Genomic DNA, 72,089 nt, shown 5'->3' with positions numbered 1-72,089 from the left:
ATTGTAACTCTTTTTGAACATGGTTGGAACCGCTGGCTTCTTTGTCTTTACAAACCACTGAGCGTAGCCTTCTTTCCATCTCAGCTGCTCTTCCCACTCAGACTCATCTGACACATCCATATCTTGACTTACATTTACCTTATCAACGTCTGGAATATCATGTTCTACACTGTCATCCACAATCTCTCCCTCTTCAATCTCACTATCAATCACAATCTGTTCTCCTATCTTTTCAATCTCCTCAATAGTTAACACATCTTCATCACCCACATCATCATCACCCAACATTTCCTCATCATCCACAACCACGACATCTTCACCACCTGATCCACCTGCCATACCAGTTGACTCCCCCTGAGATGTGGAAGTCCCAAGAGTTTGTTCAGTTCTTGGCAACTCACCACCTGCACCTTCCGATGCATTGGGATCATCGTCTCTATCATGACTCTTCTTTGTTCTCAACTCGTCGCCCTTGCAGCTCGTCTCCCCCTGAGATGCTAAGAACTGTTTTAGAGCATCAAAAAGTTTACCGTGCTCAACAAGGAGGGACGATTGGATCTGATTTTCTGCTACAAGGCGCTGGATGGCTTGAGTCTGGATTAGATTGATTCTTGATTGTTCAGCAACCACCCTTTCAAGAGCCGCTATCCTTTCAGAATCAGACAAGGTAGCATCAAAATCAAAACGCATGTGAGAAACGTCTTGAGCATAAGGTGGAGGTATTCCCAAACTGGCTGGAGTATCAGAAGCAGGCTGAATAGTAACCGCGGGTGGTATAGTGACAGATAACCCCGCAGTAGCAACCAACGTTGACTCGACAAATCTTGCAACAACCTCCGATGGAGTAACAGTAGGAGGTGGCAAGGAAACTATCTCTGGAGCCGAAAACTGAAACGTGGTTGGTGGAATACCAAATGATGATGATGTTGTCACCACGGGAACACTGGAGGTGATCGGTACTGTTACAGTCATCGAAGTAGGAACTATAGACATACCAGATAACGAGGGTGGAGAGAAACGAACCACCCTTGAGCTTTCACCAGCTCCCGAACCCTCACCAGCTCTGACCTTCCTCGATCTTCGTATCAACTTGTCTAACTCCTCCTCATAGTCAGATTCACTGTCATCCGAGTCTCTCTTTCTCTTGCCATGTATTCTTTCTTGTCTGACCAGAATCTGTTGTGCTTCAGCGATATCATCAGTGGAGGAGTCAGAATCAGTTCTCTCAGAATCTGCTACAGACGTAGCTACCATCGAAACATTCACACCAGAAGCCTCAGCTACTAGGGCTTGAACCTCTGCAGCTGGATCAATTTGCTCCATATCAAAGAACCCTTGGCCACCAAAAGCAGCTTCAAGATCTACCTGTTCCTCCGGAGCTGCAACAGGATCAACAGGCAATGCTTGTTGTACCATAGGTGGTGGTTGATGAACATCAGCCTGTTGCGGTGCCGGGTCTCGAAATTCATCTCCAAGAGGAGCAATATAAGCAGGGTTCACCAAATAACCAAACAATGGAGTGTGTCGCCGACGAAGCTCTGGTTTGCTACGAGCGCTTGACGACCTACATTGCGCAAAGATCCTCTTGCTTACACTCTCAACATAACGGATGGGACGTCGTTGAGGTAGCTAGGGGCTACATGATTTAAAATCATCTGTAAAAATCTCGGGTACATTAAAAATCTTTCACGAGCGATCGCGCGTCTCTGACGATCGATTTCATAAAACACCATTTGACTGAAGTTGTAGGGCTTGTTGTAAGTCAGGGCTGTCATAGCAGATTGCATCGTTGCTCCCATACCGTCAGTACCAACTTTACGACCTGACATGCACACAATCATCACGTGCATCAGAAAACGCCACTGATCCAGTAAGAATCCCTTTCGTCTTTGAGTGTCACCCAATGGACCCGAATAGCCCAGCGTAGAAACGCACAATCTCTGAATGTAGCCGGAAAATCTGTTGGATCATCTGTAGTTTCAGACCCGAATTGCAAAGCGGCCCTTATTTGATTTGCCGAGAATTGTACAACCTGATTGTTTACTGTAGCGCGCATAACCGGAGGATCAACTCTACAGTCATATTCTACCGTTCGCCAGAAATCTTTAATATTCGGTAGAGAGACGGGGAGAGTTGTAGTGATGGCGTGAAAAATGCGTGAGCGAACGAGGAAGGAGATGATCTCGCGATAATCGTCGACACCACTAGCATCCGGATCCAAAGTGATATACATGTTGTGACCCGGAAAGAACTGTCGGTTGTTGTCACCACCTTCGTCACCACCAGCACCACCAGCTCCTGCTACATCAGCCATATCTGCACAACAAACGATCTAAGTTAGAATATCGACAAAGCAGATCATAACTTCGCCTGTTACCATGAGCGAAGTTATGATAACATCTTATGTGCAGGCGAAGTTATCCATATGGCAAAGTTGAGTACAACTTCGCCTTAACCTTAACTTCGCCTGATAACAACTTAGAACTTTTAAATAATATTAAGCAGCAGGCGAAGTTAAACCTTAGGCGAAGTTGAGTATAACTTCGCCTAACCCTAACTTCGCCTGAGAACAACCAGACTAAATAATTAATTTAAAAATGAGCAGGCGAAGTTGTGCCTAGGGCGAAGTTGAGAACAACTTCGCCTAAACCTAACTTCGCCTGAATCTGAGACGGCGTAAATTATTATCCGATCAAGGTTTTGTTTGGTGTTTCTGAGAAGAACACATGAGAAGATAGTAATATCAAGACCTAGAAGATTAAATGGGTTACGAACACATTAGAAACATGAAGTTTATCGGGTGTTTAAAGGGTTGCATGAACTAAGTTACGAATCGGACCAAATAGGCTTCTAATTAACACCATTAATATGAAATACAGATTAAACCGATCCTACCCACCTTTAACACGGACAAGAAATTGATAAAAAAGAGTTCGATTCAAGGATCAAGTTCGCCGAGGTTGGTTGTTTGGTTATAAGTTCGCTGGGGTTTGAAAGTTTTTAAAGAGTTTGACCAAGTTGACCCCTTATATAGGTTTGAAAATACTCAGGCTTCGCTTACCCTTAACTTCGCCCCTGAACGACTTCGCCCTTATACTTTACCAGTAACTTCGCCTATTTTATTTACAAAACAGGCCCTTATAATTTGATCAAAATGCAACTGTCTATTAAAATTCTCCGTTAAAGGTTTAAACTTTACGATCAAAGAACCAAGTAACCAAGTTTTAAACCATAAAACAAAATATGCAATGAAAATTTTAGTAATTAAATAAACGGGATCAAATTTCAGTCTTGACGAGAACCTGCATGTTTTAGAAAAGATCCGAACAGGAATCATACTAATTAAGTGACTGTCACATAGATCCATGTTCAGCGGTATTATGACATAAAGAAACAGGTTGTAAGCAGGTATAAAACTTAGTATGATTTTCATCGCTTCTGTGATACGGATTAGGTTCAATTAAGCTCAAAATTTAGATGGACATCACATGAGAGATTGTGATGCCTCCTATCTATTCTCAAAGCGTATTTGGCTTTCCCCAAGCCACCTCGAGTTGACCTCGACCCGTAGTGTCTGATTAAACAGTAAGTACATATTGATAATTAGAGTCTTCTTCCCGTTCTCTTTCTTGCCTCTTGATTGATATTTGTAACAACATAAGCTTAAGAAGGCTTAACAACATTTTTTTTAAAATAAAGATATTAATACAGCTTCAAATAGTAGACGACTGCAAGTCCCGAATCTGGATCACTGCAGGTACTTGACACACCATCTTCTCGGGAATCAGAACACTCGCGGGCTCGTGTATGACTGGGTAATCACTTTTCTGCCTATCATTCGGAAAGATGTATATGGAGACATGCACAACTCAGAATGATTCTCCACATTAAATCGAGGAGATTTAGTTTGTATCACATCTACTTTTACGCACCATATAAAGCTACCATAACTTACAATGGCTGTTCTAGAGTCTTTTAGGCCTAATAACTTCACCAGTTAGGCACACATAAATAGGTTTTCTATCACTTTCCAAGGTTGGATCAATTTTCTTTTAAACATTGTGTTGAAACTTCTTACGAAGTTATAGACTTGAAAAATTATATCATCTCCCATAAAAAAAAATTTTAATTCTATCGCCCCGATCAAGTCAAAGTCTTCAGGTAAACGGCTATCCTGAAGATCCAATGGATCAGCTGGACCGACCACATACGAGTATGTGTCCTTTTAACTAAGTATGAACGACGATTTTTTAGCGAAAGAATAAAAACCCATCAAAACCGCCCCGGTCACTTTCAGTCATCTGGTTAATGGCTATCCTCATAATCTACTAGTAGAAGTAAGGACCAAACATATCCGAAGATATGTACTTCAAACTGAAGCAACCGACATAATTCTAAGAGATAGTGATGTTTTTTTTTCTTTTTAATAAAAACGAAAAACAAGGTTACTCGGGATTGATCATCCCATTCAGCTCAACAAGATTTTGAAAACGGGTTCGGTCAAACGCTTTAGTAAAAAGATCGGCGAAATTATCCAAAGAATCAACCTTTTCAAGCACAATTAATTTCTTCTCAGCACAATCCCGTATAAAATGATGACGAATGTCAATATGTTTAGTTTTGCTGTGTTTGATGGGATTGTTAGTTACTGAGATTGCAGCAGTGTTATCAATGCAAATAGGAGTTTGAGTGAAATTCAGACCGTAATCGCGCAATTGCTGTTGTATCCAAAGAACCTGGGAGCAGCAGTTTGATGCTGCCATGTACTCTGCTTCACATGTGGAAATGGCTACTGAGGTCTGCTTCTTGCACTGCCACGACACCAATCTTCCTTCAGAAACTGACATCTACCGGTTGTTGACTTCCTGTTCTGATTGCAACCTACATAGTCAGAATCCGTGTAAGCTACCAAATCCAGTTCTCCCCCTTTCGTGTACCACAATCCCAACTTAGGCTTGCCCTTGAGATACTGCAATATTCTCTTTACTCCCTTCATGTGAGATTCCTTCGGGCTTGTCTGAAAACGAGCACAAAGACAAACTGCAAACATAATATCAGGTCTAGATGCAGTTAAATACATTAAAGAACCTATGATTGCTCGATATTGGGTGGGATCAACGTCTTCATCACTGTCAGAATCAGCACCCAGTTTGTGGTTGACGCAAACCGGAGTATCAAATGGAGTGCTATCGTCCATCTTGAAGCGTTTGAGCACATCATGGACATATTTTGTTTGATGATAAACATCCCATCTTTCTTCTGATCTACCTGCAATCCCAAAAAGAAAGTTAATTCGCCCATGGCGCTCATTTCAAACCTCTTTTTCATGACTGCTTCAAATTCCTGACACATGGCGACTTTTGATGCAGCAAAAATGATGTCGTCCACATAGACTTGCACTAGTAGAAAATCTCCCCCTTTTCTCTTGACAAACAGTGTGCTGTCGATCTTTCCTCTTTCGAACCCATTCTCAAGCAAATAATCGGACAAGGTTGCGTACCAGGCACGAGGTGCCTGATGTAGCCCATATAAAGCTTTACTCAGTTTGTACACATGATCAGGAAAATCTGGGTCAGGGAAACCCGGAGGTTGTTCAACGTACACCACCTTATCGACTTTACCATTAAGAAAGGCACTTTTCACATCTAACTAGAACACTTTCATCTCTTTGTGTGCATCAAATGCTAAAAATAGTCGAATTGCCTCCAATCTCGCCACAGGAGCAAACACTTCGTTGTAGTCGATTCCTTCTTGCTGATTAAACCCTTTTACTACCAGCCTTGCCTTGTTCCGTATGATTATCCCTTTCTCATCTCTCTTACATTTAAAAACCCACTTTGTGACGATAGCAATGACATTCCGTGGTTTTTCAACTAATTTCCATACTTCCATCTTCTCAAACTGTGCTAATTTTTCTTGCATGGCCTCAACCCATGAGCTATCCTTTAGAGCCATTTGATAATTCTTGGTTCAATCTGGCTGATGAAGCAGGTGTACAAGCATTCATTTATGATACCTGTGTCTTTAATGCTTGCGTAAACACATGTGTGTTCATCCAAACTTCTTCTTGTTTGAACACCGTCAGACAGATTACCTATCACATTCTCCAAATGGTGATTTTTGTGAACTCAAGTAGTCTGAACTGGACCGACTTCCAGATTGTTTTCTAAATTCGAAGAGAGATCATCAGAGGGTGATTGATGTTGAGAGTGAAATGGGTTGTAGAATTCTTCTTCAGTAGATGCAGCAGGAGTATCAACGGCACTTGACGAGGAAGGTTGACTTTCATCGTATCGCGGACGTTGCACAAAATTTTCTTCCTCGTCATACAGAATCTGTGAAGCAATTTTCTCATCAACTTCTGCAAAATCCAAGTAAGGCATATTAAAAGATTTGAACAGTTTATCATAGTCGAAAGCTTCAGCGGGTCCCATGCTAGGCTTTGGTGATTTGTAACTCGTAATGTCAGTGTTACATACCACCTCAACCTTGTTGTTCGATAAATTAAAGACTCTTCTGTTGGGAGTCCCAACAACATATCCAACTAAATACCTTCGTCGGCTTTTTCACCAAATTTTGAGTTTGTCTTTAATATCGTACATGGGGACCCTAAAGGTTCAAGAACATTCAAGTTTGGCTTTCTACCATGCATGAGTTCATAACAAGTTTTATTTAATCTTTTAACAGTTAAAACACGATTAAGGATATAACAGGCTGTGGCAACAGCTTCAGCCCAAAACACCACGGGAAGTTTAGCATCTGCCAGCATGGTTCTGGCTCCTTCGATTAACGTTCTATTCTTCCTCTCAGCTACCCCATTTTGTTGCGGAGTATACGGGGCGCTGTACTGATGTTCTATCCCTTTCTGTAAGCAGAACATCTCCATCTGGTAGTTCTTGAATTCTGTACCATTATCACTCCTGATGTACTTAACTTTTCTCCCAACAACATTTTCAACCTTGGTAATCAAGTTAATTACCAACTGAACTGTCTCATCTTTTGCCTTCAGAAAGTATACCCAAGAGTATCGAGAGTAATCATCAGTTACAACCAAGCAGTATGACGTTCCACCTAGACTCTTTACATTCACGGGACCAAAGAGATCCATGTGAAGTAGGTCTAGGGTACTGACAATTGAGTTAACCTTCTTGGAGTGATGAGGTTTTTTGTGTTGCTTTCCCTTCTTGCACGACACGCATTGATCTTCAAAGTTGAAATTCTTCAAGGGAACCCCAAGCACCAGCCCATTCTTGACAATGTAATTCATTTTACGAAGATGTATATGTCCCATTCTTCGATGCCATAACTCTGACTCAGACTCAGTTGCCTTTGACAGAAGACATGATTCTTCTGTTGTCATCTCAGTTGACCTCATATCCATTACATACGTGTTCTTTTCTCTTGGAGCTCTCATCACCACCCAGGCCTCTGGTATCTTGAAACCAGGATAAAGAACGATTGCCTCATTTTTAGTAAAATGCACCGTGTATTCTTTGTCACAAATCTGAGACACACTCAACAAGTTATGCTTTAACTTTTCCACATAATTCACCTTCTCTAACTTCATTTTTCCATTTGTCACCGTTCTTATACCACTGATTCTACCTCCACTCTCTCCAGCGAAACTAACCCTTCCTCATTGAACAGATTTCCAGTCACGTAACAAATTCTTGTTACCAGTCATGTGCCGGGAACAGCCACTGTCAACAACCCACAGATTGTTTACAGCTCTGTTTGACTGTTCTTGCACAATTAAAGAAATAGATTAAAATCTGGGGACCCAAGACCTACTGGTCTTGGGTCGATTAAATCTGTTGACCGGCATCCAGTACATTGGTTGCCCAAAGTCAGTTTGAGGATGATTTATGTAAATTCTGAAAGGAAACCTTCTCGAGGATTGACTATGAGGCCATCCATACCTTAGTGAATTAACTGAATTATTATTTTTGGTTTGATAGTTAACTGGGAAAAAATGAGACCGATTTCTTTGAAATCTTGGATTAGTCCAAGGTCTCAAATTTGGTGTGTACGCCTTCTTACCAGTATTATAATTAATATACGTTTTATTCTCAGTTTTCGGAGGCCTCATACCTCTAGATTTTCTCTGGTTTAGAGGACAATCATCAATAAGGTGTCCTACTTGATTGCATCTGAAACAACTTCTGTTTTCAACTTTCGTCTCAACAGTTGTTGAAGATGTCGAGGTTGCATTACTACCCGTTTGTCTAACTTATGGTGGGACAAACGGATTTAGGGAAGAATTCTTTTCATTTGGCTTATATTCCTCCCCACGTTTTAGTAACACTACCTCTTCTTTTATTTCACCCGATTCGGATGACTTGTCCGAATTTGATGAGACAGAGCTAGGGACAGAAATCTCAACCTTAGAAATTGACTTACTTGTTTCGCTCTTATTAGCTTCAGGTTCTTTAGTCGAAATTTTGACTGGAACTGTCTGACTAATCTCAATATCAGCAGATTTCTGATTACTAGGATTATAAGTATAGTTATTGTTATACGGTGGTGGAACTTCAGAAAATCCAATTCCCCCTTTATTAACCGGGGAACGTTGAACACTTATGACGTGATCTAGCATTGCAAATGAATTTCTAAATTGTTCAATTTTTCTGTTTAGTTCCACCACTTTTACCTGATAATCAGCTATCTGTTTATCCTTTTCAGCAATTAGTTTGGTTTTTTCTTCTAACACTTCATAACTAAGATCAATTACTTGTATTTTATCAGCTAAACTGGCTTTAAGACTTCTGATATCCTTTTCACTAGCTTTTATTTTTACCGAGTAACTGTTTTCTCTAGTTTTAGTATAGTGATGATCTTCTTTTAACGTTTTAAATTGTGCGTCCAAACTAACAAACTGATCAGTTATTGTTTTCAATTGCTCAGACAGATTTTCACATTGCACACAATGAAGTTCAGAACTTACCTCAGAGAGCTGATCGTTCACTTCTGCCATATATGCTTGATTTTCTCCCGTCTCCCTCTCACTTCCTCCAGTTTCGATATTTACCAAATTAGCCTGTTCGAACACTTCCTCAACTTGTATATTCCATTTGTATCCACCATTCTGTCTAGATACCATAGCCATATTCTCACTACCTCCCCCATTCTGTTGTGCAGGCCTGTTCTGACTTCGTTCGACTCTCTCATTTGTACATTCCTTAGCAAAGTGACCATTTTGTTGACAGTTGTAACATCGAACCTTTGATTTATCAAACCCTGGTCTTTCTCCAACGAACTTTCTACCCGTTTTCTTCATGAATCTCTTTACCCTTCTTACTATCACAGCCATCTGCCACTGCAGATCCATCTCTTCCAAATCATCAGCATCGATCTGATCATAGTCTTCATCCAAAGTTGTAGGGTCGACTATTTTACCTTTGATGTAGTTCTCATAAGATGCAATGAAGGATGCATAGAGAGCAAACTGCTGTTCAGCTGATTTAACACTCATGGGCATCTGTGAGTAGTTGTAGCTCGGAACATTTGACGAGAAATTACCAGTTGTGGCTAGAGGTTTTGAAGGATTACTACCTCCAGCTACGAAACATACGCCGCCATCCATATTGAGAATCACATGACCATCTCGAGTTGAGTTGGAGTTTGATTCTCCCTTTGAGTAGTAGGCAGAGGATTCTGATTTTGAACTTGAACTTGGAGTGACTTTCGCACCATACATTCCCGGATCCTGAACCTGATCAGTTGGTGTCTCCTTCCGTACCATGTTAAGTTCAAAATTTCGTAACTTATTGACTGCTGTTTCCAAATCAATATTGGCAAAGTCTTTATCCTCTCTCATCAGAACCGTGTACATTTCCCATTTCGGTGGAAGAGCATCAAGAAGTTTCTCTACTATCTCTTCTTCCTTGTATTTAATAGAGTAATTACTAAGTTCGGTCATCAAGTGATAATATCTTGTGATGATATCGTCAAGTGATTCATTTTTCAAATACTTGAATACAGAGAATTGGGTTTTTAGCAGCTTTGTCTTGGAAGCACGTATCCCCACATTACTTTCATATCGATTTTCTAATGCTTCCCATAGCTCTCTAGCGGTTTTGTACTTCTTGAAGGTATGAAGAATCTCTTGTGGAAGAGCCATTGTTATTGCTGCATGAGCTTTACTTTCTGCCTCATACATTTTCTTTTCCTCCTCTTCCATCTTATTGTACTTCTTAATTTGTTCACGACCTTCAAACAAGGATGTAGGTGGAATGTATCCATCTTGAATGCAGACCCACATCTTAGCATCTTGATACTTCACATATTGTTCAAACCGATCTTTCCATGCAACGAAATCGGTACCCTTAAGCATTTTTGGAGATTTGGTTGCTGAACCGGCTTCAACCTCCATTTTTACCAGTTCTGTAATGTTTTTAGAAGTCATAGTTGAAAGAAATACGACTCAAAATACAAAGAAAGTATATTATTATTTTTTTTTATTTTGAACAGTGATCAGATGGCGAAGTTGTGCTTAACTTCGCTTGCTTAACTTCGCTGCTTCCTATCTTCGCTTGACCTTAACTTCGCTTGCACTAACTTCGCTTGACCTTATAAGTTCGCTTGTACTTAACTTCGCTTATACTATAACTTCGCTTAAACCCTACGAAAGACGACGGCAACTTCGCCTGATGAACACAAGTTTTTGCAGGTTTTAGTTGGACGTATTGCGAGGTATGCGAAGGTGTATTGGGTTATATTTGATGGTGGGAGAAGGGCAAGACACAAAAACTAGGTATTTCAACGTAAACTCGTTCCGCGAATAGTCGAACTGAACGATCTTAACACCCGTGTGATAATCCTGAACCACACAATCACGAGCAAATGCTCTGATACCAATTGTAAGTTCACAGCCGGATCTACACAGGAATATCTCGTAACACGAGGGTGCGGAATCCCCACGTAATACGATACGAGCGTAAGATATCTAATACGTTGAGACGATACACAAACACGCGTTACAATACTAATAAACACATTTGTATTGCAACCCTTCAACACGTGATCTCAATTATCACTTACACGTTCTGAAAAAAACTTAACAAAAACAAAGCCGAAGTTAGGATATATAATCCTCGACAACTTCGCCTAACAGACTAGGCGAAGTTGTCATAACTTCGCTTGCCACCAAGTTCGCCTACATCCCAGACGAACTTGTGTAAAACAATATTCTAAACCAAAACAAACAATCTAACACGATTACAGACACATACAAAACACTAGATACTAAACTACTGACATTATGCACCAACAGTCACCCATAGATCCTGGTACTTAGCATTGATGCTTTAGTGGCCTGAAACTTGACCGTGTACGAATTCATGCGCGGTTACTGCAATGGTTCATCCTCCATGCCCAGGCCAACTCTCTCCCACTGATATAAAACCAATAACGTGTTTTCAGAACAAAGAAAGCTTACATATTTTGTTAGCAAAGTCACATAACTTAAAAGAGGTCATGGATCTTACATAACACAATGCTCCTATTTTCTTTAACAATATATCCTGCACGGTCAAGTTTTATAGATAGAGTAGTCGTGGTGCATGTGTTAGTACACAACGGAAGAGATTAATTAATATCGAAAAAGTTATGAAAACCAGGTAGCGGTTATTTGAATATTGTGAAAACCAAGTAGCAGTTGCTCGGTTGGCATTGGTTGTTGGACCCTATTATATATATAAATAAATTTGAAATTAGATGTATATAACTTCATATTAACCCGAGTACCCAACCCATTTGATCTCATATGCAAGCTGTGGTGTGTACGATATGTTTGGATTAGTCAACAAACCTTGCAATCACTACACTCAACACCATATGTTGACTAATCCAAACATATCCTTGGGTTCTCCTTCCTTCCACGCCTTCGATAGTTCCTCGTACCTTCAAATAAGTCCAAAAAATGGTTTAAAAACTTAAAACTATACCGACCAAAATGCCGAAGGTCAAGAAAATGTCACCATCTCATTCCCAAAATATCCACTCCTAAATCTCGTCAAATTAGTGGATTGACTACTTGTCCAAAAAAATCTTGTGGAACGCTTAAAAAATCAAGATTTTAAAAGAAAAAACTATATACCCAATAGTTTTATAACGTGTGTGAGGATCTTGTTGGTAGAAAATCCTGTCCGCTGAAACTTTTAAAAGTGTGATGGTTCACGAAATTTAGTGTGGACACTATGCATGCATAAGTCGTCATTTATTACCATTCGATCTGAGTTTCTTCATATGAGATATATACCAATCCAGGTCTATAGGAAGCTGTAAGTAAATTGGTTAGTTATCGTAACGATTTTTATTATCGGTTAACTAGTTAATAACACAACTGAACCGGTACATATTTTTCACTCAAAAACCGGTTATGAACAATAAGTCTAACATATTATTGCCAATAACAGCTTTACTTTATGACCAATAACCGAACCGATATTCCAAAAACTAGTTAACTCGTTAACAAGTATTGGGTGTGCACGGTTTAGTTTGGGTTGGTTTTGGGCTAAAACCAAACTTCTGTGTTTGGACTTTTGAAACGTTAAAACCAATGGCATAGCCAGGATTATATTCCTTCAGGTTTAAAAATTTTCTAGAGATGGACGAGCAATTGTCTATCACTAATATACGCGGTTTATAGTCCAGTCTAGTTAAGTGGTTCGGGCTGAGTCAGATAATAAAATAGAAAAAAATCAAATTATATATAGTTAAAATATGGGTTAGGGTTCGTTGTCAACGTTTCTAAGGGCTCGGTGTAAATGTTTTTTACGGGTTTGATGTCGAAATTTCTAAGGGTGCGATGTCGAAATAGACGAATATATAACACTAAAAGGGATTTGTACGGGTTCAATCAAACATGTTCCCCAAAAGCTGCCTACGCCCTTGGTTAACACCGAACGGTAAGTTAAGTTTTTTCTTGCGAAAACATAAAACCAACCCGTCTATTTTTATTTGTTTCTTTTTTTCGGTTTCATACACACCCAACAACTCTAGATAAAGTACATACCTTGAAGCCTTTAGGGTTAATTAAGGGTACGTTTATAAAGTATTTCACATAGGTACCTCAATCTTCAATTAGTTGCAACTTGTTCATAAAGTAATTTAAAAACTAGGTTTCAAATCACCCCCTTCAAGATCCATTTGCATGTTAGTTAGGTTCATTAGTTACCCGACCAAGCCCTGGTCAAGTTACATACGTCTATACATAATTGTACAACAAGGGTTTACAAAAGTTCGGGGCGTTACAAAAGTTGATGAAATTATGTTGTGGGTTCTTGACTTCTTGTGTGTATGTTTAAGAGAACTTCGCTAAATAGAAATTTTTTTGTGTGTTTTTGAATTATATGTGGTTATATCGATAGTATTATGTAAAATAATCACGCAATATTTATTATAAAGCCTCATTACTGCTTATTTTTCTATTACCTAAAAAAAGAAAAAAAAAATTATTAACGTAAATTGGTTAAAGAAAATAAATTATTAAAGTTCAATGGTCATATAATAACTCTATTAAAGTTAAGGGGTAGAAACGTTATCAAGGTATGGGGTTGTAAGTATAAAACACATTAAAAAGACAAAATCAAAAATTGGAAAACAAAATTAACAAATGTTATGAATACACCATAAGTAGTGACTCTCCACATTCATAACCTCTACTTTTCATTATGTTTGTAATAATGTTATAGCCCTATAAATAGTGGCTCTTGTTATTGTATTAGATACACATATCAATGAATAAGAACTTTTCCCCTTTCTCTACTTCTCACTTTCTCTCTATACTATGATTACATACATATTCTATGTAGCTAATAGGTTGTTGTTTTACAACAACAAATTAGAATTTAGAAGTTTACACCGTTGATAAATTGCAGTCATAGAATTGTGACAATTTAATCTTACAACATTTAGTGCTTGACATTTTCTTTTAGAAAAGAGTTAATGGCCATTTTCGTCCCTGTGGTTTGCTACTTTCGCCACTTCAGTCCAAAATTTGTATTTTTGTCAATTTAGTCCTCATAGTTTTAAATATTAGCCAATTACATCCTATCCGTCTAACGGCATCCAGCTATGCCGTTAGTTTAAGGGTATTTTTGTCTTTCTCCTTTTTATTTTGAGTTATTGGTCATTTTCGTCCTTGTGGTTTGATACTTTTGCCAATTCAGTCCAAAGTTTGAAATTTTGTCAATTTAAGTCAGTTTTTTTCTATAACCCTAGAGAGCATTATCCAAGCCCAAAACAAGTCTGCATTTACTCTGTCGACAGTAGTAATCATACCCCCTCCTCTCGTATTTAGTTTCTAGACGGTTCCTAAACTCTCCCCCATGGTGGAATTCAATGGTAAAGTGATCAAAGCAATTCCGTGAAACCGAATTGTACGGAAAAAACTAAAAATCGTTTCTTTGATGAATGCATAATATTTAGGGTTTAGAGATTAACATATCATAGCGAAAATCTGGGTCGTAATCAACTATTATACATTAATCAACAAAACAATTTTTAGTTTTTTTGTGTATAATTCGATTTCAGGGAATTACCTTGACCACTTTACCATTGAATTCCACCATGGAGAAGATTTTAGGAAATGTCTAGAAACTATATATAAGGGGGGGGGGGGGTATGATTACAGTTGTCAACAGAGTAAATGCATACCAGTATCTGAGGTTGCTCGATGGTTTTGGGCTTGAATTATGCTCTTTAGGGTTATAAACAAAAAACATAAAAAATAAAAAAAACTGAATTAAATTGAACATTAAATTGACAAATTTTCAAACTTTGGACTGAATTGGCAAAGATATCAAACCACAGGGACTAAAATGACCATTAAATCAAAATTAAAAGGAGAAAGACAAAAATACCCTTAAACTAACGGCATAGCTGGATGCCGTTAGACAGATGGGACGTAATTGGCTAAAATTTAAAACTATGAGGACTAAATTGACAAAATTAAAAATTTTGGACTGAAGTGGCGAGCAAACCACAGGGACGAAAATGGCCATTAACTCTTTAGAAAAAATTGATACTATCTTATAAATATATAACTTTTTTTTTCATATATTCATCCCTTCAAGCCATATAAAAATGACATATAAAGGGGCATTATTTTGCAACATTAATCATTAACCTTAATGACGAATGATATTGAAAAATAACGGTTTCAATGGACAAATGTGAGGTCCATTTGTTACACTCTTTATTACACTTTAAACAAAAACTATTTAAAAGAAACACCCGACAACAACAACAGCTGCTACAATTGCGTAAACAGCAGAGGCCTTAAACGATGGAGCATCACCTTCGGCAGGCGCAGCGCCACTAGTTGCGCCACCAGCAGCATCGGGAGATCCAGCATCTCCAGTACTGGCAGCACCAGCAACATCAGCACCAGCACCACCAGCAGAATCCGGTGCCCCAGCTGCTCCCCCTGCTGGGGCTCCTGCACCGTCGCCTGCCGCAGCAGGCGTATCAGCACCGGCCGATACGTATGCCACCATGGCAACGAGGACGAGTGCAAGAACAACAAATCGGTTGATGGCCATCTTATTTTCTTTATTTGAAACAAATGGGATATGTGGTTTTTATTTATATTTTGGTATGATGATTTTGGTGAGATTGAATGAAGTAGAATGTTGGATTAATACAGTAGAAGAAATTTAGAAGTGGTTGTATTGACCGTTAAAGTAGGCAGTTTAATGGTATTTTTGTTTCTTTGTGTTCTAGACCACAAAGATGTTGAATCCAAATATAGATTATTAATCTAAATATAGAATTGTAAATAGATTTTCAACAACTTTATTGTTTGACATACGTCTGTCATTTTTACTCGAAATCCAACCGGAATTTGAAGCCACCCACCAAAATTAGAAAATACCAGGAATACCTTAACCCGATCAAACCGACATGGCAAACCCGTAACCTGAAAAGGACAAAAAAAACCCGAACATTTATTGTCTTTTGTTTATAGATACATTTTGGGTAGGAGTTTTGGTATTTGAAATATTAGGTTTAGAAATTTTTTAACATTATTATATCATATTGCCAAATGCTGCTTGAATTTTGATGCTATTTGGTGAAGGAAAAAAAATTAGTTTTTCTCATTTTACATCTATACCTAAACCGAACTAACCCATACTACTCGACCAACTAGAACATTAAATTGGTCCGAACTAACAAAAATAGGTTGGGTTCAAGTTGACCCGTATAAAATTGGGTTGATCTGTTTACTTGTTTAAGTATTTGAAAAAATATATATATATATATATAATTATATTTTTGTTATTTTTTTGGTTTTCCATTTCTCTTAATATATTGTTACAATTTCCAATTCGATTTCATGAACTTTCAATATTTTCAAAAAGAACAATTCATATTACTCGTGTACTCTATTGACTCTCAATTATAAATATTTTGTTGTTTGAAAAACCTATAAATACTTTTTGATAAATAGGTTAAACAAATCACTTTTGGGTCGACCCAAATTGTGTGCTTAGGTTATGGTTTAAATTTTGACACGAATAATGATATGATCCGGGTTCAATAATATGGGTCGCCAACCCATTATCAAGCCTTAATAAAAACAAATTTTCAGAATTTTGGTATTTTTCTAACACAACTTGAAAACATCCCAAAACCTAAAGTTCTAAGCCATGAGCACTTAATAAACTTAAACTTGAGTTAGAATCCAAGGTTGTTATCTAAACTATATAATTGTGTCTTAATACAAGTTTAAAGGCATGATTAAGCACCTCAATATAGGTAAATCAACTTTTAATAAACCCTTTTATGCAAATAGAACTCTTCATATAGATAATATATTCTAAGTAACGATTTGTGCTAAAAAACGCGTTGTTGCAACCAAACATCAACTCAATTTCTCAACATAATCATGCTCAACAAAAGAAATTTCCGTGGCGTACTTGTCAACTTAACAAATGTCAAAACGAGATCCATGTTTGACAAGTATCGATTCATAAACTTTTTAGTTAAATCTCTCGAGTCGAGTTGTATGTACATGTATCTATGCAAAGACATTATGGAAACCAAAACAATATATGTAATCTTCATATTTTAGTACTAAGTTATACTTGGAAAATACTAGTTTGCAAAAAAAATAAATAAATAAATATATATATAAAATCATACAAACTTGAAGTCCATGCATAATTATAAGTTTCTAACAACGCCGACGCCTAAAGCAATGTAAAGGTCATCATGTACTCGAGTATATGTGATATCCATATTGTCGTGGACAAGGAACGTTGATATGACAACCATATCCTGATTTTAATCACTACTACAGTAGATCCATAATGCATGTTTAAAGTACAAGAAATAAGCATAAATGATAACATATAACGTATCAAAAGATTTGAATAACCATCTCTTCTCTATATCGGCCATAATATGCCACCACGGCCATGAATGGTCAAGAACGACCCGTTATGAATGCTCTAAGAGATATCTATACACACGAAATCTCTCCTATAAATGTGTTCCTAACTACTAACTACCAACTTCGTCGCTTGATATATCACCATACGCATTCACTCTAACCAATCCTACATTGTACTTCTACATAATTGAGCAAAAGAAAATTTAAAAGAACTTATCAATATTTACATGAGCACATTTGACAGGCAATCCATTCAATCTTAAAATAGCTTATTATGCATCAAAAAATTATGAACATATACAAAAATTAATAACATATACAGTAGATAGCTTTAATATGAATATGAATCCACCAAAACTAAATTGAAATGATAAGGATCAACCACATACTTGCCGAGCATAGCTAGAAAGGTGACGAGTAAGCAATTAGCCGTACCGATTGCTAAACTTGGCAAACGAAAAAACCAAGTGATGAAGTTTAACACCATAACTTACAATGATCTAACACAGACAAATATCACATATAAAGCACACTATAACATGCAACTCTTAATAGTAACCAATATTGTTTGCTTTGCAAAAGTAGTATAAAATCACACTATTAAGTAGTAACATCCGACTATTAATTGTAACCAATATTGTTCGCTCTGCCTGTAAGAAACTAACAAGTATATGTTGACTGTCTGGGTACTAGTGTAGATTTTTCAGGAGATCATAGTTATCCCACCTAAACACGTTTAATAGTGGAGTTCTATTCTCCTAAACTCATCCACAACCAATATGCCTCAGACTATAATGATAGTGTTTGAGACGAGTTATACCTTATGACCTAATATATGGACTGGAATAATGAGGGACTCACCTAAAGAGCCGCACACACGACACGCAGTATGCAGAGGTGCACAAAATACCTGATTCCAGACCGACCAGACCCGGTGTACCCAACCCGGAACCGGTTCCTACCCGCGGGTACAACCTAGTATTGGATTTCTCCCCAGAACTGTACCAGGAATCGAAACTGGAAATACCCGGTCAAAACCAGACCCACCCCTACCCAAAAGCCGAAACCGATCAAATGCCCGACTATACCTGGAACCGGTTCCTACCTGACCCGATTTTGACTTTTATTGACCATACCTGGAACCAGTTCCGGTTCCTAAAAATACCCGGTTTGTGCACCTCTAGCCGTATGTAACCACACATTAAATAATCTGAACAGATTAAACCCAAGATTGATCAAGTTCAAAATCTCAATAATATGAGATTCAGTATGAAACCACATAAGACAAGATACATTATGGGAAAATCAAACTCTTTTTGATGCACAAAAGGTTTAGTACAAAAATGTGTGTCATGTTTGATAGTATACTATACTATGTTACAATGTACAGCTAGAAAACAACAACATACAAGCATGCAGAATACTCTTTCGGTTTCAGTCCTTCTAAAACACAGGAGCAACCGAAGAACACGAAGTAGGCCTAAAACTAGATCTACACATTACATCCCCATTTTGGAACCTACCGACAAAACACAGAGCCTAAATGCTACATATTACAACGGTATTTACAACTATAAAACGGGCTGCATACACCCTGTACGAGATTCTAAGAAAACATAAACAGATTTCTAATACAACTGCATGGCAATATGGGGATGATGTTACAACATAAAACATGATATACATCAAAAAACTAATAAAACTAATTTTGGTGCAGACCAGCAGTTGATGAAAAATATAACTTGTCAGCTTCGTCCAGGTCATAATGTTTACCTGAATACGGTTAACGACAAAAGCACCGAAAGTTAACGCATTTCTCTCTCACACACACACAAATAACTACATATGTATCACGGTTTTAACTGTTTTAAGTTGATTTTACCACAATAATTAAAGCATTGAAGTCTGTAGAGATATATCGTATATAATATAATCTACGTCGTGCTTCCAAATGTGCAGAACTTACTTTTATAATCCCAAAAGATTAGCGCCTCCTTTTCCCGTAATCCGCGTCTCGGGACCGGGAACGGTGATGTCGGCGGTCATCTTCAGGCATAGCTCGGGACCGGCTACTGGACCGTGTTGAAGACTGACCTCCACGGTCCCAGTCATCCTCATAACTGGTGTTGCGTTCCTTATGGCGGTGATGGTCACGGTAACTATCTTTTTCTTCTTTGTATTTGTAATCTTTTTCGTACCTATCACGGTCCATCGGATCCCGTTCATCACGGTGCCTTTTTTCAGTGTTTTCTGACCATTCACGATCTTTTTCCAGAGAAGCCGCGTTCGACCGAGTGGCGGTCAACTTTTCATGGCTACCCTCACCACCACCGTACCCGTGTTCCGAATCGCCATCTTCACCTCCATAACTTGACTCTCGAGTTCTTTGACCTTGACCTTGACTTTGACCATGGTCTTCCCCACCCCATCCCATACCCATACCCGTGTCACCCATCATCCCTCGATTAAAAAAAGCTGGGTTCACATGTGGCGCCACCCCAGTTAACCCCATGGGATTAACCCCGGGAAACTGTGGCATCATACCGGGAAAACCGGTTCCTGGAAACCCGCCATACGCCCCACGACCCATATATGTCGGGTCAAACCCAGCACCACCCATCATACCCTGAGGATGCATAAACCCGCCTGGCGGACCACCGAAACCAGGTCCTCCATAGCCACCGCCAGTTGGCCCGTTTCCAAACCCGGGTGTGCTCACATTCTTTGGCCCCATTCCCCCTCTACCTCTCATATTCCCGCCACCCCGGTTCATACCCCCTCGGCCCCAATTACCACGGCCATAATTTCCACCACCTCTTCCTGCCATGTCATTCACCGGTCTTCGCCCTGGTGGTTCCGCCTGAGATTGAACTGGTTGGCTTTGACTTTTATTACTATAAGAAGCACCCATTTGTCTTATACTTTGCGGTGAAGCAAAAGCCACCACACAAGGCCGCCCATTGAACACGTAACCGTTCATCCCATCTTTACAAGCGGCAGCAGCACTCGAATCATAAAAGTCAACTTGGCAATACCCCTTTGACTTTCCACTAGCCCGTTCATCAAAAAACTTTATTTCTTTCACCCTTCCATAATGAGACAAAACATTTTCCAGCTCAGCATCTGTTGTCCACCAGTGTAACTCCCCAACAAAAAGAGTCGTTGCACCATTGTCCACAGGTGGTCTAACTTGATTCCCACCCATCTGATGACCTGGTACTGGAACATCACCTGGACCATGACCCGGATTTAAATTTAACATAGGCCCGTTATCGTTTCCAATGGGCCCTGATATGGGCTCAACCGAAGGTTTTTGGGTCATGTGAAAGCCCATATCGTTACTCACTTCAGGAACGGTTCTTTTTTGAGAAAGATCAACAGTCAACCCTTCTTTCTTCAAGCCAGTGTTTGAATAAACAGTTTCAGATGCAGGCCCGGGTATGTTTTTGTCTCGCGATACCATAGATTCGGGTTGGGCTTCCGGGATATTCGGTTTTTGATCATGGATCTTTCCGTTTCCAATGTTACCAGATGGAAGTGACTCGGCCCGTTGCATTTGTAGGAAATTTTCACCAACATTAACGTCATTATACAAATCATCATATTCATCATCTTCCCCACCAATTTCATCATCTGCAAGTGCAGGAATTGCTCCGTCACCATGATATCGCGTCTTTTGGGACCCACCAAATTCCTCATCTCCATAATCCAATTGTTCCTCAGCCATCTAGTCAACACCTCGTCTTAATTGACGAGTCAACAACAATTTAACTTAACCTGCATGATATAGAAAATGGTCACTAATGTTTCATGATTTATCACTTGCATATCTTAACAAAAAGATATATGAATAACAAATTTATATTATCACTAAGGTGGGATTTTTAGAATTCTAATTGCCTTTTATGATGATAAACTAAACAGTTAGTAAACTGATAATTGATGTCTAGACTCACAACCTAGGAGTTGTAACAATTCACTGATACTAATCTACCATTGGGCCAAAGGTCACTTGGTTCCTATGCTTTAAATCACCTACAAATGACACTTCAATTTGTAACTTGTTTCCATCAGTCATCTCTTTAGTTTGTATAAAATATAAATAGATATATAATAGTTTAAAAACCAACAGATAGAAAATGAGATATTATAGCTAGTAATCAATTCATGAAATATACCTGATAGACGAGCTATGTGCATACTGCTCAAACTATCAAGTACTGTGCATTCGTTGTTTTTATGTTCATTCACATTATAATCTATAGTATGCATCCACATGAAACATAACAGAAATACAGTCAATGCCACACAGAATAAGTTTCATAAATCAAGGAGCCTATTTACCGATTTGAGCTTCAAATCATGATATGTATACATATTTCTTGCAGTTATTGACTCAAGCTTTACTCTGTTTTGTTAGAAACTATCAGAAAATGACCAAATTAAAGTTGCTGCCAGAATCTTAGCATGTGACTTGACACCAGTTTGTTGTGTGCCAAAACCATGTCATGCCACAACATCACTTTCCCCATGTCTCCATGCATCACACCTTTCAATTCTTGTATTTCTTTTGAAAATTGCATATAAAAATTCCAATTCAATTAATCCCTATTAATCGCTAGTCTGTACCCCACCGCCCGACTAGCGCCTAACACTGCTAACAAAATATGCAAAAAAAAAAAAAACTACCTAACAAATATTTCATCACAAACAGATAGATCTAAGATCAATAGAAGTGGTGCAAACGAGCCAACCTGCTCGCGAGCTAGCCCGAGCTTCACATTCCGACCTAGAGCCGGCTTGCGAGCCTAACCAAGCCTATCATTTATATAATATTTTAAAATATACATTTAATAAATATTAATTAATATATACATATATAATGTCATGAAAAAATAGATAAAAATAACTAAATAACATATATTATTTTATACATAAAATTCTAATAGAAAAAGTTATTACAAAACAATTATAATTATATAAAAAATAATAGATAAATAGTAAACGAGCCAAACTCGAGCTTGAAAATCTACTCACAAGCCAAGCTCGAGCTTTGAAAACAGATCTCGAAACTAGCCGAGCTCGAGCATAGACAATAGACACAAAATTCATCTCCATCTAACCTAATTACAAATAACATCAATATTATGATACAAACAAACCTAATCTCCTCAATTCACAACTAACAACAGCTAACATAACGTATAAATTTCTAACGATCAATAATAATAATAATAATAATAATAATAATAATAATAATAATCGGATCGAAGCTCAATCGATGCAAAAAATGGCAATTAAATTAAAAGGATGAATAATAATAATAAGATGTATGTATACCTGTTGTAGGAGATCGGAGTTGATAGAAAATGAATTTGATTAACGAAGAATTGAGATATTTATTTATATGTGTGTGTGTATGTATATATGTATGTATGTATGTATGTATAAAGACAGTGTGTATGTGTGTGTTGGTGTGTTATTGGAAGCAAATTCAGGATCTTATCTTTGTTTCGTTGTAGAGTTTTTTGATAGATGAAACCTAATTTCTTATTTTTCTTGCCCTTTTTGTTTTCTTCATTTTTTTTAACGACTAACTAACGCCGGGTAGTCTGTACGCGGCTCTCATTGGCTAAAGGTAGCCCGAGCCGGCTACTAGTCCGAACGGACGGCGCCCCTAGCGGTCCACTTGTTGAGGGATTCACCGGATAAAACCCGACACCCACGCCTGCCAAACGGCACGACAGCGAGGAGCCGGTAAAACCGGGTGAGATTAGGACTCGAACCCTGGCAAGTCAGGGTCATCCCTCATATCTCCCATATAAGTTGGTGGTAGTGAGGTTTGATCCTCCTACCTCTCACTTGTAAAGCGAGTGCTCTACCATTGAGCCACAACCAACTTATTCTTCATTTTAATAATTGAAAACGTGTTTCATAAAATAAAATAATAATAATAATAATAAATTCACTTTCGAAATATGTTATTTAAATGAGCAATTGTTAGACAGGAAGTTCGTTTATGTTCACTCATTTAATAAATAAACGAACATGAATAAAAGTTTGTGTTCATTTAATTAAAAGAACAAGTGTGGACAAATATTTCGATCGTTCGTTTATGTTCGTGAATCGTTTTTTTTGTGAAACTTCGGATGAATCATCTAACTAATTTTTTATATTTGTTCATTTAAGTGTATTTATTTATATTCTTCACTTAAGTGTATTTATTTATATTCGTTTATGTTTGTTTTGTTCATATATATACATATGTGTTCGTTTATCTTTGTTCGGTTATGTTAATTTATGTTCGTAAACTATTTGTTTCGAACGAACAAACATAAACACGGATATTTGTTTGATTAAGTGTCTGTTTTTGTGTTCGTTGGTTCGTTTAAAAAGCTTAGCCACATCAATGTCACGAACTCGCAATGGGTGAAAAACGTCTCACAAAGAATATGTGTAATGGTTTCACCCATCTAAATAAGTTACAATAAATGGAGAATGGAGTAAGTTTCTTATCTATTAGTAGAGAGAATAAATGCCAACGGGTTTCTATAACTTACTTATTAAAAGGTTCCATGAATAATTAAAAGATATATTTAATTAAATTATTACTCCTAATCACCACTTAACAACATCTTATATTCTTATTATGTTGTGAATTACTTTATCTCACAATCCTAAAATCAACCTCACAACAACATTAATACCCAAAACATCTCAATCGTTGACCATTTCCACTAATCAATAGAATTTGTTAACTTAGAGTTCAAATTTTCCAAGGCATCACACCTATAAATCACAAATGGAACCACCTACAACCAAGTAACAAGTAGTTCTATATGATTTTTAAAAGATGGCATAAATGTTACCAGACACAGTCACTGCTTGTCACGGTCGTGAACAACCATGATGCACGTAAGGCCTTGTCATTATCATGACAAACTCAAAAATTGGAAGTAGATACGCGTTTGCTATGTTTCGGCTAAGATGAAGCAAATTATCCATTTATTCAGAGTAAAGTAAGTCGTTTGCAGTAACTTTAAAAAAAAATGGTTCTTTTCTATATGATCAAGATCATGAGAGAACCTTTCTGAAATTGAGAACTATTTTGGACCACAAAAAATTTAAAAATAAAAAAAATCATAAAATAAAAAAATACACAAAAATCAAAAAAGTTAAAAAACCAAAATTATTATTTTATCATCCCGGTTTCATAAAAAAAAAACTCGGTTTAGCTAAATTATATACACATATGTATACTATATACATATATGTACATTTACATGATTTTTTTGTACACATGTGTATAATTTAAGATAAATGATACTGTACATATGTGTATATTAAGTAACTAAAGATTATATAAAACTATACATATGTGTATAATACGACGTTTTTTTTAATTTTTTTTTATTTTTTTCATTTTTTTTATTTTTTTTAATGAAACCGGAATGAAATATAAGAATTTTGGTGTTTTTACTTTTTTAAAATTTTTATTATTTTTTGTTTTATGATTTTTTTAAAGGTGTTTTTAGTAGTCCAAAATGGTTCTCAAAGTTCTCAAAATGCAAAGGGTTCTCTTAGGATCCTTACCCCTTTTCTATAAGCTAGTTATCTTGCTTATGCGTATAAGCACGAACATAAAACTCATTAAATAAGCAGATCCCAATTCCCAAACACCCACTAAATAGTAACCAACCTAAAAACCTACACAGATAAACTAGAGGTACACAAAATGCTCAGTTCCGGACACGACCCGAAACCAATTCCTACCCGTACCCGACCCGCAGGTACGCCCTGGTATTGGGTTTCTCCCCAGACATGTAACCGGACCCCACCTGGACCCTCTGAAACCAGTTCCACCTTTACCTAGTCAAAACCCGATCAAATACCCGACTATACCCAGAACCGGTTTTTACCCGTTTTCGGTTCCTAAAAATACCCGGTTTGTGCACCTCTAGGATAAGCATGCATAAAACAGCAGAAAACAAGAAAAAAGGACACAAATATGAAAATTACCAAAAAAACATTGATGTCTTGAAGACACCTTTGTCTGATCAACTTATGTCATCTTATAAATATGGTTAAAGAAACAAACATGTTACTGGGCATCCTATAAAACAAAACCTATTTGCTTCTTAAAAAAGAATACAATTAAATTCATTTTTTTTTCTTACAATAAATGAAACATTAATCTAGTGCACACCTAATCTGCGGAATGTACACAAAACATGAAGAGAAAGAAAAAAAAAACGAATCTCGGATCAATACATTCCCTTGAAAACAGGATTTGTTCTGCATATGCTTGCGCCGTATTCCTCATACTCTGCTTTCGTATGGCAAGCCTGTTCATAAAATTGTTAATTATTCAATAAATTTTAAGAATAAAAAGATAAAAAGTGTATACAGGTGGGCCTGGTTCGTCTAGTCCTAAAATGATTTTAACTGGTAATTCCCTGTCTAAAATATAACCGGAAAACAAACAAAAAGAGTGTATGTGTGGGCCCGACCCGTTTCGAACCCGATTATAAATTACCCGTTTGCCCACTACCCAACCCAACCCACTATTGAGTTGTCAAACCATTGTTCTTGCTAAAGTGACAATAAAATGAAGAATACCGTAAGTATTTATCTGATAATTCAAAAAAGAAAAAGATGAAATATTAACAGGTTGGCATGGCCCGTTTTGGCTGTGACTATGAATTACCTGTTTGAGGGCGTCCATGAACCAAAATAACCGACCCGCAATCAAAATAACCAGTTTTTACGGTTCTGTTATAAAAGTCGTTTCGCTTTTCGGTACATTCAAAATCAAAACCGAGCCAGAAAATCGTATTTTCGGAAAAAAACACAAAACCAACCGTCGGTTTTGGGTTGGGTTTAACTTCTTTTATGGAATTTTTGAATTATTAGAGTCGTTATTTTTGAATGTTAATACTTTATAAGAAAATAGTAAATGATGTAGCCCCAAAATTTAAGAACTCTAAATGTATAGCAATCAACTAAACATTAGTTAAGAAAAAAAATTTTAGGCCCAAACTTTCATGCTCAACTTCATTATATTGGGCCAATTTTGTTTTTGGCCCAGCATTTGCAAGCCGAATGGCAAAACCAAATAAAAACCCCAATGTGAAAATCGATGAGTGAAACCAAACGTTTTCAAATTTTTGTTTTTGGTTTGGTTGAGCCCAGAACCAACCCATGCACACCCCTTGATTTGATCCTGTTAGGCTGTTACCCAGCCCGTCTGTCTGTCCATTTTGCCACATTTAGTTACACGCAACTGCACTTTGGTTTTTTTTGTTGCAAATAAACTGTTGTGCTTTGCTAAAATGCAGAGAGTAATTTTAATAAATACCGTAAAAAATTCTGGTGTGGATGCAAGAACCGAGCCTCCAAACCACGCTGCATATCTCTGGATAGGATGACTGACTACATTGAATTCCATTTCAGCAATAGATTCAGGTCCGATTAAGCCGTTAAACGTCCCACTAAAGACCCTAGGAGCATCTCTTTCTAACGCTTCAACAATGGAATGAGCTTCCTTCTTTTTACCATTCACCCTCTTACTCGCATCTCGCAGAAACGACATCCGCTTAAAAGAATTCCAAAACAGAGGATGACGCGGTACCTCTGACACCTTTGGCCTGACAAATGTATGTATCATAAAAAAATGCTAGTATATATATAATAAACTTACTTACAGAAAAATATGAAAATGTTGTACCTTAGCTGAGGTTCAAATTTTACCAATCGAGATATTAAATCCTTGGCTTCTGGAATGTGTTATACCAGGGAGAGATTCACCATGTTGTTGTCGGCCACATTGTTTTCACTTTCACCTAACGAATGTTTTCCTCGAGTCAAAAGAAAGAAGAAAACACAACCTAGATTAAACACATCCATGGCTGGCGTTTGGGGCAAATTAAAAATTTGTTTAGGCGTTCGCCATCCTGGAGTTCCTGAAACTGACATGTAACAAACCAAGTGAAAACATGATCTAAAAATACAAAATCAAACAAGCTAAATATATATTTCTAGTTTACCGGTATCGTCAGATCTTAATGATGTCTCATCCTTAGCAAGGCGCCTGCAAGTACCCACAATAGAAAGTTTGGCAATATCGGTTCCGAATTTATCTATCAACACGTGGGAAGGGTTCAGATCCCCGTAAATAATCCTTCGATCATGCAAGTGTTGAAGGCCATCAACAATGTTCCTACAAAACAAACAAACAACATTAATACATAAATACAAGTACAAACGAAAAATGCCCAACAAACACTTCCATGCATCGATCACTCACTCATAGGGATGGCAATGTGTCGGGTTTAGGTATTCTCAAACCCATACCCGGTTATTAAAGTCCATCCCAAACCTGTCGGGTTTTAATCGGGTAATTACCCGTCGGGTTTCGGGTTTTCCCATCGGTTTTCGGGTTTCCTATCGGGTTTTGATAAAATACCCGTCGGGTATCCCCGGCTCAAAACCCGCCTGGTTTTGACAAAATATATTAATCGATTACAATGATGGTTACCATAAAGATAAAATATCTCAAATAATTAACATAAACAAGTTTCGACAAATAATATATTTGGAATATAGTAAGCTATATCGGGTATATAATCGGGTAATCAGGTATATTAGAAATCCAATACCCGTCCCAAACCCGTGAAAAATTTTAAAACTAATCCCAAACCCGTCCCAATATTTATGCCTGGTTCAGGTTTTCTCATCGGGTTCGGGTTTCATTGCCATCCTTAGTGAGTCACTCACCTCATCAAGCCCAACAAGTAAGGTTTAGGGTATCCGTTTTCCTCCAACAAGTCCGCATAGAGCCATTCGTTCTTCACCAAGTGATGAAAGTCGTAATCACAAAGCGATACCATAGCGTATATAAAACCCTCAGCTTCTTCGATTGCAAACAAAGAAACAATATTCACACAACCTTCCCCCCCCAACGCCCAAGATTTTCATATCCTTGTCTCTTAGCATTGAATTGATCCTCCGACATGCGTTTCACAGCTACCTCACGCGACCGACGTGGGTATGCACCTTGACAAACAACTATTCCATTGCTTCCATGGCCAATTTCTTTATCAAGAAATATTTGGAAAGGAAACCTTATCACTTTCTCCCTGTCTTACTCCTCCATCTGTACAGATTATTAATACGTTAGCAGCATGCATGCATACGTACAAACGAACAAAACATTAAAACCCTAGAAACAAACAATAAATATATATCTAGTGTCGATGATCTAACCTGCAACTCGGATATTATGGATTGCGTGTGAAACAAGGAGAGAAAAAACAATAAAATCCTGATATTTAAATCCAAGAATTGTCGGCTAAGTTATTTGTTAGTTTTCTTTAAATATAAAAATGGATTGGGCCGCCATAAGAGAAAAGGCCCAGTTGATTAAGAATGCCTGACAGAATAGATGTGAAGACAGTCATAATAGATATGTTGGTCGACATAATAGATATGAAGGCTCCGACGGATTAAATTCGTTGGCCGACTGTTTATTAAACTGTCGGACTGGCCGTTTAAAGGTTTTTAAATCGTCGGACCGAGTGTTTAATAAACGGCTGACGTCAAAACTGAACGGCTTTTTTTTAAACGGTAGGGTCAATCTTTTAAGTGTATATGCGTCAAGATATGGTTGGTTTAAAAACGTGTCAGAAAGATCTGTCGGGTGTCAGCTATATTGTGGCGGATCTTACCATTTAGAAACGGGTCATTTTGGGTATTTTTTTTAGTTTGGGGGCTAGTCAAGTAATTGGTCTGGTCAAATGTGAAACGTAAAAGGCCCCAAACGTTAGATGAAGTTGAGTTTTGCATCAATCAGCTCGTATCCTTTTTTGATCAAAAGCCATAAAACATCAGTTTGAAACTCAAAAAAAACTTAACAACGTTAAATGTTTTTCATTGAAAAAAAAATAGTTAAAATGTTGGACCATTAGTAATTTTATAGGTGAAATTATTACTGACCAAATACATAAAAGACTAACAAAGTACACACTATAGATAAGATTACATATTATGTACGATAATTACCACTCTATAATATTACTAATGACTCGTTGGATGAAAATAAAACCGTAAATTCATATATGAGCAACACATTTGAAACAGAGGCAAGGTAGGCTAGGAATGAGCAGATTCGTACCAAGTTTTGTGTTTACGGTACCTATATAGTTTAGTATCAATATTTCCCGAATTTTGCCTTCAATACTGATACTGGTAATACCGGTACCGATTTCATCCATAAAACAGACAATATTCTAGCAACAATTTACTCATGCTGATACAAATCCATCAAAGCTAGTGGCTTGTGGCTATGCTAGCGAGGACCTTGACCTCTTTTGTACTTCTATATATTAATCTCACACCATACAAACGAGTTTGAGATGTGCTTTGGCTCGTTTATGGTACTACACGAGCTTAGACTCTTCATAGTTTTTTTTCTCAAAAATCATAAAAATAATAAACAAAAAACATATTTAAATTATTAATTAAAAATTAATAAACGAGCCAACCGGGTTTTCGTCCCACCATGTGTACCTACTAATAAACAAGCAGAACCCGAACCCGAACTTAAAAAAACAACTCCTTTCCGGTGTTTGTTTCGTTTGACTCTGTTTCTTTAGCAGAGGTTTTACAAATCAAAACCCTAGAATTCGAAGCGGTAGATTTGAAATTGAAATTGAATGGCTTCGAAGCAGCTTCCAATTCTGCAATTCGAAGAGAAGATACTGCACACGGTGGATCAGAATCCGGTTGTGGTGGTCATCGGAGAAACCGGTTCCGGCAAAAGCACTCAACTCTCTCAAATTCTACACCGAAGTGGTTACACTAACTCCGGCGCCATCGCCGTCACTCAGCCTCGCCGTGTCGCCGCCGTATCCGTCTCTAGGTATTATTATTATTAACTATTAATTATTAGTTAATAATTAATAATTAATATAGCTAAATAATATATACTCGAAGTCGGCTGAGCTGAGCCTGTGCTTGACTAGGCTCGAGCTCTACTCATTTCCAGCTCTATTTCTAAAGCTCGAATTCGGCTCGGGAGTTGCTTTTCAGGCTCGAGCTCAGCTCGTCTTCTATTAAATAATTATTATTATTGTTATTTATTAGTATTATTACTGCTATTATTATTAGTATAACTATTATTTGTACTATTATTTGTTTAGTATTATAGTATTATTATTGCTATTATTGTCACCATACCAATTACAGTGCCTGTGTGAATGTGATTTTGAAGTGTAAATGAGCTGAGCTGAGCTGAGCCAAGCCTGTGCTTGACTAGGCTCGAGCTCGGATCATTTAACTTTCAGAGAGATCCAGCTCTACTTGTTTCTAGCTTGAATTCGGCTCGTGAGTTATTTTTCAAGCTTGTGTTCAGCTCGTTTTTTATTTAATAAAGATTTTATAATATATGTATAGTGACTATTAATTTTATATATATATACATACATATATATATAACAAGTATTTGCTATTTTTATCATATTTTTATGTATAATAATAGCTATTCAATTAGTATATCTTAAATATAATATTTTTATAAATAAAGGCTCATGCTCACAAGCCGGCTGGAGCTCAATCAGTGAAACCCGAGCCTGGGATCATTTATTAAACAAGCTTATATTAAGGCTCCGTTCGGATTTTTTCGAGCCAATCTCGAGTAGGTCGTGAACGGCCTGGCTCGTTTACACTCCTAAAGTGATTATTATACAGTTATTATGTTCTATTACTCTTTTTTTTTTTTGTTAAAATTTTGGTTTTTGAATTTACAGGAGGGTTGCACAGGAGCTTGATGTTCGATTGGGTGAAGAAGTTGGTTATGCCATAAGATTCGAGGACAGGACTTCAGAGAAAACTTGTATTAAGTAATAACCGACTTACCTAATTCTTTTGGTATATTTATTATTTGATGCCTACATAGTGAATTGATTTGTTGATTATGTTTTATAAAATTAGGTACCTTACTGATGGAGTGCTTCTTCGTGAAAGTCTTTCTGACCCTGAGCTTAAACAGTATTCAGTGATAATATTGGATGAAGCTCATGAAAGGAGTCTAAACACGTAAGATCTTGTCTTATATTCTGTAACTAAGACTGAACTATATAAAGATAATGCACTAGTATTCATGAAGCATTATATTTTTTTCTTACTTTATGATTATGCTGTTATACCAGTTCATTAGTTATTATTGTCTTGGTGATAGCGTCATTATATTAATTATATGTAGAGTAAATGCCCATGAAACCTTACACCATAAAATTCTTGTAACATTTACAAGGTTAAAAAAGAAGTCATCAGATTATTCACAAATATGCCTTTTTTTGCATGATTAAGTCCCCAATCTACAAAAAATAAGTCTTTCTTTTGCATGATCAAGTCTCTAAACTTTATAGAAAGGACCTTTTTGTTAAGTATATCAGTTTTATTAAGTTTAGGGACTTCATAATGCAAAAGTAAAGTTGAAGACTCAAGAGCTTATGTGTGGATTAAATACATGATATTATGTTTTAGGGATATATTGATGGGGTTGATGAAGCGGTTGATTAAATTGCGTGCCTCCAATTTGAAAGTGTTGATCACTTCAGCTACTCTTGATGGTGAAAAGGTGTCAAAGTTTTTCTCTGATTGCCCGATTCTAAATGTTCCTGGGAAATTGTTTCCTGTAGAAATCTCTTATAGTGCAGAGCAACCGAAAAGTTATATCGAGTCTTCTTTGAGAAAAGCTATTGGTAAGCATACATATCTTTTATCATTCACCATGATCACCATAGTTGTATGATTGATTTTGTGCTCACATTTGCATTTCATATTCAGTAGATAACGTGTTAGGGGTCTGTGGGTTTGCTTATTAAAACAATTTAGCTGCGTATCGTGTTTTTAAAAGCAGATAAGCACTTTTGAGTGTATGAATGAAGAAAAGTGTGAATGACATCCATATACTTTTAGGTAAATTGTAATATAAGTTGTTTTCAATAAGCAGTTTGAAATTGTTTGTTCCAACTGATTATTCTTTGTGGATTCCAAATTACAGTTTTGCTCTTCGAATGAAATGTAACCATATTTGTAAAGTTGTAAGTTGTTTAAATAAGCAATACCAAAGTCCCCTCAAAGTGCATCATTTTTCTGTTGCTTTTTTTTTAAAATAATTTTTTATGTTATATGCTGAAATGCTAAGTTGCTGATTACTATTTTTGGGACTCATGCTGGTAAACTTTTTTTCAGATATACACGTTAATGAACCCGAAGGGGACATTTTGATATTTATGACCGGGCAGGTAATTTATATTTCATGTCTTATAATACCTGCTTTTGCTGTAATAGTTTTTTTCTTACACATTGTTCTTTGCTATTTATATTATCTATTGGAAAGTGATAAGATTTTCTTTAGGATGACATAGAGAAATTGGTATCTAAATTGGAGGAAAAGATTCAAAGCCTTGAGGTAGGATCTTGTTTGGATGCATTGGTCCTCCCGCTTCATGGCTCTTTGCCACCTGAAATGCAGGCATGTGATAAACGTCCCCCTTATTCAATTATTTTTTTTCTTTCTCTGATTTTGATTATTTATTCTTATGTTGGTGACATGTTACTTATTTTCACATTTAGCTAATCTTTTCCTCATTTCTTATACAACCATTTTCGCTATAACTGATGTTGAGTCTTGCTTGTTTCTGCAGGTGCGAGTATTTAGTCCTCCGCCTCCAAATTGTAGGCGTTTTATTGTGGCTACAAATATTGCTGAAACCTCATTGACTGTTGATGGTGTTGTGTAAGTGACTTCATACTTGCAAGTTGCAAGGGAGTTTGTTATTGTGTCAACTTAACAACATATTAAAAACATGGTTTTGATTTAAAATGTTGCTTTATCATTCATAGGTATGTCATCGACTCTGGCTATGTGAAGCAACGGCAATATAATCCATCAAGCGGAATGTATTCCCTCGATGTTGTTCAGATTAGCAGGTAATAACTAATTGTATAGGTTTGACTATTTGACTTAATTTTCATAATTTTTTTAAAGACATTATAGATGTCCACAAATTAAGTATTTAATTTCAAGATAAGTTTAGATGAAATTAGTTATGTTTATTTATAATTCAATCATTATTCTAGACAAACTTTGATTAATATAGAGTACAAATTAGATGACGCATGTCAGTGAATTTTATGTCTATATATTTCATGTTTTGATCATGACGAATACAACAACAAACATAATGCTTTTAGTTTTCTCATGTTTCTACAATATCTAAGCAATCACGCACACGTTTCTTTTTCTTGCATGCTTTTATGATTTAAATTGTATTACTTTCCTGAAAAATCTCATTTTTAATTGACAATCAAAAGTTTAGGAAAAGTGTAGGAAAAACCTTATGGACTTTTGTTGATTTAACACACAATTCCCTGAACTTTATTGCATGGTTATGTCTCTAAACTTTTAAAATTCAACTAAAAGGTCCTTTATATAAAGTTTAGGGACTTGATCATGCAAAAAGGAATATTTGTCCAAACAACAAGGACTTGTGTGCGGTTTTTTAGCTTTTAGCGGAAGCACATAAGGTCCTTTCAACAAATTCTTCATCTTCTTGTTGGTTTGTAACAGTTGATTTTCTTGTAAATAGAGTATTTTCTGAATTTTGTTTGATTATTTAATGGAAGGGTGCAAGCCAACCAACGAGCAGGGCGAGCTGGGAGAACGAGACCCGGGAAGTGCTATCGGTTATACCCATTGGCTGTTTACCATGACGATTTGCTGGATGCTACTGTGCCTGAAATACAACGCTCTTCTCTAGCTGGAAGTGTTCTTTATTTAAAATCACTTGACCTTCCTGATATTGATATTCTTAAATTTGACTTTCTTGATCCACCTTCACGTAAGTTCTTTATTTAAGGTTTTAACGGGACTCTGTTCACTTACACACTTAATATGTCCGATTTTTCCACGAGCTCATAGGATAACCTTTCATGACTTTTGCTGCAGTTGAGTCTTTACAAGATGCTCTTAAGCAACTGTTTTTGATTGATGCCATAGATGAAAATGGTGCCATCACGAGGATAGGAAAAACTATGGCAGGTATTGCATTGTTCTCTTAATTGAAGGCTAATTGTATTATCATGCTAAATTTTTGGGATAAAGCATGTGGACGCCTCCATATTTCTTTTAGTTAATGAGTTTATATGCCACCAAGTTATGCATTTGGTTTAATTTATACCAAATTTGAAAAAAAAAATAGCCGGATGATGAAATGGCCTTTTTAAGTTTTTGAACGTACACAATTTTAACCTATAACATGTTGACACCTCAGTTGTATCTTTTGACTCTTCAATGCATTGTCATCCGAAATATATTTGACCAGAGTCGCTATAAATAAATTCGATACATACTTGGGTGGCCTATAAAGTAGTTTAGATGTATGGGTGGCCTTAATGGATAAAGTTGAATACTCGACTGGCCTTGAGATACATTATCCCTAATCTTAATATGGGAGAAAAAAAACAACAGGGTTGCCAAATTTGTTTTATTTCATTATGACTGTGTACGTTGATTCAAGTGTATAACAGAAAACATTAGCTTAAAACGAAAGAGTTTAAACATGTAACTTGAAATGCTTCCTATAAAGCCTCTTGAAGTTGAGTCATTTCATTAAAATGATGTGTTGCTCTTGAAGTTTATTAACTTCTATAATCATATTTGACACACATATTTTTTATGAAAAATCCAACATGTTCATGTTGAGACACTAGAAAATTGAAGTGTACTATCTGCCATTAATTTTTTTTCACTGTTGACCTGTTTAATATTCTTTTGATAGAGCTTCCTTTGGAACCTTCATTAGCAAGGACTTTAATTGAGGCAAATGAAAATGATTGTTTGACCCAAGCTTTGACTGTAGCTGCTATGCTATCGGTTGAAGGCACACTGCTTCATGGACGAAGGTATAATTCTAAGCATGCTACTTGTTTACCTTACACTTTTTGATATACATTATAATAGCATCATCAAGGTGTTCAACTTGTTTATGCATTATTTTATGATTTGCAGTAAAAGCAGCACAGACAAAAAGAGGAAGCCTCCTCCCTCAGAGCTTCCTGACGGTTTGGGATTGGGTGATCACATTCAGTTACTTCAAATCTATGAACTCTGGGACCAAACTGACTATAGTATTGACTGGTGCAAAGATAACAACTTACAGGTACTTTTTTTATTTATTTTTTTACCTAGAATCATTAAGGGGAACCAATGTGTTGTGTTATATGCTATTCTTGCTCAATAGCTTGGACTTATACAGTATACTTTGTTATGTGTATATTCAGATACGGGGGATGCTATTCGCCAAAGATGTCCGTAAACAGCTGTCTCAAATAATGCAGAAAATTGCAAAAGGTCAGCCATGAACTGACTTAAAGTAACAGAAAATATATTTACTCAAGTTTTCATATTATAAGATGCCAAATAAACGAAAGCAGACATCATGCACCAAGATTATTCTAATTTCACAATAATAACATTTTTTACGCATTTACTTTTTTTTACAGGATTTTTTTTAACGACTACTTTTACAGAAGATGAATATGATGTTGCTTAATGTTTTGAAAACAAAAGTGATATCGAAAATTTAGAAACACGTGCAAGAAATTTTGGATGGATCTATATGTAGTTAATCTTTGTATGTGTATGCATCAGGGAGCTTGGATGTAAAGAGAAAGGAAAGACGGAGAGATAGAGAACATGATTACAAGAGTTTAAGGAAGTCTCTGTGTGTTGGATATGCAAGCCAGCTGGCTGAACGGATGATTCGTCACAATGGTTATCGAACTCTTGGCTTCAAGTCTCAGCTTGTTCAGGTAATAATAAAAGGGTTTTTTATAGTTTTTTCCTGATATTAGCATCCAACTTCAGTTTAGGTGCAAAACAGAAGCCAAAAAGAAAATAAAACGGGTTGTAATTATTTTGTTTTTTATCTTTTTGTTATGTAGGTGCATCCGTCTTCTGTATTGCGAACAGATGACGAAGGAATGCTTCCGAATTATGTTGTATACCATGAACTTATTTCCACTTCACGCCCGTTTATGCGTAATGTTTGTGAAGTAGAGATGCAATGGGTTACTCCAATATTGCAAAAGCTTGACAAAATATATGTCAACAAGCTCAGGTACATAACTCTCTCTCCCTCTCTCTCTCTCTCTCTATATATATATATAATATATATATATATAATATGCAGACATGTATATGTCCATTTAATAATTCTATTGTTATCTTTTAAGCAGTGGTGGAGCCTACCAGCCCATAGAGAACACCCAAGAAAACCCGAATATTCCCATTAAAGAGGTTAACAATGTGGCCCCTGCAGATGACTCCAGCAGTAGAATACAAGCAGCCCGTGACCGATTTCTTGCTCGTAAAGCAGGCAAATAAAATGGAAACTTTTGGTACACTCATTTTATAACCCCAAAATGCAGTATAGAAACACTCGATTTGCAACAGTTTTTTACACAATGTAACCTGTATTTAACTAACATTGTAGTTATACTAAAATTTTTGAATTTTTGATCATTTAATTAGCATGCTAATGGTTAACCGCATGATCTACATGCAACACGAGCCATGGTGGTGATCTAGGGAAATCTTTTGGAAAGAGAAACTGATGTTTTAGTATTTACTATTTACTTAAAGAGCCATCGGCTTCGGATTTATCTTCCATTTGACTTTTAAAGTCAAACATATTGATTTTGACTTTTAAAGTTAAATGTACTCCTTCAGTCCCAAGAAAGTTTTCCACCTTTCTCTGATTTTAGTTAGAAGAGTGTTTTGACTTTAAAGCAATTTTTTTCAAGTTTCCCATTCTTTCTTTCTTGTTGACAGCCTTTTGAGATAATAAGAAAATTTGTTTTATCAAATTGAATTTCATAAGACAGTCCGCAACATACGCATTTCTAACATGCTAGCCTAGTCAGTATGCCACATCAGTTTTCCACCTATTCTTCTCAAATGCACATTTTAGCCTCAATGTTACCATTTTCATTCTTTCTACATGCAACCTTATTATTTCCATATCATTACGTTTATATTTTTATTTAACACACTATTATTTTTATTAAAGATATAATTTAAATAACTAAATAAAATTTATTAGTTAAGTTTTATTATAATATTATTCTTTTAATAAAATAGTCGTTGGAAATGTATAAAATAAACTAGCAGTTGGATTTTTTTAATTCTCAACTAAATGGCCATTGTATGTTGTAAGATTATTAAACAAAATTAAAATAATACATAAATATATTGGCGTTAACTTTAAAAATATTGAATAGATAAACCATAATAAGTTATTTATAATGGTATTTATTAAAATATTATATATTTATTAGTTATTATTGTTAAGTATGATGTTAATTAATTATTCTTATTTATCGATATTTATTATTATTATTGAAAAAAGAATATGATGCGAGTGTAGTAGTGGACCCACCAAAAGATGCATTTATCCACGTGCGTCTACCTGCATGTCTGGAGTTCACTGGTCATGTCACAACGTGTGCCGTATTTAATCCGCGTTGTGGGTGGTTTAATAAAAGTTACAAATTTAACAAATATGTTCAGTATTTATTATTGATGAGGAACTAATATCTCAATTGGTTGACTCACAATCTCACAGGTAAAACATAAGGGGAAACAAGTATTTTCATCCTTTTAATCTTGCCAAATAAGGGTTTTTACACATTATTATTTTAGTCTTATTTGAGTTGTAGTGCATTTTTTTTTACATTTGATTCATAATAACTTTAGAAGATATATCTATGTCTCATTGCAATCATTATGACATACTAAGACTATGTGCAGTGATTTAATTAAAAAGTGAAAAACGTCATCATCCACGGACAAACTTTTACAAATAAATGAAAGTACTAAATGAAAATATTTGAATTTGGAACTCAAAAGGGTACTTATTCAAGAATGACTAAAATGAACCCATGCAAAGCCATAACTAAATAACTAATTAACTCAGTTTTTGTTTATGATTTCAGATTTTATTAAAAGTCTACATTCATTTTAAGTTCATACAAATAAGTGAATAACAATGTTGTAGGGGTGTAAATATTAGATTAAAATAAACCCAGTAAAGTTATTTGTTTATTATTTGGTTAAAATATGTTTCCCTTTTTTTCAAAGAAATATATCCACATAAAAATGATCGAGATAATCAAATAGTTAATATAAAATCCTTTCCAAATGTGAATACGATTAATATTAATACTAAAAAAAATAGATTAATAGTAATAGCTTAATAGTTTTTAATTTGATATATGTATGGATATTATTAAATGAAGAAAAAGGTTTTAGGGACTAATATGTATATAAATAATGTTAAAAGCTAATAGCAATTGATCTAATAATAAGTTCAGGAGAGTGTATGTTTAGATAATATAGTGGGGGTATTCACAGCACCCATTTTAAACATTTTATCAATTACATAATATGATAACAAATATTGTTACCAAAAATATATATATGATTTTTCCCATATTATTTTTCAAATTTAATAAAAATGAAACTTATAACGGCCAATCACATCCCAAAATTAATGCAATAAAACGCTTAAAATATGACCAATGTAATAATTAGAATACAAAATATTTTTGGTAACACTAAATATATTTCATTAATACCCAAAATCACATGCAATATTACCCAAACTAAATCAAATATATAATTACGGCAGTTATTACCCAAAACCATAATAAGTTATTATTTTTTAATACGTATATTTTATATAGAAATAACCAAATATAATCCAAAAATAATAACATAACTGAAAATCTCATGCATGAAATGATCCAAATAAACTACCATCTTCACCTATATATATGTATATGTATAACAACATCTTCTACAAACAACCTTAACAACATTAACCATAACTTGAACCAGTTTTCCTATTTTCGACATGTCGATGAACCGAAAACAAACTGTCTTGATGTTCCCATGGCTAGGCCATGGTCACATTTCACCTTTCCTAGAACTAGCCAAAAAACTTAACAAAACAAACCTCTTCAACATCTACTTATGTTCCACTCCTGCTAACCTCAACTCCATCAACAAAACCGAGTGCGATTCCATTGGTTTCATCGAACTACACCTCCCGACACTACCCGAGCTCCCACCACACTTTCACACCACAAATGGTTTACCATCCCATCTTATGCCTGCTCTTAAACAAGCCTTTGACATGTCAAGCACAAAGTTTTCAAGAATCTTGAAAACATTAAAACCCGAGTTGTTAATTTACGATATGATCCAGTCGTGGGCCCTGGTGTCGGCTGCTGCGCTTGGAATCCCTTCGGTGGTGTTTGTGACTACTAGTGCTACTATGGCTGCTACCATGTTTCATCTTTACTTAAATTATTCTAAAGGCATTGGGTTCCCGTTTCGAAAGATTTACTTTCGGACATATGAGTATAAGCATGTGCATGAGATTCTTGAGAGCTCGGAGAATGGACGGAAAGATAAGGATCGTGTGATGGAAGGTGTTGGGAAGTCGTCAAGTATTGTGCTGGTTAAGTCTGTTGAACTGGTTGAAGGTAAGTATGCTGATTATCTTTCTATGCTGACTGGTAAAAAGTTGTACCGGTGGGTCCACTTGTGGTGGACCCATGTTCTAATAAAGATGGGGAACAGGAACAGGACAGTGTGATGCAGTGGCTTGACAGGAAGGAAACTGGGTCCACTGTGTTTGTTTCTTTCGGGAGTGAGTATTTTCTTTCGAGTGCGGATTTGGAGGAAATAGCTTATGGTTTGGAGATGAGTAATGTGAACTTTATTTGGGTGTTAAGGTTTCCAAAAAGTGAAAAAAAAGTTGATATTTTTAAACATTTGCCATTAGGTTATGTTGAAAGAGTGAAAGATAGAGGCTTATTGGTCGACGGGTGGGCCCCGCAGACGATAATATTAAAGCATAAAAATATAGGTGGATTTGTGAGTCATTGTGGATGGAGTTCAGTAATGGAAGCAATGAAACTTGGTGTTCCAATAATAGCAATGCCAATGCATCTTGACCAGCCGGTCAACGCTTGGTTGGTGGTGGAAGTTGGGGTTGGGATGGAGGTGATTAGAGATGGAAAAGGGCGGTTAATGCGTGAGAAAGTGGCTGCGGTTGTGCAGCGTGTGGTGGTTAGTGAGTTAGGACGAGTGGTTAGAGAAAAATCCAAGAAAATGAGTGTCGGTTTGATGGAAAACGGTGACGTGGAGATTGATGCGGTGGTGAATGAGCTGTTGAAACTGTGTCAAAGCGGTCGTGGTAATGATAGCCCAAAGGGTCTTCTGAAGACGAAAAGCGAGACGTTTGCTCTTGACTCGTATTTTGCAGTGGAAACTGAAGTTTAGTTTATCTTTAAAAGATGACTAATTAAGGTACCGAAGAGCGAGTTTAATTAGAGTACTGCTTCTTCTGAGTATCGATTAGCTACCGTAACTCGGGTTTGTTTTTTGAAAATATTTTTAAATTATTTTCATTAAAACAAACTCAAATTCTGATGTTTTTGTTTTTGTGTTATAAGATGTTTAAGGGGAAAGGCTACCCTCTTTTGTGTAGCCTATATCAATTATTAATATATAACTGTTATGAAAATATTGAGTGCATGCTTCATAATTTTAGTTTTATATTTATATGTCAAACTTAGAGTCAAACAAATTTTAAGACAGTTGACTTTTAGAGTCAAACTTGTTACTTTGACTTTTAAAGTCAATGTCAAATTGGCACTCTATTTCTGTCCACTTTTCTCATTTTATTTTTCTGATAATGCGCTATTGATTCTAATGGCACGTCTAAACTAGCTACAACGGTGCTTCTAAGTTTGCCAGGTACAACCGAGCGTCTAATTAGTTACAAGAGCGCCTTTTGACTAGTTGTAATTATGCATCCGAGTTGTCAAGATCTTACACGCTTGAACAAACTCTGTGGATACAACTGTAACAAAACAAACACTTCACACGCAATATTCACTTTGTATATAACCAACCTCTATAGTATATCATAAGAAGTCATTAACCATAAAAGAACAGAAAAATTATTAATACTTTTCATCTGAATAAAATTACAAAAAAAATTGCCCGAGAAATGAACAAGCGCATTCCGAATATACAACACGAATAACAAATCAACAACGAGCTTCTTGTTTATACGACAATACTAATACGCATATCGGTCAACGGTCAACCTACCCAACCTTTACAATTCACCAATATACAACTTTCCATGCACACGGTACAAGTCATTACAGAATACTGCTCGGCAACTTACACCTTCACATTCTTGTGCAGTTGCATTTAGATTCCAGCATTGGAGGTTTCTTACTCTCTCCGTTACTCGAGTCCCGAACCCCCACAATACGGGTCTTCTGTTGGCACGTTTGACTTTGTGTTTCCGTGGTGTTTGGGGCTTTTGTTGGGTCAGTTTCGGCATCTTTCTTCTGTCGAGAGCGTTGAGATTTTGATGCGCGTTTGGTTATGGTTTGACTTTGAGTTACGAACTCAGGTTTTCCAGTATCAGATTTCCGGGTAGCGGGAATGAGCGGCCAAGAACCGATGTCATCTACAGGATCCAAACAGGTTTCGGTTTCCTTCTCGATGGCGATTGTTGCAGCATTATGTGCCAAAGTATGAACTATCGAGCTGCAAAAGAGTATTGTGTCGGTTGCTTCTTCTAAAGTCAAACTTCTTCCGTTTTGTTTGACCAAAACCGTTGACTCTTCTGCAACAAAACAAACTTATTATTATTATTCATGGAATATTCATACAAGATTATTATTCACTCATGAAATACGTACCGACAATGTTGGCAGTATGATCAGCAGTATCATCTATGCTGCTTGTAGAACTTAATGACCCGTTACGTTTTAAACCAGGAGAAACCCGACCCGTTTGATCAAATTCTCCAGAAACCGCGTCCGGTTGTACTTTATCAACATCAGTACAATCTTTTAGTGTACAAGACTCTAAACCAATAGTATCATCACATCCAGATCCTTCAATTTCTTGAAATTCAGAAGCTTCTTCAATTATGGAAGACTCGGTTAACAAAGATTCCCCGGAATCAACATGGGTTTGACTCGGGCCCCTTTCAGAGTCACCCCCTTTGTCGTTTTCAGGGGTAAAAGTGTCATTTTCTGCGTTACCGGAGAAAGTTGATACGCTGCGCTTATGCTTTGCGTTATTAAGGTCGAATTTGTAAGTTTCGATCTCGGATTTTGTGCTGCTTGATTGACGTTGTAAACGGGTACCGGGTTGTCGGTTGACACCAGAAAAGTCAGCGGAAGACGAAACCGACATGCTTCTCATGCTATTATTAGTACTGTCTCTAACATACGAAAAATCATCGTATGAGATACTGCTTGCTGAAAATGTCATGTTTCGGACAACCGTACCCTTGGTGCTGTTTGACCTTTTAAGCAGTAATGAAATTCCTGCTGCTTCTAAAGACTCAACCTTTGACTTTGAAAAGTCAACTGTGTCAGGTTGACTTGCTTCGTATCGCATTCTTCTGACCGTGATCGAGAAAGAGAATTCTGCGATAAAAAGTTCCAGATTGGTTCTCCGTATGTACCTTGACCGTCTTTGACTAAATCATCATGCTGACTAGACTGAGGTTTGACTTCAACTACAGCCACTTGGGGGTCAACTGTTGTAGCTGATTCAGTTACCGGGTCCACAGTGGTCAAAGGTAAATACAACTCTATGCATTCTCCACAAAGAGTAGTGTCATTTTCTAACCCATTTGGAGAAAACGAGCATCCGCATTTCGAACAGATTAACAAACCCGATTGACCATCAAAAGTCAAACCGCCAGTCAAAGTTGTTGGATCACGTAATTCATTCAAACCATCATCATCTTTCTCCATCGCAAACACTTCATCACTGACATCAGGCTCTTGAATTTTAACGGGCCCACTAATTACATCATCCGGGCCCATTTTGGGCTCGTGTAACCCTACGCCAGAACTAGTATTACTACTAGTAGTAACCGAAGAATTTCTGGTATTGTGAGGGGAACTTGATATCTCAACATGAAAAGTTGAACTCGGAACACTAGAAAGTAGCGGTCTAAACATATTTTGAGGACCTTTTCTATGATCCTACAGAATAAAAACAAAAAAAATAATAAGAAATAAGAACAAAAGAAATTAAAATAATATGAAAATCTTAGGGTTGTTCAAAAAGCTCATACTCGCTCGGAGATAGCTCGTTAGTAAATGAGCCAAACTGAGCTGGCTCGATTTGTAGACGAGTCAGAATAAGAAATAAGAACAAAAGAATTTAAAATAATATGAAAATCTTAGGGTTGTTCAAAAAGCTCATACTCGCTCGGAGATAGCTCGTTAGTAAATGAGCCAAACTGAGCTGGCTCGATTTGTAGACGAGTCAGAGCCAGTGGTCGGCTCGGCTCGTTGTCTCACTCATTTGGTTCATTTAAATCAAAATCCAAATGTTAATATATATGATGATAATAACAATTATAATAATAATATAATAATAATAGCATATAAATATACTGAAAAAAACAAAAATAACATATATCGCATTTTAAATCAGTCTCTTGATCGTTAAAAAAATGGAAAAAAAAATTGATACATAAAATATTTTAATTTCTTAAGTTATACATTTTTCATTATGTGAAGGTTAGAAAATTATTTTGTTTTTGTTTTTGTATATAATAATGTCTAAGAGAAGCTAACACGCCACAAGCTGGCACGAGCTTTCTATGAGCCGAGCTAGAGCTCGACTTTTCTGCTTGTTAAGGACGGCTCGTTTAACTTTGAGCTAAAGCCCGGGCCCACCTAGCACGGCTTATCTACAGCCCTAGAAAATATTTAGGATTAACGTTAACATACTTTTCTCATTTTGTATGAAAAAGTCCTCAACCAAGTTTGAAGCATTAAAGTTCTAAACTTGTTAGATTAATAAAATATGGACAATTATTTTATAACAAATTTAAGAAGTAAAAATACCATTTGTCTGAGGGCAAGGTCGAAAGATCTCTTGGGAGCCGAACTAGAAGAAACCGTGCTACTCGGTTTTTTTGAAAATTGCTGAAGTGGCTTCTTCTTACTATTATTATATTGTAAGCCACCAACTCTTCTTGAATTTAACCTTTGTGTGCCACCACTGACAACAACAGACGAAAAAGATTCCACGTCATCAGACGAGCTGATGCTTCTAGAAGCCGTGGGGGACATTGATTGTCTGCTGTTCCTAGAAGCCGGTGAGGACCCGCGTACATACGAAGCGGGTCGATCCGCCAATGAGGTCCTGAGATTTGGTGGGGCCTCGGAGGGAAAACCGGGAATGGTTGACTGCCATGCTTTGACTTTTGGTGAAGGTGAATTACCTCTACTGCCTTTTGAGCCCGGGGTACTGTTATTAGATCCCGTACTTAATCGTCGTGGACTCGGAGTGGAAACCCGTGGAATGGGTGTTACGGGTTTTCGAAATGGTGGAGATGATCTCGAGATGGTAGGTGGACTAGCGGTAGGTGCTGACATGGCACGTGCACCTCTGGATTCAAACGGACTGTTATTAGACCGCGGAGATATGCTCACACGGTTCGGGCTTGCACTGCCTCTACTGCTTCTTCGGCTCTTTTCCATCTAAAGTTATAGAATTCACAAATTATTAGTACGTAATTTTTTATTGCAAAAAATTATAGTTGGCAAAAAAATCAAGAAAGAAAGATTGTGGACGATAATGGAAATGTATATATTAATAAATACAACCACCAAAATCATTTTTGTTCAAAAGCTTAGATTTTTACCATTGTTAACAATATAGTTTTTGTAATTATAATTAACACGTCAATTATTCATAATACTTTAGACCGGACACATAAAAAAAGTGGACTTGCAAATATAAAAATAGGTGTTAATTTTGACCCGTTTACTTAAAACGGGCCAATTTTGGTTTTGTTTTATCTCAAATGGATAAAATAACTAAGCACCCAAAGTCTAGTTTTAGTGTATACAAACTCTTAAATTGTTTTCACGCAGATTTATATGTTTTGGTAACCATTATTTACACACACTATATTTATAAAGAAAACGTATAAATATAATTAGAAAGTGTTTACAAAGTGTTTTTTTTTTCATTTTCCCAAGAAAGATTATTCTTTTTACAAATATAATTTTATATTTATATATTCAAAGCAAATATCGACACGCATAATCAATAAAGATAACTTACAGTAGATGATCTTGAAATTGAAATCGGTTGAGTCTTAGCTCTACCTCTTTGTGCAACATTAGCTTGTGGCACTTCATCATCCAATGATGGAAACAAAGGTGTATCGGGAGGAGTTAATAGCCTTTAATTATATAGGAAAAAAAAGTATCAGACGTGAACTAACTAAGATAACAACCACCATAGAATTAAACAAAAAAGAAACAATAATGCCATAGCTAACGTTCGTTTTTGTGATGATATTAAAACACGTTAGAAACCACTCAACTATAAATTTGGTTTCGTTTATGTCAATTCTTGAATACCAAAACTTGCTAGAGAATTGTAAAATATTTTCAAAAATCCGGTCTTTATGATATAAAACTAAGAACAAAATAACTACCAACCATTCATAATCATTCTTCTCTTCTTCTGCATGAAGGAGATCACTGCTTTCTCCTCGAGCCGGAATGTTTATCCCAAGCTTGTACTCCGAAAAATGACTCAACTTACTTGCTGCAAAAATGCAAAAAACAAAATTAGAAACAAATCACTTAAGTATTACTACTTTCTATTTTTCTATATGTAACTTAAGCTATGCAGTCAATATCGTTGGTATCTCAGTGGTATCTCGGTTATCGGTCCTCGTGTGAAATATTGGTCAAAATATCGGTACCGATTATATCGGCGATATTGACTGATATTCCCGATATCGGTATTTTAAGTCTTTCAACTTTTAGTGTTTAATGTTAGTTTTTTGAGTATTAATCAATTCCTACTTGCTACAATTGTTAGTGTTTTGCAAGTTGCAAAAGGATAATTTGTTAATTTGTTAGCGTTAAAAGTGCCATATATATAAATTCTGCATGATATTAAAATTACCGATATCCCACCGCGATAACCTATACCTCAAATATCGATCCTCGACCGATATCCGATATTTTTCACATTAACTGCTTAGAACTTAAGAAACCCAAATTTCTTAAAACTAAAAAAGCAAAAAAACATTACTGAAAATGTCTTCAAAATCATCATTGGCATCAAGCAAGAAATTATCTCTTTCTCTGCTTTGCACTTCATTGAATAAAGCAAGATCATCGTCTCTTTGTTTTAACGGTATCCCACTCTCAAGACTACGCCCTCGTTTGTGATTATCGCCTCTCGGTTCCCTCCCCGGTGAACATCTAATCGCCGGTGACGGCGGCATTCTGTTTCCCCAAAATTCCGGTAACCACTCAACTTGAACCCAATATTGTCATCAAACACATTTACCCGCCTTACAAACTCCAACCGCCCCTTCAATCGCCCCAAATTCGGTCGAAAACACTTCAATTTCCCGTATAATTGAGCTCATGAACAAAACCCCAAATTAAAGCCAAATTCGGAAACTTTTAACTTAACACTCCTCTTCGAGCTTACACCCGCAAGTAAAGAACCGTTAACTTACAGAATTACCCGTACCAAACCGAAGCTCATTTCGTCGAACACTTGGCGGGCCAAACCGAAATATCACCAAAACATGAAACTACTAACAACCCCAATTGCAGCTTTAATCACAATGTCTTTAAGCACAAATCCCCCAAAACTAAATCAAAAACCACTTCAATTTCCAGTACAATTCAGCTCATAAACCCTAATTGGTCAAAACCAAAATACCCAACAAATAAACCCCCAAATTGAAGTCAAATTCGGAGAATTATAACTTAAAACACCTCTTCAACCACACAGTCGCAAGTAATTAACCCTTAACTTACTCAATTACCGGTTAAAAAAACAAACGCATTTCGTCGAACACTTGGTGGGCATAACCGAAACCTCACCAAAATGAGAAATTGAACACAAACCCAGGTCATAAATGGGGTGAATTAGCCGGATCTGGATGGAATTGGTGGATCATGGAGGTTAATTGTCGGTGGGATGAAATCAAGAACCCTAAAGAAACCCAATTGAATTGAATTGATGTGAAAGAAATTGAGAATTAGAATTAGAAGAAGAAGAAGAAGAAGAAGATAACAGGACAGAAGTAAGAGAGCAGGTGTTGATCATTCAACTACTGTAATTCTTTAATGGAATCTGATCATATATATCATAAAGTTATAAGTCTATATGTATTAATGTTCACCAATTTTGTCTTATCGTTTTTTCTATAGGTATTAATGTATTATTATACCTTTTTTTTTGTATTGTATAATGTGAGTAGTGAGTACTTAATATTTTGTTGTTACATAGGGTACTTGGGTTGGTAAGCTCGGTAATGCTGTCGTGACTCGTGGTGTCATTACCAGGTTAGCTTTTTAATACGGTTTATTTTTTCGAGTGCTACGGCCTGATGGAGGACGAGGGTTGTTGAGAGGCTATGTTAATGTTATTGGTTTTTTATGGCACTCGAATAGTTTTTTGGATGTCAGACACCGTCCCAACTGTGACGGTTATTTTGATAGTTTTGAGTTGTCTCTTTGTAATTGGCTGAAAGATTTATAAAATTTGAAAAACGAGAGATGTGCCCAAGTTTCTTCGCGTGTCTACAGTGGATAAAATTTTTTAGAGTTATTATAAATTGTGATTAAAAATATATTTTGATGTGATTAGGAAAATTTGCTTTGTGTATATAATTTAAGCATTTTAGTTTTAATATAAATCAACTAAAGCAACGTTAAATATGTAAAAATGAATTCCGCGTAACGAAGCGTAGGAAGTAATGATGTGATAACACACATACATGAGCGAGTTTAATGACGATGGGTATTTACGTTCATTTGCGCACACAAATTTATGATACACATATCATTATCGTGCAAAATGGTATAATAATGATAATCAAAACTAATTTTAGATTAAGACACATGTCTGCATTGTCGAAATTTCCCTGATATGTATCAATACCATGTAAAACGACATAACTATACCGTGTAAATGTAAAAATTGTATAACCATACACTTATATCTAATAATGCATTACATTTATTATATTTTTATGAAAATATAACAATATTATACGTATATAAAAAAGATAAAAAAAAACAATTAATTTTATGAGGTACCCTTGAAATAAAATAAACGTATATAAAATTTATTTGACTTATAAAAAATAATGAGACTAGTGTATTTAATAATAGAAAAGGCAACATAAAGAATTTACCTCTTTCTATTATATAATTTACAAACTTATAAAAACTCATTAAAAAAATAAATACAACAAATTGGTTCTGATTCCATTTCAGGTATACATTCCTTGTAACGAGACCTTATATAATTGATGATTCTTTTTTATCATTATTATGTGGACATTAACTATACGTAACTAATATTAATGTTTTTAATGATGAATAATCAAATTTGGTCAAATAATTCGATAATGGAATTCTCTTTAAAAACAATAAAAACAGAAAAAGTTGACATTCCATTAAACCTAAGAACACCCAAGGATGGCGAATGTTTACTTAACTTTTCTTTTTGCAACTAAAAAAAATACTTTATAATTTACATATTTTCATTAAAAGAGAGACATGAATTAATGGAAATGATTTTTCATACAATTAATCAATTATAGTTAATGGATGTTTATGTGGTGTTCGAAACTCAATTAAACTGAACGAATCATAAAATCGAAATAAACGGTTGTTTAATGGTTCAATCTAGTTTAAAATATGAAACTGACAACGTAAATTAAAAGTGACCGTTTAACATTTATTTTTTTATATAATAAACATATTTATTTTGGAAATATGTACCTTTCTTTTTGTTCAAGGTTCGAGAGAAAAAATTAAGAGGAGTTTTCGCCTAGTGGTGCGTTTATAAATATACGCACACAACTAGCTAATACTTTTTCGACACTATTGAGGTACACGATGGGCGAGGCTTTCTATCCTCTAGCTAGTGGCTACCGGCTAAAGCGGTAGACGGTGTGGGTACGACAACTACAGTTGGGTAGCTAGACCATCTACCCAATGCTTCACTGTTAAACCTCGTCAAACCAACAAAACATTATTTAAACTATACTTGTGAGATTGAGTATCTTACACCACAATTCCTACTACTATCGGTGCCACTTGGCCACTTTCTTATTGTGTGCAGGAACTGTGAGTGAATGTAGCTACCCGACCCCAAGGGAGGTTCTTGTTATCGCTCTCTGGGCGAGTCGTATGTACGATATATGACTGATTGAATCAGATTATTATTTTAATTGACTTATTTAGAAACTAAGTAATACATATTTATGGTATATTTCAACCACAATAATCTTGGTTAGTACTCAACCTGATAATGATTATTTTGATTCGTATTAGAGTGACGAAGCATGTTTCACTAATAGTTGGGAAATAATATATTCTTCAACTGACATATAGGTGCACAGAATACTCGTTTTGTATCCGACTCGTGGGTACGACCTTATAATGGATTTCTCCCCTGATCCATACTCGGAACCTACCCGAACCCACCTAAATTAGAAATACTCGGTCAAGACTCAGTCCGACCCGAAACCCAACAAACCTGGTTAAATACCAGATTATACCTGGAACCAGTTCCTACCCTACCTAGTTTTGACTTTTGTCGACCACCGTAACTGGTTCCTGAAAATACCCAGTGGAGGTGCACAAAATACCTGGTTCCGTACCCGACCTGGTATTAGATTTCACTTTGAAACTGTGCCTTGAACCGAAATCGACCCGGACCCGCCAGAAACGAAACCCCGGTCAAAACCCGACCCGACCTGAAACCCGAAAAATCTAGTCAAATACCCGATTATGCCCGGAACCAGTTTTTACCCAACCCGGTTTGACTTTTTTTTATCATACTCGATTCCGGTTCCTGGAAATACCCGGTTTATGCACCTCTAGAATTGACATATCTTATTCATTTCAAGCCCAGCCCAATTTCCCAACCCGATCCAATTCTCACACCATCTTCTCAAATCTAATTCCACAACCACCATAACCGCCTCCACCTAACCAACTACCACCGTAACCACCGCCGTTCGATCATGTGGCCGTCCGTACGAAACCGAGCTCTGTCCGACGCCGTCCGCCAGTTCAAACCACGTGTTCTTCTTAACCGGTCCGTTTGCTCGAGCGGTGAGTTGCTGAAGCTAGAGGAGGTGGAGAAGATACTCAGTGACGTTAGAGCCGATGACGTCAGAGTCATACCTGTTAATAATAATAATAATAATAATAATAATAATGAGTCGTCGTTTACCAATTTCGTTGTGGTTGCCACCGGCAAGTCGCAATGGCATGTTCGTAATATCGCCCAAGCCCTAATTTACAAGGCATGTTCTTATTTTATAATAATATTATTATTATTACTATAATAGAGTATGCCTATTAACTATTAAGTTAGTGAATTAGTTTTAAATGATTATAGTGTTTACTTTATAGAATTAGGGTTTCAGAAATGTGCTGGTACTATCAATTACCTGTGTTCTGTGAAGAAGCAGAATGCACATTATTATTTGTTAAACATTATTTATAGTTTGTTGCTCGAGATCAAGTTTAAAAAACAAAATACTCCGTTTTCTGGCTTAATGCATGTAAACGAATTGTTCGTGAACCGTTAGGCCGGAAGTTCGATTATTTAAAAAATGGACTAACATGAACATATGCTTTTGTTCGTTCGTGAACATTCGTTTATGTCAATGCATTTATGTTTGTTTCTGTTCATTTATGTATGTTTGTTCAATTACGTTCATTTATGTAACATGAACACAAAGATTTGTTCGATTACCTGTTTGTGTTCGTGTATGTGTTCATTCAGTTTGCTTACAGGCCTACCTAGCTTCCGATACCTCTAAAGATCCATGTTGTTATCTTATGATCTTATTTTAAAGATTATTTGTTAAACATTATAGTTTGTAGAATTATGGTTTCAAAAATGTGCTGATGATTGATTTTGTTTGATTTGTGAAGAAGAATGCAGTTTATTTGTTCAACAATATAATTTGATGGATGATTAACTACAAAATGTACTTTATTTTCCGGCTTTAGGCCTGTAAACGAATTGTTCGAGAACTGTTAGGTGGGAAGTTTGATTATTTAATCAACAAACGAACATGAACAAAACTTTTTGTTCCGTTAATTAAACAAACGAACATGAATGCATGCTTGTTCGTTCGTTTATGTTTGTGAACGTGTTTGTGTATGCTCATTCATTTATGTTTGTTTGTGTTCATTTATGTGTGTGTATGCTTATGTACGTTTGTGCAGTTAAGTTCATTTATGTTAGTGAACTATTCGTTTAGATATGAATATGAACATGAACATGATCCATATTGTGAAAATGTTGAAGCCCCAATTAAATTATCTTATGATCTTTAGATCATATTTTAAAATTTATTACAAATGGAAATGTAAATCTCATTGATTTTATAATTAATCTGTACCATTTAAGGATGCTGTGAGAAATTTGTCAACTTTTTGATAAAAAAAACCGAGTCTACTGTAAACCTTATATAACTGCGTTACAGAGCCAAACGAGGCATCCTGCTTTCCAATGTTTAACACAAGCGGGAAATGTTGAAAACCGAATGTTAGGTATGAATGGGTTCATTAACTATTACAACGTGATATAAATAGCTAACAATTTTCTCGTTTTATGTAACGAACTATAGTTTCTTTTACCATTTGATGTAATAAATTTGTTTATCGTTATCATTTGGTACACTTGATCTACTATAACAAGGTGTTTTCTGACTTAATATAAAGTATAATTCCAATGTTAACTCTGAATATTTACAAGTGATTATTTGCGTTTTGGATCAGGTGAAGCAAAAACAAACAGGAGCTAAGAGAATGTTGCTGCCAAGTGTGGAAGGTGAAGAAGGAGGAAATTGGATTGTTATTGATTCAGGTATATATTATATGGAAATAATAATCGTTGATTTATCTTTCATACTTTATGTTAGGGGTGTGCACGAAACCGAAAAAACCAATCCGCAACCGAAAAAAACCGATAATTCCAAACCAAAAAAACCGAACATAAACAGCAACCGATGGTTTGGTTTTATGTTTTGTAAAAACCGAACTAACGGTTCGGTTTTGGTTTTGCATATAATAAAAACCGAAAAAACCGAACCGAACCGAACCGAATTCCCTAATTTTTGTTTATTTATATTTTATATTAAGTAATTTGAAAGAATTTAATAAATATGTAACTCAAATATTTTTGGTCAAACATATAATAGTCTTATTATTTTACAATTAACAAAATTATTTATACCTAAATTCATTATTTTTTGCCAAATTTTGTTTCGGCATAAAGTTTTCAAGCTCAAATGGCAAAAACCGAAAAAACCAAAACGAAAACCGAAACTAAACGGTTTCGAAAGCTCCAAAAACTGAAGTTTTTGGTTTTAGCCAAAAACCGCACCGAACCGCACCACACACACCCCTACTTTATGTAAAGAACTTTAAGAATAAATGGTGGTTATCTTTTGCACTTTTCAGGTTCATTAGTAGTCCATGCTCTTGATGAGAAAGCAAGAGCTTATTAAAACTTGGAGCAGCTATGGAGTTCAAAAGAGTCAACTAGTGACAAAAGTCAAAGTCAAACTCAGGTAAATGTAAATATGAAATTTACAGGGTTTTTCCTCTTACATGTTTTGAATTATTTATAGTAACCAGTTTTGATATGCTATACAGGACTTGGGTCAAGCTTTCGTGAAGGTGCGTCGAAAGAACAACTCTAGAAAACCAGCAAAGTAATTTGTTTGATCATCAAGCTGTGTTAAATGAAGGATTTGTAAATTAACAAGGAATGTTTTTGTATTTGGTCTTTTAAGTCCAGATTGTAGTGAACTTGATGCATTTTCCGGTTTCTTAATTTTATTTTATATCGTCAAAAAAACACACTCTCTCTATTCTCTAGCCTTTATTTATGTCTACTTGTTAAATCTGAAAGTGTTTTGTTCAGTTATGTAGCTTTTGACAAATATATATAACCTTCTCTTGCGTCTGCTGCTTATATCTGAAAGTGTTTTGTCTAGTTATGTAGTTAAACAAAGCATTACAAAATCCAAGATAATTGCTAAAAACTTGTTCTTATAATGATATATTCAATTCCAGAACAAAAGAAGTATGGTCCAATGACCAACCGAACATCTAGGCTTCAACAGAGGCAATGTGTTGAGTCAAGTCAATAACACAAAAGCTACAAATACAAAAGAGAAAAACAAAAGCGTCACAAGACCACCTTGCTCACCGCCTTCACCCAGCGCCAAAAACCAAAAATCAAACACTTTATTAGCTATTTACAACTTAAAATCATTGTTACCGCCTTTAGTAGCAACTTTAAAGTTAAGTAAGTCGGAAGAAAGTACTTGTATCCCCATTCATTGTCATACCGCGACACAAGTTTAAAAAAGTTATTGTCCAGTGCAATTCCAGCCTTGGCATCAAAGATGCTTGATATGAAAATAATTAAAACGCCGGTTAAGAGTTAAGACCTAAAGCAAAAACAACTGTCTTTTTTTAATGCTCGAGAGATTATATCATAAACATTCACCTGTTTTCATCAATAAAGTCAGTGGATACAAGATCATCCTCAACATATCCGAAAATAACCTTGAGCTTTCCTTCTGATTCCTCCCTGGTTTACAACAACCATGAGTTGGTTACAACTTACAAGTTTGAGACTTAATTGACCGTTGATAAAACGAGTCATTGTGTGTCGATTGTGTGAAGTTGTAATGCAAGTGACGCACGAAAGGCCTTGTCATGATCATGATCATGACAAACTCAGAAATTGGAAGTTGTTCGGAAAGTGTTGCCCAATCTCAACCGTGTCACTAAGATAATACTTGGTCTTACTCGGTTTGAACACCAAACATTAACATAAAGTTTGCATACTAAGAAACAAGAACCAACTATGTTGATTTTGCTTTAATACATGATCATGTAAAGTTATCAAATGATTCTACGTGTTTCTTGTTGGGTTAATCTTACCCTATAACTTGATTCCAATTAACACAAAAGATATTATACAGTAATCACAAAAAGAATCATAAACTAATGATAGCAAGTATCGCATTGTAAGTTGCCAAAACCAGTTCCTACTAGAATATTAATTTAACCAAAAAAAAAAAAAAAACTTACTAACATAAGCTTGGGTCTTCTAAGTCCCTTTAAATAAGTATATATATTTTAATGCAACACAAAAGAGCCCATTAACATAAAGCTGGGTCTAATATAATCGTTTGTATGGCAAGAACTCCTCGAACCAGCCTTCTTCCTTGCAGCATTACAGCATGACATCATATACCCCCATCAATAGGTTAGGAAACCTTTCGCGCAAGTAGTGGTCAAGCTCTTCCAGCATAGGTAGATACTGCAACTGTGTTAAAAACGAGTCAGCTAAGATGCGCGCAAATGCCCCAACCCACCTCTACTCTTTTCATTTTTTTTTAAGAATTGTAAATAAGTGATGCAGTAATGATTTAGTGGTTTTAAATATTTGAGAAGAAAATACCAGTTCACTTTTTTAGTTAAATTCTATTTTCTATAACTTGAGTGTCGTTAAAAGCATACCTTTTTCTTAAGAGCTATGCGGCGCAAGTTTACTACTTTTATTTGAACGAGGTGGAGCAACCTTTGAGCGTTGACAAAACAGAACGGCTCGTCTTGTTCCCTTTCAATGATGATTGTTTCAGAATTGAATAAAACATTAACCGCTCCATGGAAGACCTTGCCACCTCTTTCTATTACTTCACCAATGGAACGATCTCCGTTCATTTTACCATTCACCCTCACACTCGCATCTCGTAAGAACGACATTCGCTTAACAGATCCCAAAACAGAGGATGGCGCAGTACCTCTGACGCTTTTGGCCTGACAAATGTATGTATCATAAAAAAATGCTAGTAAATATATAACAAACTTATAGAAAAATATAAAAATATGAAAAGGCTGTACCTGAGTTGAGCTTCAAATTCCAATAATCGAGAGATTAGATCCTTGGCTTCTGGAATGCGTTCCACCAGGTAGAGATTGACTATGTTGTTGTCGGCCACATTGTTTTCGCTGCTTTCACCAAACGGATGTTTTCCTTGAGTCAAAAGAAAGAAGAAAACACAACCTAAATTAAACACATCCATGGCCTGCGTTTGGGGCAAATCAAGGATTTGTTCAGGCGTTCGCCATCCTGGAGTTCCTGAAACTGGCATTTTTGAACAAACCAAGTGAAAACAGGATCTAAAAATACAAAATCAATCGAGCTAAAAATATCTCTAGTTACCAGTAGCATCAGATCTCAATGATGTCTCATCCTCAGCAAGACGCCTGCAACTTCCCACCATAGAAAGTTTGGCAATATCGGTATTGAATTTTTCTATCAACACGTGGGAAGGGTTCAGATCCCCGTAAATAACCCTTCGAGCATGCAAGTGTTTAAGGCCATCAGCAATGTTCCTATGAAACAAACAACATTCATAAATAAAATGGAACAAAGAAAAAAAAAAGCCCAAAAACTGCCATAATAAGCGCTTGAACTGATCACTCACGTCATCAACTCCTAGAGAATAGGAACAATTTCAAAATATAAAAATACATGAACCGTGTGTTATAAAGTTCATGTGGAGTAACATAATTTCCAGCAGCTTCAGAAGCAACAACAGCAGGTGCTTTCATCTCAGGTGTTGTGTTTTAAGGTAATCTGATCCAATAATCTCCGTAGATTGATTGATGCGTTTGAGTTTTTCCTTCAGGTTACGGATGCGTTTGTTGAGGAGAGTCACGAGTTGGTTTGCGGTGGTTAGGAGAATGAACCAACACAAACTTGCATGGTCTGTATACGTTAACTAGCTTATATCCCGCAGGTTTAAAAAAATTAATTAATAAATATAATCTTTAAATTTTGAAAAATCAAATTAACAAAGACTTACTTGTAGATGGTCATAATATGTCCGCATGACGGGTCTAACAGGACCATCCTTGCCGGACCTCCACCCCAATGAAGTCACCAGAGGTTTTTACTTCACCATTTTTAGCCCACCCGGCAAGAAACAACGGTGGGGTACACTATCAACAACCAGATTATAAACTGGGATGAAAAAAGAAAAGAATGGTTGAAACAAAACCCTTCATTTGGGTCGGGTTCCGAAGAACGGGTGGTTGTGATATCCGGATGTGGAATTAGGGCTCCGATCATTTGGGGGTTAAATGGGTGAGGGATTCCAATTAATTTGCCCAGAAAGACAAAAAAAGCCATGTAAGATTTTTAAACGCCAACTCATCAAGCCACATGAGCAAAAAACTAATTCCGTTAATTATTTTTAACGGGGGATCATAAAACAAAAAACATGAAAAATGTGGGACTGCCAGAGGGAAATAACTCAGGTAAGATTATTATTGGCCAACACATTAAAGGTGAGATTATTTTAATCCAAAAAAAAGCACAAACCTTTGGTATAACCTTCATAATAAAGTGCAAAAAGTGCAGAAAATATCTTCTTCTTAACTGTTGAGTTTTCTTTGTTGAAGTCGACATTAGCAACGTCTGTAATTTCTTCGCGAAGTGTGACAGGTGGGACGGATAATATTCCATCTTTCAATATGTTAGCAGGACCATCGCTTCACTCGTATATTGAAACAACTTTATAGAACACCCAAGTATGTTAGCGGTTTCGTTTATTCTGAATCTGGCCAAAAACATGTCTAATGATGAAAATTTTATTAATATTTTGAAAAGACAAAATTGTTTTTAAGTTTTGTAAAGGCAAAAATTGCCCTTGTATCATTATAAAATTTTTGTTTCTATTAAATCTTGTCTTTTCGAAAACTTATGGGTATATATCATTTTGTATAATATGGGTGGATTATATATAAATGAAAACAAATACATCATTGGGTGGCCTGTAAAGTAGTTATTATATACGGTAGTTGTTGAATTTGCATACAAGCGTCTGGAATTATGTTAACAAAGTTTATGTACTTAAATCATGCAAAAACACCGTTTCTTTATAGTTTGAGAAGTCTAGGGATTTAGTCATGGATAAAAGGATTTTATGCTATAAATTTAAAAAGAGTTAATGGTCATTTTCGTCCCTATGGTTTGTTACTTTCGCCACTTCAGTCCAAAATTTGTAATTTTGTCAATTTAGTCCTCATAGTTTTACATATTAGCCAATTACATCCCATCCGTCTAACGGCATCCAGTTATGCCGTTAGTTTAAGGGTATTTTTGTCTTTCTCCTTTTAATTTTGAGTTAATGGTCATCTTAGTCCCTATGGTTTGATATTTTTGCCAATTCAGTCCAAAGTTTGAAAATTTGTCAATTTAATGTTCAGTTTAATTCAGCTTTTTATTTTTAATTTTTTTTGTTTATAACCCTGAAGAGCATAATTCAAGCCCAAAACCCTTGAGCAACCTCAAATACTGGTATGGATTTACTCTGTTGACAGCTGTAATCATACCCCCCCTTTATATTTAGTTTCTAGACATTTTCTAAAATCTTCTCCATTATGGAATTCAATGGTAAAGTGGTCAAGGTAATTCCCTGAAACCGAATTGCACAGAAAAAACTAAAAATCGTTTCGTTGATTAATGTATAATAGTTGATTACGACCCAGATTTTCGTTATGATATGTTAATCTCTAAACCCTAACTATTATGCATTCATCAAAGAAACGATTTTTAGTTTTTTCTGTACAATTCGGTTTCACAGAATTGCTTTGACCATGTCTGGCCCTCGATTTCAGCTGGATCTTACTTAATCAAGTCATAACTCGCACCAAAAGGTGTTGACAAGAGAGTTAAATGACGGATTGCTATTTTAGGAAAGATTACCGTTTGTTAAAGGCGGAATCAATAACAAACATACGGTTGCAATTAACAATCAAAGGTGGAAAGCACAACACAGGATTCACTCAAAATATTTCCATTTATAAAAGGTTAATCTTACAAAAGGATAATCGATTTAGGGTTTAGAAGGAATCCTAGGACAGCCGTCACAATATTCGCTCAATAAATGTGTCTATCTGCCTTGGAAATTGTGCTCTCTGGCGGCGTATCCTAAACATTCCTTTTATAGGCCTGCCAACCTAAGACAACTGTCATTCCTTCTAGAAACCCTAAATGTACATACATATTCAAATTACATATTTAGAAAATAAACTAAGTGTAAAACAAGTCTTCCGGGTAGGCTTTTCATAAATCTTCAGACTCCGAGTACGCAGTGTACTCTGCCATCCTTTGGACTTGGTAATCATAGAAGTGTGCTTGGTAGCAGTTTCCGGGTAACCTTTACTTGAAGAGTATTTTACCTAAGTAAAATACTTACCGGGTAGACTTCAGACTTCTTGGATTTGTCAAACTTTGCCCGACAAAACCTTACGAGCAACCTTGTTCTTCCATGGTCCTGTTCGGCTCTTTGTCATAAAATAACTTATTAGCAAAGTGTATTCGGGGATACTGTACCTTGCTTGAGCTAAACCTTACTCGATGTAACATAGAGATATTCCATTAACTTATTAAGCATACTTGGACCATATTTATTAAAGAATACCTTGCCCGGTCTTCCAATCACTTGGCTTCTTGGACTTTGTTAACCAAACCTTACTCGGACAAGTAAAATACTTGGCTTTGAAGAACTAACCTACTTGATAGAGTGAACCTTGCTCGGAAACATCAAATCAGTGAACCTTACTCGGGAATGCACTAATTAGCATACCTTGCTCGGATATTCACTAAATAAGTCTACTTGAAGTAAACCTTGCCCGAAAGGCAAAATATCATACCCGGCATAGTAAAAGCTTGCTCGGAGCTCCAAGGCGTGCCCGAATTCAGTACTTAGCAAATTCTGAGGAGGTTGAGAAGATTCCAATCTTCCATATACTTCATTTAGGTCAAATCTTCCCATTAGGTCAAATTCTTGACTCAACAATCTCCCCCTAGATTGGAACACCTCAGCTGACCCAAAACACTCTACGGTTACATACACTTAGCCAAAATACATATCAAATTCAAAGTCAAAGTTACATAATCAAATTACATAAACAAAACATTACATAATCAAAAGTGTCCGAAGACATTACAAAGCAAAGCCTATTCTATTCATTTTGTCTTTTCCATTCGTTGTAGGCAGCTTGTCTTCTCAATGCTATTACTGATGCAGCTCTTTCTCTGAAGATATTGAGAATTTGGTAGTGAGTGTGTCCTTCTGGAATCACCAAATCTCTTATATCAGTTAAGTCTTCATTATGCAGGCATGTTAGATCTGCATCTTTCTTGATTATAGCCAATACTTTTCCTTCAGAGTTCATCAGTACATAATGACCAATATTTTCTTTGTATTCCACTTTATCAATGATACCGTTCTTCTGTACTGTATAGTTAGGCTGTATCATTCTTCTTCCCATGCTTATACAGGTATTCATATTGGACAGTGGATTCTCATCTCTGACTCTCATTCGATAGTTCCTTTCATCAATGTCCATTCTTTTCAATTTAGCACTTCTTCTTGCCTTCTGAGTTTTGATTGTTCTCCAATCTCTCTTTTCTTTTAAGAATTTGAACCCTCTTTTGGCTTCATCATGCAGGAATTTTGACAGATCATTCATCTGCCTACCTGCAGATCTGTTTCTATCTCTGAACTCATACAAGTGGAGAGTGGCCATTCTTTTTAACTGTTCTTCATTGTAATCATGAAAGTCACTCCTGACCACTATCTCTCTCAACATTCTGCTCTCCATAATCACTCTCAAAGTCCCTGTGACTGAATCAAAATACAGTTCCCTTGGTAGATCCACATTAGACTGTGGTCTATATGTTCTTTGCTGTGCTGAACTGCTTGATTCACCCCTACCTCCCTGACCTCTTCCATCTCTTGGAAATCTTCTATGAATTGGAGGCCTAAAGGGTATGGACTTCTTGGGCTTTGAGGTCCCAAATTGAAAATTTTAATGTATACTTCCTCAACCATCTCTGTTGGCAGGTTGGCAAGTTCAATGACATCTTGTCCTGCTTCTTTAAGTTCTCTTAGCATCTTATCCATTCCAGGTGTTCTTGCCAGTCCAGCAGGTACAAACCTCCCATCAGAATAGTATCTGGGGTTTTCACCCTCTCTTAAAGCCTTTTCCCACTCAGCCTTCTGAATATAAAAGAGGTACTTCAAATCCTCCTTTTCCAATACATTGAAGTCTGCTTCTGTCATCCCTCTCTGATTTATCATTATGTTTCTTAGGATGCTTATCATCTCTTCATTTTCCCATGGCAGAAACCTCTCTTCTTCAGACTCTCTCTGGATCTTCTTGTTGAGGAGTAGGGATTTCAACAGTTTTGACTTGTTCTTTCTCCTTCTCTCTCACAGTTTGAATCCTTCTTTTCTTGGCTGGAGGTTCAGCAGTTGTTTCATCTTGCTTTGAGCTCTCAGTTTGGACCCTTTTTAATTTTTCGTTTCTTTTCCTCCTGTTGTACTGGTCCACAATTGTTTTTCTGTCCAAGTTCTCAACTACTTCAGGCTTCATGCCTTTCTCTAACAAGTATCCACACATACCACCAAATTTCTTCTTCAATTCTTCCAATTTCTCCAGTTTCTCATTTTCCCTTACAAATTTTTCTATAACTTTCTCTCTTTCACTGTTATATAAGTCTTGGAGTTGATCAACAGTGAAATGAGTTAAATCCTTTTCAGAGTAATTATGCTTTCTTAGATAGTCTATGTATTTCTTTGCATCTTTACTCTTTTGTTCCATCAGCCTTTTGGCTTCCTTCATACTCAGCTGAATGTTTGTCCTGTGCTCATCAATCATTTCTACTTGAGGGGACACAACACTTTCAGCAATACCAACTTTCCCTTCATCATTCTCAGGGTTATCATCATTGTCATCATCAGAGTCCTCAGAATCATCCTCTTCTTCAGTCAGCTCATTCATAGCATCTATTTTTGGTTCATCAGAGGCAGGATGATCTGGTTCATCATTAATTGGTACATCAGGGACAACCTTGCACATGTTCATTAGGTCTTAGAGTTTGCAAAGGTGTTGCCCTTATTGTACTTGCCTCATCATCGGGGGTTTCAACATAATACTTATTCTTGTCATCCCACTTCCCCTTCTTAGCAGTCTTTTCCTGTTCAGATTGTTCAGCAGCTCTTTTTCTTCTTTGATAGATCTTGGCAAATCTGTTGACTTTTTCAGCAAAATCTTCATGTAGTTTAGACAGTCTTTCTCTCTTTTGCTGAAGAGTTTCTGGTCTTTGAGTTTCATGTACCTTCACCCTTTCTGACCAGCTGTCAGTAGGGTTCTTCTTCAGATCTTCCTTTACTTGTTCTGTCCACTTCTTTGAAGCTTCAGAGGCAATGGATTCACCAATTTCCTCTTCAGGAATTATACCTGTATTCAAGTTGGTTGGTTCAGCAAACTCTGGTTGTTGACTTTGAGTTTGGAATTTGCTAACCACCATAGCTAGAGAATCATCAACTTCTTTAGCTTTGTTCATCATAATAAAAATCTCTATTGCCTCTTGATCAGCCACATCATCATAAATTTCTTTTTCAAGGTTGGCTTGTCTGATCAAGTTCTCTTGCTCTGCAATCTCTTCTGGAGTTAGGGATTGGGCAATCTTCTCCCTCTCCATTGATTCTTTAATTCTCTTCAAGGGTAGCAGCAGCATCATCTTTGAAAGATATATCCTTTTCAACATATGCCTCAACAGGCTTTTCCTCTGTTACTATACATTTACCTTTCTCTTTTCTTCTTCTCAAATCCTCTTCATCCTCCTCATCATCAGACCTTACATAATCATCAATTTCTTTTTCTAAGGCCTCCAATTCAGGATCATACCCTGTCCTCTTGGAACTATCAGGTTGTTCAGTTTGAGAGATTGGTTCCTCAACAACAGTATCTCCTTCAACTTGCACATTAGCAGTCATATCTATAGGAATGTCAGTGGCCACATTATTAATAGCCACATTTTCTTCTACATTTATCTCTTTAATGTTTTCCTCAGAGCCAATCTATTCATCAATATTCATTTTTTTAATTTCAGCATTATTGGCCTCTTCTTTTCTCACATTCTCCTCATCCTCATCACTCCATACTACATAATCATAATCATATCTCTGTTCTGCATCCTCATACTTGTCACCTTCATAATCAACATTTTCAGTTATCCTTTCATCACCATTATCATATTCATTCATAATTAACTTCAGGGCATCAACATTCTCTGCAACATTCACTGCAGCTTCACCCATGTTCACATCAGACACAGTAGGTACAGATATATTCTCCCCCTGTTTTGGGGCAGCTGAGGTCTTCTCAGCCTCCTGCACCAGGGTTTGAATTTTTAATTCAGCCTCTACTAGTCTCTGCAACAGCATCACATTCTCATCAGTTACCACCCTATTCCTCCTTTTCAACACAACATTCTCCACCATAACCTCCTCAACTCTTCTTCTCAACTCAGCATTTTCTAACGTCAAATCCATGTTTCTTTGAAATGTATCAACATGTGGACTTACAGGTGGTGATGTAGAGAAATGTTCAAAGTCAGGTTGTTCTGTGGTAGGTGGGGATTGAGTATGTGGTGGGCTGGAAATGGATGGTTCTGATTGGATTTGGCTATGAGTTGGTGGTGTCTGTGGTGGTGGTGATTGATGTGTAGATGTTTCAGTTTGGTCTATGGTAAGGGTTTGAGGTGGGGATTGTGTAGTGAGATGTGGTGGGGTTGGTGGTGGTGAGGGTATAATGGGTAGATCAGTGTGTGGTGGTGAATGTGGTGGTGTTGGGATATGTTCTTCAAATTCTTCAACATGCTCCCCTTGTTCGGGTGCAACAACCTCCAATTCTAGACCATCTCCTCCTCCATCTCCATCTACATTATCATCATCATTATCAGAATCATTATCATCACTTTCACCATCATCCCCTTCCTCCTCTGAGCTTAACTCGAACACATGCATTATCTCCAAGTCATGGTTTAACAACCATGGTAAAATCTCAAAAGGAGCTTCAGCATTGAATCTATTTGACACACCTGGGTTCTTGATTCTATTGAAAGTATCAAGGTTCTGAAGTAGGTGGGTCATACCAATGGTTGGTAGATCTTGTAATTCACTGTTGAAGATGATTTGTAGAAATCTTGGATACTGCAAAAATCTATCCTTCTCAGCCTTGTTCAAGTTTGATACCAGACCATTAAAAATCATTTTTGAAAAGTTAAAGAGTAGGTCAAACATGATACCCACAGTGGCGTTTGCTAGATCATGACTCATCAGAGTCCATGACCCTTTTCTTGGTGCAAACCCCTGTATCACATGATGTATCAGGAATCTATATATCATTGGGAACATCCCCTTCTGAAACTGTCCATCATGGATTGTTCCCTGGTAACCCATAGTTTCTTCAAAAATTCTCAACAAGTGTACAGTATTGAAGTCTATATGATTGTGATCATCATCATTCAACCTCAGGCATCTTCTAATCATCCTCTCCGTCACATGTATCTCCTGACCAGCAACTGTTGCCTCAATCCTCTTCCCATTTACATCTTCTATAAGTTCTGCTGATCTCCAGAAATCAAGTATGTGATTTCTGTAGATAATAGGGCTTTCAGTAAGGGCAAAGTTGACATTCGATCGAGCCATCCATCTGATCATCGGTGCCACCGGCTCGTTGTCAGGTGTGACTTGAAGAAGTGCACACATATTATGCTTCTTTTCAAAGAAGTACTTTGGCTGAACTTCTTCTGCCATATCTGAACATCACAAACAAACATATTCAAAGTGAAATCAGTCATAAAGTTCGGAACTTTAGCTAATTTCAATGTATAAAAATGAAGAAGATAGAGAAAAAAATCTTCAAGAACCTGATCTTCGACAAATTTATAACCTAAACACATAAACAGAATGTCAGTAATCAAATAAATAATCAAAGCCCATTATAGTCTAATCGTGATCGGAAAACACATTATTAATGCTTACCGAGTCGGAATTAGGGGCTGATAAAAGTTAGGGTTTGTATTAAAGTTCGATAGTGATAAGTCGGTTAAGTTTCTTTAGAGCAAAGGTTTTGCAGTGGAAGGAGAGAGAGAGAGGGAAAATAATGTTGAAAAATTTGCCTAAGTCCCTCTTTTATACCTTTTGAAAGTGGGTTTTAAATGCTTTTTGTCATTTTGTGAATTATTAGCTGTCAAACAGTAACATTATCCACTTGATATATTAAAAACATTTAAATGTCTTTTGACTTCATAAACCTTACTCGGAAAGTTTAAAATCTCCACAGTCTACTCGGTACATTTCCACTTGCAAACCTTACCCGATTAAAGTGAATATCATCAAATTTTGCTTGGTCAAACTAAATAATTCAAAGTCAAGACTTTATTGAAGAAAGCTTACCCGAAGTACTAGATCTCTTGAGAAATTAATCACAAGGCAAATAATCAAGTATCAAACATCAAACAAACATTCCTTCTGGAATCAATTAAGATCCCCAAATATATTTCTTGAATTTAAATTAAATGACTTAAACTAGCATTCACCCTAATAAGATAGAAATCATAATCAAATAATCATACTCAAAACATATACATTCAAGCATACTTGAAAACATAGTGTGCCCGAGCAACCTTCCAAATGTAAAGAGTGCCCGAACATCATTCTTATGAAAAGTATACCTGAATAACTCTCCTAGAGTTCAAAGTGTGCCCGGAAGAAACTCTTAGCATACAGTGTATTCGGAAAGTCATATTTTGAAATTACCAAGTATATTGAGGGAACAAGAGTGTACCCGGAATATAAAGTGTGCCCGGAAAACAAAGTTTACCCGAAAACACTTGTAATTTCAAAGAAAAACATAAACACAAATATCATAGAGCATGCTAGGAATGAAATTAAAGCACATAATCAATTAATTATTCAATTTCACATAGCTTGCCCAAAATTCCTAAGTTAGCCTTAAGCTTACTAGGAAACACATATTCAAACATCAGGTATGCCCTTTCTCAAGGGGTTTCATCATATCAAACCATACCCGAAAATGAAAAACTTAGATAAAAATATCTAAGTGTGCTCGGAAAGTTAAACAAATATTTCCTAACACATATTCACACACAAAGCTTGCTCGGTGTACTAACTTAAGTTCACAAAGCTTGCTTGGAACAATAATCAGCATATAAAATGCAAAGCTTACCCGAAACAAGAATTTCTTGTTAGAAGCTAGTTAAACACTTAATCATTTTAAGACTTCAAGCTTGCTTGAGAAATGAGTACAAAAGTGTACTCTACCCGGAAAGTGTAAACACTTTAAAGCATGCCCGAAAATCTTATACTTAGTCAAAGATGGCTAAGCATGCTCGTAAAGGTCATAAATCATCAAATCTTACCCGAAGTAACATATTCACACATATTCAACTGTTTCGTACTCGGAAAGGTTGTAAAACATACAACCTTACCCAAAAACACATAATTAAACAGTTTGTGCCCGAAAAGCTAAAACACATCAAAGCTTGCCCGAACTTACATATTCAACCTATTTTAGGTAAAATGCAACTCTTTTTGACTTAAACCACTTGTCAAAATCTTGTCAAAACATATTTTTCATTAAAGATCATAGTTTAAGAGCAAATGGTGCATATAGAGATCAAATTTCAGTTATGTTTCTTTTCAAAGCAGTTTCTTTCTTTGACTGAAAATATCACAAGGATGGGATCATATTGACTAAGTAGCTTCCTCAATACTTCATTCTCAGTATTATTATGAAAACATAGATAGGTTAACAGCAGGTATTAACTTAGCATGAATTTCATTTCCTTGGTGATATGATTAAGGTTCAATTAAAGCATAATGCGTTAATGGTCAACACTGTTCTATGATGCCTCATATCTCTTCTCAAAGCTTATTTGTCTTTCCCCAGATCACCCCAATTTGACTCCAACCTCCTGTATTTGGTCCAAAACTTGTTTTTTTGTATGACAGAACTTATTCAATCTTTTTGTATTTTTGATTTTCAAACATATATAGAGGTTGAACGTTGGACTTGCTGTTATTTAAATAATATGCCTTTCATTCAAGATGTTAAAGGACTTATATTATTGCCTCAACCCTTGTAGTTCTGTTATTAACCCTCTTTGTTTGACAAAATAATCAAAAACATTTATCAACTTTTGGTTGATTTATTCATACTTCCCCTTGTTTTTGATATTTTCTCAAAATTTCTTAAAGCATGTTCTTTGCCATATTTGAAAGATGTTTCATTTTTGGTTGACCAAATAACAATAGGCTTGTGTATGACTGGGTAATCACTTTTCTACCTATCATTTGGAGAGATTTATCTTGAGACATGCAAAGACAACTATGTATCTCCACATAAAGATTAGCATTTCATTAAGTTTATATCACCTTAGATTTTACATCATCATGGGAAAGCAACCATACATGTTAATGACTATACTAAGGTCTTTTTAGCCCATTAAATCCATATGATTGACTAAGCAGTCAATGTACTATCATTTCCCATATCATATTCAATCATCCCAATTACTCTTAGCTTCCAGGTTAATGGCTATCCTGGCAGTCTACAGGTAGTCTGCAGGACCAAACACATACTGATGCATATGTCCCTTAGGCTTAGTGTTAATGGCATAGTTTTAAGTGAAAGAACAATTTACAATTGCCCCAAATGCTTTCAGCCTTTGGATTAATGGCTATCCTATCAATCTACAAGTAGATGAGAGGACCAAACACATACTAGTATATGTTCCTTAGACTTATGCAAATGACATAATTTTCAGCAAAAGTAATTTCTTTTGAGACTTTTCATTAAAAATCCTTCTTTTAAGCTTCTTTAAAGCTTGAACTGAATAATCTTATCATGTCTCTACACCATTAACAACTTGCTCATGTTTTGATCAAAATAAATTATTTATGCAAAATTCATTTGAAAATTCATTTCATCACTTAATTTTGACATAAAGCACATTTTGACATAAACAGTTGTAACATATTCAAATCTTAATCAAACATGAAATCATCAAGACAAGTAGACAGTACTTTCATTCAGAGTTTAACCTATCTTAATAAAATCAGAAGATCAGATAAAGCACATATTCAGACAACTAAGCAATGATATCAGATAAGTGGTTTAAACAGGTAATTCATATCATGACTTCTTATCTTAACATCATATATATGCACATTAACTGACAAGTATGCAAACAGACACTCAATCAAACATGTCAAAATAATCAATCAACTTTTCACACACAGATAATCAGTTAAAGCACACACAACAGTTATCATACTCAATAACATACTCAGCAACATATTCAAGCCTATTCATCTGAACATTCAACATGTGTGACCTCTAACAAAATAATCATTTAGCACATAGAGGCACACAACTAGGCACACATCCTTAATCAGATTTCATCAGAGTTGATCATTCCCAGGGCTTTCAAATGAAAGTTGAACCTGGTTCTATCAAGTGGTTTGGTGAACAGGTCAGCCAGATTGTCACTTGTATCAACTCTTTGCATTTCAATCAAACCTTTTTCACTGCAATCTCTGATGAAGTGATGTCTGATTTCAATGTGCTTAGTCTTTGAATGTTGCACATGATTCTTAACAGTGAAGTATGCAGCAGTGTTATCAATAAGAATAGGGGGGTTCAGAAAATTCAAACCATAGTCCAGCATCTGATTTTGAATCCAGAGAACTTGTGCACAGAAGGCAGATGCAGCAACATATTCAGCTTCTGCAATGGAGATTGATACTATAGTCTGTTTCTTGCATTGCCATGACACTAGTCTTTCTCCCAAAAATTGACATCCCCATGAAGTTGACTTTCTGCTCATGTTGCAGCCATCATAATCGCTGTCTGTATATGCAATCAGATCAAATGCTTGGTTCTTTGGATACCAAATCCCTAAGTCTGGTCTTCCCTTCAAGTATCTGAATATTCTTTTAACAGCATTCATGTGGGAGACTTTTGGATTTGACTGAAACCTTGCACACACACACACACACAGCAAACATGATATCTGGTCTTATTGCAGTCAGATACATCAGAGATCCAATCTTGGCTCTGTATTCATGTTCATCTACTGACTCCTCCTTTTCATCAGCAATCATCTTTTCTTTGGTGTCCATTGGAGTTGAAGCAGTCTTGTATTCTTGACAGTTGAACTTGTTCAAGATGTCCTGCACATACTTGTTTTGATGAATGAAAATCCCTTCAGCTTTTTGTTGAACTTGCAGTCCCAGAAAGAAGTTCATTTCTCCCATTGAGCTCATGCTATACTTGGATTTCATCACCCCTTCAAACTCCAAACACATATTTTCATTGGTTGACCCAAAGATGATATCATCCACATAAACTTGTAACAAAAGTAAGTCTGATCCCTTTCTTTTGTTGAAGAGTGTCTTGTTAATGGCTCCTCTAGTGAAACCATTTTCAAGAAGATGGTTTGACAGCTCATCATACCATGCTCTAGGAGCCTGATGCAGTCCACAAAGGGCTTTGTTAAGCTTATACACCCTGTTTGGATACATTGGATCCTCAAAACCTGGAGGCTGAGCTACATACACCTCTTCATAAATCTTTCCATTTAGAAATGCAGACTTCACATCCAACTGGAACACTTTAATGTTCTTTGAGGCAGCATATGCAAGGAAAATCCTGATAGCTTCAAGTCTTGCAACAGGGGCAAAGACTTCCTCAAAGTCTATCCCTTCTTCTTGAAGACATCCTAGTGCCACAAGTCTAGCTTTGTTCTTAATCACCAAACCCCTTTCATCCCTTTTGTTTCTAAAAACCCCCTTGGTTCCAATTGCATATCTGTCATATGGCTTGTCAACAAGATCCCACACATGAAGGTGTCTAAACTGCGCCAATTCCTTTTGCATTGCTTCTACCCAACTATTGTCTTTCAAGGCTTGAGCAATATTTTTTTGGCTCTATTTGGGATAGAAAACAAGAGTAAAGACAGATGTTTGCAACTTCTGAATGACTTCTGGTAACTCTTTCATGCAAATCACCAATGATGTTTTCAAAAGGATGATTCTTTTCCACAGAAGGAGTTTGTATAATCATATTTGTAGACAAATTTGTGTCAAGATTTATTTCATTGAGTTCAGGTTCTTTAATGATCAAATCTGCTTCTGCATCATGAAACTCTGGTGCTTCATCATTGTTTTGTCCCGAAGTAGATGCACCATTATTTCCCAGATTCAAACTTTGAAATAAGTCTTGAAATCTTGCTGTGGTGACCACTTCTTCTTCATTAATAAGGTTGCCTGTGTTACCCACACTCTGGACATGATCATTCTGTACATTTGGACTGTCTTCATTGTTCACAGTATGATCTTGTTCATTGTCATTACTTGGGCACCTCTTCACAAAAGTATATTCCTTTTCTTTTCTAGCAACCTTTTTCCACAATTCTTCCAAGTCCAATGCCTTCTTCTTGTTCACTTCAATTTCACTGGTCTTGTATAAAGTTTCATCAAAGTCTTCAGGATAAATCTTGAAAGACTTAATCAAATTCTCATGATCAAACAACCATGATGCACCATCAACAGTGTTGAATTGATTCTCATTGAAAATAATGTCAGATTACTCTATCACACTCAAGTGATCTTTCACATAAACTCTGTAGGCTTTTGAGTGTGTAGAATATCCAACAAAGAAACAATCCAGGGATTTTGTTTGAAACTTGTTTAGATAATCCCTTGTGTTCAGAAGAAAACACTTGCATCCAAAGGGCTTGAAAAACTTGATGTAAGGCTTTCTATTATTGAAAATTTCATATGGAGTCTTATTATGCCTTTTGTTCACAAGTACCCTGTTCTGAACATAACAGGCCGTGTTGATAGCTTCAGCCCAAAAAGTGACAGGCAGATTAGCATCTGCTAACATGGTTCTTGCAGCTTCAATCAGTGTTCTGTTTCTTCTTTCTGCAACACCATTCTGTTCAGGAGTTCTAGGAGCTGAAAATTGCTGTAATATTCCTTTCTGAGTGCAAAATTCTTCCATGACTCCATTTTTGAACTATGTGCCATTGTCACTTCTCATCATCTTGACTTTCTTATTCAACTTGTTCTCAATCATTGTGACACAACCTTAATCAACTCTGCAGTCTCATCCTTGGTACTTAGGAAATAAACCCAAGTATATCTTGAATAGTCATCAATGATCACTAGACAGTATCTTTTCTTTCCAATACTTGGTACACTCACAGGACCAAAGAGATCCATGTGAAGTAACTCAAGTGCTTGATCAATTGAATTGATGAGTTTTGTCTTATGAGTAGACTTGTGTTGTTTTCCCTTTTGACAGGAGTCACAATGATCTTCCAACTTGAATTCTCTTGTAGGTAAACCAATCACATGCTCACCTTTGACAAGTCTATTCATGTTCTTCAAGTTTACATGACACAATTTCCTATGCCACAGTTTTGATTCACTTTCAGTGGCTTTGGAAACAAAATATGCACCACCTCTTGAAATAGCTTCTTTCATATTCAACTCATACAGGTTGCCATTTCTAGGTGCCATCATCATAATCATTTCAGGTGGAATCACAAACTCAGGTTTTAGAATGAAACAGTGAGAATCATCAAAACTGACTTTGTATCCCTTATCACACATTTGTGATATACTCAACAGATTATACTGAAGTCCTTCGACATGAAACACATTATCAAATGAGACTTTTCCATTTGTTAAGATTTCTTTCCTCGCAATCTTTCCACCATTCTCATCACTCCCAAATGCAACAGGACCTTCATATTTCTCTTCATAATTAACCAGTGACCTTTTATCACATGTCATGTGCCTAGAACAACCACTATCCATATACCATATGTCATTCAAAGGAGTGGAATGTTCCTGCACAAAGAGAAATTTGATTAGTTAAGTGATGAAGTGCAAGCTTCATCAACTTGCAGCTCATCAGTTTCAGTTTCAGAGGCAGCTTGGGAAGTGAGTGTTGTAGGTTCAGGATCTTTATGAGTGATTTCAAGATTATCAGAATTGTCAGTTTCATAACCACACTCTCTTGGAGTTTTCACAAGTGAGATTGAGCTATGAAGCTTAACTGAGTTAGTAGTATACTCTTTTATGACATAATCTTTTACTTCAGAGTATTCTCTCACATCAGTAACTATCTCAGATTTAGGTTATGCTTTAGGTTTCCATGAGAAACCTTGTGGTTCATATCCATGTTTCATCAAAAACCTCTCATCACCAGTGAGTTATGTTGGTTTCTTTCTTGAATATCCCTCTTTTCTTCTTTTCTGTTCACTGGTTGATGATCCTTGAGATTCATTAGATTTAACTGATTGATCATCTTGTTTGATCTTCAAGGACTTATCTTTCATCTTTATCACTTTCTCATACTTCTTAGGAGATTTGCTTCTTCTTGCTGAGTTAATTACTTGTTTCTTTCTTTTGACTTCAGCTTTCTTTTCATTACTTGTCTCCTTTCCACAAACATTTCCTTTTCCCAAATACATATCATACTT

General features: G+C 36.2%; 3 protein-coding genes, 1 long non-coding RNA gene and 2 pseudogenes across 4 annotated transcripts; 3 read left to right on the top strand and 3 right to left on the bottom strand.

The window, feature by feature from the left end:
• Positions 1 to 18,547: 18,547 nt before the first annotated feature.
• On the bottom strand, positions 18,548 to 22,952 carry LOC143566531 (uncharacterized). Its single transcript, XM_077053207.1, has 2 exons — positions 22,739 to 22,952; positions 18,548 to 21,175 (listed from the first exon to the last, which is right to left on the bottom strand). Exon 2 carries the CDS (start codon positions 21,123 to 21,125, stop codon positions 19,383 to 19,385), a length of 1,743 nt encoding a protein of 580 aa, XP_076909322.1. The 5' UTR covers positions 21,126 to 21,175; positions 22,739 to 22,952; the 3' UTR covers positions 18,548 to 19,382.
• A 3,889-nt stretch (positions 22,953 to 26,841) lies between these two features.
• LOC143566519 (uncharacterized) lies at positions 26,842 to 56,040 on the bottom strand. Its single transcript, XR_013141247.1, has 3 exons — positions 55,866 to 56,040; positions 55,444 to 55,787; positions 26,842 to 27,029 (listed from the first exon to the last, which is right to left on the bottom strand). It is a non-coding gene; the product is annotated as an uncharacterized LOC143566519 (long non-coding RNA).
• LOC143566530 (putative pre-mRNA-splicing factor ATP-dependent RNA helicase DEAH4) lies at positions 30,049 to 36,954 on the top strand. Its single transcript, XM_077053206.1, has 16 exons — positions 30,049 to 30,317; positions 31,204 to 31,296; positions 31,388 to 31,492; positions 31,943 to 32,160; positions 32,654 to 32,706; positions 32,820 to 32,936; positions 33,109 to 33,200; positions 33,308 to 33,394; positions 34,091 to 34,305; positions 34,413 to 34,505; positions 35,245 to 35,368; positions 35,475 to 35,625; positions 35,747 to 35,816; positions 36,117 to 36,277; positions 36,410 to 36,585; positions 36,704 to 36,954. The coding sequence occupies exons 1-16, from the start codon at positions 30,112 to 30,114 to the stop codon at positions 36,849 to 36,851; spliced, it is 2,109 nt and encodes a 702-aa protein (XP_076909321.1). The 5' UTR covers positions 30,049 to 30,111; the 3' UTR covers positions 36,852 to 36,954.
• Positions 39,382 to 41,104, top strand: LOC143566518 (UDP-glucosyltransferase 29 pseudogene; annotated as a pseudogene).
• Positions 42,704 to 47,733, bottom strand: LOC143566528 (uncharacterized). The gene is made up of 5 exons (XM_077053205.1): positions 46,653 to 47,733; positions 46,049 to 46,157; positions 45,666 to 45,786; positions 44,438 to 45,076; positions 42,704 to 43,564 (listed from the first exon to the last, which is right to left on the bottom strand). Exons 1-5 carry the CDS (start codon positions 46,846 to 46,848, stop codon positions 42,905 to 42,907), a joined length of 1,725 nt encoding a protein of 574 aa, XP_076909320.1. The 5' UTR covers positions 46,849 to 47,733; the 3' UTR covers positions 42,704 to 42,904.
• Positions 50,623 to 53,442, top strand: LOC143566516 (protein Iojap-related, mitochondrial-like; annotated as a pseudogene).
• Positions 56,041 to 72,089: the final 16,049 nt, after the last annotated feature.

Source organism: Bidens hawaiensis, unplaced genomic scaffold (genome assembly GCF_021521415.1).
Source record: "Bidens hawaiensis isolate Kalapana, Puna unplaced genomic scaffold, B.hawaiensis_p1.1 tig00022900_1, whole genome shotgun sequence".
NCBI lineage: Eukaryota > Viridiplantae > Streptophyta > Magnoliopsida > Asterales > Asteraceae > Bidens > Bidens hawaiensis.
Note: the sequence above shows the minus strand (reverse complement) of the source record. Positions and strands in the feature narration are given on the sequence as shown.

What these genes read in the sequence shown, in the direction of transcription:
- LOC143566528 (XM_077053205.1), bottom strand. Translation starts at nt 46,848, where the DNA reads ATGCCGCCGTCACCGGCGATTAGATGTTCACCGGGGAGGGAACCGAGA. An exon ending in CAATTTCAAGATCATCTACT is followed by an intron (nt 45,077 to 45,665) that starts GTAAGTTATCTT and finishes CTATAACTTTAG; the next exon opens with ATGGAAAAGAGCCGAAGAAG. An exon ending in ACCTTGCCCTCAGACAAATG is followed by an intron (nt 43,565 to 44,437) that starts GTATTTTTACTT and finishes TTTATTCTGTAG; the next exon opens with GATCATAGAAAAGGTCCTCA.
- LOC143566531 (XM_077053207.1), bottom strand. Translation starts at nt 21,125, where the DNA reads ATGGCTGAGGAACAATTGGATTATGGAGATGAGGAATTTGGTGGGTCC.
- LOC143566530 (XM_077053206.1), top strand. Translation starts at nt 30,112, where the DNA reads ATGGCTTCGAAGCAGCTTCCAATTCTGCAATTCGAAGAGAAGATACTG. An exon ending in TGATATTTATGACCGGGCAG is followed by an intron (nt 32,707 to 32,819) that starts GTAATTTATATT and finishes GATTTTCTTTAG; the next exon opens with GATGACATAGAGAAATTGGT. An exon ending in TCAAGTCTCAGCTTGTTCAG is followed by an intron (nt 36,278 to 36,409) that starts GTAATAATAAAA and finishes TTTGTTATGTAG; the next exon opens with GTGCATCCGTCTTCTGTATT.